A 64,019-nucleotide genomic window follows, 5' to 3' on the forward strand; every position below is an offset into this window, starting at 1 on the left:
TTTGTTGAAGTGGGTACTCTAGTTAGAGTAGCTTACTTGGACTTCATACTTAAAAAGCATTACCAGAATGGCAGCTTGGTTTGGTATATTTAAAAGAAAAAAAATCAAAAACCTCACAAATACAACTGATCCTGCTTTATTCCCAGGGGGAATTCAGGACTCTGTAGAACATTAGATACCTAGAAGTTTTTAATTCTTTTCCCTGCCTACTCAGTCTGTAGGTACGTAAAAGTCTGCTTTGCAGACTTTGCAGTATGTTCAGTAGCACAGTGCTGAAGCATTCTTTCCCATCTTTTTGAGCCTATCTGGCAATATGTTTGGTATGCAAGTTGAAGAACATCATGTAATAAAAATCAGTACAGTGTATCGCTCTAACCTTTCTTTCTAAGCTGTTGAATGTCTAATGTTTTTCAGCTGTCATGTATTTCAAACAAATTAAATTAGTTTGTGTTTAGAATAAAGAAAATATTTATTTTGAATGCTACAATCTACAGTTAGCCTGCAAGTTATTCAAGATTTTGGCTGGTCTGGCAAGGCATCAGAAGGCAAATATAGAGCACTAAATGATGACTTACCTGAAGGTAGATGTGAACTCTTAGGTTGCCAGGAACCAGTTACCTGGACATCCCCAACACAGCAAAATAAATATATATACTTGGAATAATTCATAGCAAAATACTAAATGGTTTCATTAGTGATGAAGCTTGGACAATGCCCTGCATGATGCATTTCAGGTTAATTACAGTTGCTGTCATAACTCACATGTGGTAAGTGGCAATTGAAGTGGGAGTTTGTCTTCATGTCTGCCTGCAAGACGCTCATGTAGAACCAGTAATGTACTGAGACTTCATAGCACAATACAGAGATCTGCAGGTAGTCGTCCTTTGCCAGATGTATTTTATCAGCTTATAGTAGCTTGTCCTCTCCCATTGGTCAAAATTCTGCTTGCAAAAAAAATGGGTTCGTTTGTTCCCTAATGCATTTTCAACTCAATTGGCTGATTATTCTTGCATATCTTACCTAAACTAAAAGGTTGAGTTCCTCAGACAATTCATCACCCCACACTATGTTGATAGAGGACACCTTTAACACCCCCCATCTTCACTTGACGGTGGTTGGGTTTTTTTGCAAGGTTGAGTTGCTGTGTGACCTGTTCATAGTCTGTAGGGAAACTCTTCAGCATTTTCTTCACAATTGCTGCTTTATGGATTGTAGCCTTTAACCAAAAGACATTCTCTCTTGGGTTTAATATTCAAAGCCTACTACTCTGTGAGAAGAGTTTGCTCAAATGGATCTGTTTAAAAAAAAAAAACGGTAAAATTTGAATGTTGAAAGACATCCAGGTTAATGATCTAAACCAGATTTGCACAGCCCCCACCCCCAGTATTTACTTCCAAATAAATTAGCAGCTTGGGGGGTGAAACTTCTGATAGTAATGATTATTTCTAAGGAGTCCAAACGTGCACAGACATTTTTACTACTTCAGGATATTGTAGAGGGAGAAGAGGAACATATTTGTTCATTTCGGGGCTGGAATTTCTGATGCAATGATAAAATCTATGAAGAAATCTGACATCTGTGTCAAGTGCTATTTTAACAAGCAATAAACACCCCACCTTTTTCTTTTGTAGGCGTACGTGCCAGAAGTTTCCTTGAATGGTAGAAAAAATGTCAGATATGGCAACGTACACAGGACCAGCTACAGAAGTTTACCTTTTTTATTAATATATTGTCATTGCAAACACTTCAAATGTTTGTGCTATCCTATAAACATTTTAAAGAATGTTCACATTAGCCTGCATAAACAAATAAACTGCAATCAATTATCTTTAGATAAGAGCAGCAGTGCAGACAAACCACAGAGAAAATAAAGTGCTTCAGTCTCTCTCTGATCTGAGTAGATGAATTGACGGGCAGATTTTGACGTAACTGTGCTAAATCTTTGTTCTGTCTCCAGTTACACCACTGTCCTTCCTCATGAATCCCTCAAATATGTTTTATCTTTCCTTTTTTAAAATATTAAACTGCCTGGGAACAGAGAAAGTAAATTATTTAAAATTATTCTGTGTCTCTGCACTTGTCTGAATCAGCAGAATACATCTAGGTCATATGTTCCCGAACAGCTCTGGTGCAGAGTATCTTCCTTCTGTGGGGACTGAGTCATTAAGGTACAGTTATCTTTTTTCCTTATTCTTTGTGCCTTCATAAGGCATAAAGAAAAATGTCAGAAAATTACTATAATTCTTTTTATTAAATCTAGATAATCTTCATCTGAGCTGACCTGTTCTTTCGTTACCATTGAACAATCAACTGAGAGATAGAGGGAATGCATTACCTCATACCTACAAGTAGCAGTCAACTGAATGATTCTCTCATGCATGCAATTATGAATTCAGCAAATGCCAGTTTTGTTTGTTTACCCTTCCTTTCCTTTCCAGGATGGCTGCTGCTCCCCCAAGTTACTGTTTTGTAGCCTTTCCCCCATGTTCTAAAGATGGGCTGGTGGTGTTTGGAAAGAACTCTGCACGGCCTAGGGATGAAGTACAAGAGGTGGTCTACTTTGCTGCCGCAGCTCACGATCCAGGAAGCAAAGTTGAGGTAAGGGTGAATTGTTACATTCAAACTGTGAGAAATTACTACTATTGGAAGAAATTAATGTTGTTTTGTTTTCTTGTCAGATTGCTCAGTCCTTGTTCCCTTCACTCAAGCCTCTCTTGAGTAGAAAAAAGATCTTTGAAAGTCCTGAAAGTGTAACTCAGAACGTTACTTTTCTGTTTAATTAAGGAGAAATCCATGATCTGTATTTTCTCCAGCAGACAGGCTGAACTGTTCACATCTCAGATTCCTGTGCTGTGTAGCCTGTCACTTGCCTTTTTCCTTTTAAAGGAAAAGTATCCTGGCTAACTGGAACTAAAACCAGATTTTCAAGGTTTGTCACTTGCCATATGCATTTTTCTCATTTGTGATTGTTGGACAGTTGCGATGGGGCCTGTCTACACTAGGCATGTTGTGAAGCAGGTAGCCAGAAAGCTCTGCCTCAATGAATGGGGGCTTTAATAAGGGAATGTGAGAGGAGAAAAGCAGGAGTATAAGCTTTGTAAGCCAAATGTTCATACAGTTGGCTTTGACGTGTCCTGCAGCTGACACAAACACATCATGGTTGGTTTTCAAACTGTGACTTCTCTCTGAATCCAGGCTAGATGTGGAGGCCTGAAGCTGGATGCTGATGCCATGGATACAGGTTGAAAGGTACCCTGCTGGAAATAATTTTAGTCTCTTACCACAGCCTCACTTAATGAGAGAAATGAAAGAATAAGCAGATGTAGAAGGATGAAGCAAGGGGTCAGATGAAACAAGACGAGAAGAGGGACAAGTGTGCATTGAAGGTGGAATGAAGAGGCTGTGACAGCAGAAGGACGGACAGGGATTGGTGGGGGTAGCGCTTTTAGCAGAGGCCACAGAGCCTGATCTGTGCTTTCATGAAATTTTAGAGTCCATAGGTTCATACTCTGGCTGGTGACTGGGAAACCAGGCTCTGTGAGGTTCCCTGCATTCAGGATCCTCCTGTCCCTGTGGTTGTGCAGAAGGCTGAGGACACCAGATATTCTGCACCAGGCTGGTGCATCTCATCCCTACCCGTCCTTTATGGATATAATTGTCACTTCTCCAGAAGAGATCCTAAGGGCAGTGCCAGTTTTAATTCTGTCTTTCAAGTGGAATTACTTCCGAATTTTGGAGGATGTGGATCTGTTCTTTCCAATTTCATGTTCTCTTGTTTCCTGTTGCTACCACATCTAGTACAGCTCATGAATTATTAAATGGTTTCATCTTGGATATAAAGAAATCCCTTCCCCCTGACCGAAAGCACTAAGTGCTGTTAATTGCATTGCTGAATTAGCAGCACTGTTGTAGACCTGTGCTAATATACAGAACACAAGCATGAAAATAAAAGGAGAAGAAAACTTAAGAGCAGTTTTTATAAAGCTTCTCTTCTTAGAACTGGAAATGGAAAAGAAAAAAAGCTCTGTTATTGTGGAAGGAGCTTCCAAAAGCTGCTCTGCAGTGTTTGTATCCTTGGAGGAGAATATTTTTAAGAACTCTGTGTTACAGCACTTGATTCTTTTGGTCTCTGTCCCATATCTTTGAGATTGTCGTAATCTGCTGAAGGGTATACTTAAGCCGTACATAATCTATTATGATCCCTCTCCCACTCCACAATTAACCAGTCTGATTCCTTTGTATAAGTCAATCATGAACTAGACCCTTCTGCCAGTCCTTTTGGAAGCAGGAAACATAAGCACTTTGTCTAAAACACTGCAGTTTGTAGCCAGTTTCTGCAAGCCTTGCCCTTTAAATGTTGAATTTTTGGGGTTTTTTGTTTTGTTTTGTTTGTTTGGTTTTTTTTTAATAAAGGTAAAGTTTGTTGCAATATGGTGAAGATACACTTTTAGACAAGGGACTGGAGTGGGCTAATACTTTTTTTTAAAGTAGGGGTTTAAGGCCTAATTAGATGGCTACTTTCCCTCTGCTAGTCAGTGCTACTGCATAATTATTCATTAGCAAGCCTGAGGATTTGCAAGTACAGCAGTATACAGAAGCATACAGGTTCTAGATGTTTACTGAAATTCTTCCTGTTTCCTCCCAGCACAGAATGAAAACATCTTCAGTTGCTCTGGGAGTAGTGCAAACAATCGCTCATCACTGCATCTTCATCACACTCAGCACTGAGTATTGTTAATGTCTTTTTACTCATGGGTATTTTGAGTAAGCTGGTTGAAACAAGATACTGATTTTAATTGTTTTATTGGGTCTAAAGGCTGTCTGGTAGCTTTGCTCTGCTCTGCTTTACACAGACCTAAGCACAGATTTAGTTGTTAGTTTTTCTTTACATTTCAAGATATTTTTTTTTCCACCTGCAGAGAGTCAGTTAGTTGAACAAGTCTAGCAAATATAAATGTTGTAGGGTAATTGTCTTTAGAAATATCCCTTTCTCTTTTATTATTTTCTTTTAAAACTGTTAATTTCAAAGGTCTTTTTAAATGTTTCATAATCCCCTTTGCTGTAGGAATTGTGAAAGATTGACTGAATCAATAAAAGCTTTGCAATAACAGTTTTAGGTTGCTAGATTTGCTTCTAGATTTTGCTCTTTTATGAACTTAAGGATGCTAGTGAATAAGATTATTGCAATTTTAAGCATGCTAACTCTGTGATATCAGAGCAGAAGGTCTAATTTTTTTGCTAATTAGCTACCATTGTGTGGATGTCTCTGAGACTACTTTTGTCTTATAACAAATGTACCCATAAGCAGAGCTTGTGCAAAACCTTTTAATTCCTTGTATACTGTTAGTGGTACCTCTCAAAGTTAAGAAAAGCTTTAAGGAATTGCTTGAATTCAGCTGTTTCATGTTACCAAGGAGCAGGCATGCAACACTATATCCACTTTTTAAGCAAACTTAATGGAGTTGTCACAGGTAATTAGCTAATGGGGTAGTGGAGGGGAAGTCAAAGCATCTAGATACAGCATTTGACATATGCAGAATTATGACTTTGTTCTTTAAAACCTGTGAAATCTAACAACAATTCAGTTATTGTTGGGGTGTTTTTTTCTACAGCTTTCCTTCCCTTGCATTTTATGAAACTAACTAAAAAGGTCTGAGAGAATGAAATGTATATTTTGCAAATGGAAACGTGGTTGCCCAATGTGATGCTACTGTTTTTCTAAGTCAGTAATCCTTTGTGCCTCTCACTAAACTTTCCCTCTCGTCCATCCTGGCATTTTTTTCCCCAAGTGAACAGCTTTTCTCTCCATTCCATATTGTACATTTGCATTGGTTTCTTAACATGATACATGTCAGGACGTCTGTGTCCTGTGTGTGTTCTGTGCTGCTCACCTTTGCAAATGACATAATGCACAACGTCACCAAAAATGGCACAGCAGTTCAGCTAGATTACTGCATAAAGGAATCGGGCAGGATGTGTTATACATCAGCTGGCTTGTGGCAGGGCCTTGAACAAGGGAATTCAGTGAATGCTGCAAGTCATTTTAAGCTTGATCTCTGTAGCTCAATCTATTGGACAAGTAACCCTGCAGCTAACTCATCAACATAATTCTTTCCCTCCGTGTCAGCAGGTTCCCAAGACCCTGCACAATGGGGCTTTTCATAAAGGTCTGTTCTGTGTGTGACAACTTTCTCAAAAGTTTGGCCTTGTCTTGCATTGTAATTTTGCAGTGGCAGATGCTGATCAGCAGCCTTGCTTGTTGTGGTGGTCAGCCTAGCGAACTTGTGCATGCAGGTGAAGTACTGATCCTTTGAGCATAAATAGTGTCCTTTTTTGAATTCCTCTATTGAAAATAAGGGTGTTCTTTTTTCCCCAGATATGGATTTTAAGAATTTTTCATACGTTAGTGAGAATTTATGCTGTATGAATTTTAAGATGCAAACCTCTCTCTCCTATTTTGAAAATAGATTTTACTGACTAGATTTCTATTGTTCTCCAATCACCTGCTGTTTGCTGTGGTTTTCTTTCTCCTGAAGAAGTCTTGGGTGGATGACTCTCTCTCAGATGAATTTTCCAGGTGGATTTTTTTTTCCCTTTACATTAACCTCCATTTCTCCTAATGGTTTGAAAAGAGTCACGGTTGCCTGCTTCAGTATAGAGCTGTCAGAGCTCTTTTATCACCATAGCCTGCAACTTCTTATGGAGGAGTGGAAAGGGGGAAATAGAACGGATGGTCTACAACAAAGTCTATCAAATTGTGGAATATGAAAATTGTATCTACTGTATTGATATTAAACATTCTTCTGGGCTTAGAGCCAGCTCTCTGCGGGGTAGGAGGAATTTTGCATTCTTTAAAACTTCATGGCCTTAGTTGGCTTTTTTGTTTTCTCCTTTTAATACATTTTTTTAAAGGATACCATCCTACCTTACCTTGCTCCCAGTTTTCAGAGGAGCATCAAGATTTTTTACTGTGCATTGGTCTGAGCACTGCAGACATAAAAATTCACCTGAAGCTAACTGAGGGTTCTCTGGTTTGTTGCCAGATAGATAAAAAACTTGGAAAGTAGACTCTGACTGTATTAAAGTTGGCTTTGTATTACCCAGAGGTTATCTTAATTCTCGTATTTGTAATGAAATCACCAGGCATCATGCTGGTACTGCAGTTTAGTTCTGATATGCTTTGATTCCCACTTATGCCAGCTGTTTGGGTTATCTGCATTATATCTGGGACTCAGATGTTCAGAATCTAGTAACAGAAACCAAGCAGCATCTGAGTCTACTGTGAATTTGCTTTTTGGGAATCCTCTAGGTTAGACTGACAGCACCATGCCTACATCATGTTACTAAACCTGAACTTGGACCTGGGTGCTCTGACTAGGATACCTCCATGGATATGTGAGCAAGCATTTTAAAGTGGCCAAGCAAAGAAATCAGTCTGAGGAAATCTCTGTGATGGGCTTTTTGTGGCTTCTTTGAAAGCTGTTTCATACCATTAAAAAAAAATAAAATCAATACACTTCATCCCTATTTCAGATTTATTTGCCCAGCACCTAGCAGACTGCTAGACTTGTAACTTAGAAAACAAGAGGTAAATTCTCTACTGCTAAATTACCTCTTACACGTAGTGACTCCAGAGAGCGTTCTCAGCTTTGAGTGCCATGCTGCATTTCGTGGTATTTCATTAGTTTTAAAGGATTTTGTATTTCATTTTGTTGGCCATGTTTTCATACTGTGGCTCACATGCCTGAGGCCCCTTGGTGGCTTGATAGAGTAAGTTGGAGTCGGCTGGAGAGTTTATAGTTCTGCTTTTTAACAGGGGAACTGTTTGGCTTTTTCTAGCATCTCTAAATCTTTTCCAGAATACAATCTGCCATCCGTAGCCTTCAAGATAAAGGGCACTGCTAGAGACCAGAGGCATATGGATTCAAATTTTACAGTTATGAGTTGCAATGAATATAAGCAGCTAGGGACAATATGGAGATAGAGAAGCTTATGTAAGGTGTACTGGGGCCTTCATAAAAAAGGAAAAGCTGTTCTTAATATGAAGAAGTAAGAGATGCTCTGCTGTGGTAGAAATTAGTTTTGTTCTGTATCTGTACATGTAGCAAGTGCTGCTAGTGTTTATATCTGGCTACATGAGGATATGAGTACTAGCATAGCCTGTGGTTTTGAAAGCTAATTGCCTGAGGATTCATCCTGCCACTGAAGAGATGTTTGTTCACCATACTGGTTTGTCTATGTGACCACTAAACTAGGCCCGGCTACTTGAGATGTACCCAGGCTAGATTTATCCTGGTGTGTAGCTGTCCCCTCCACTGTGGCACAGCAGTTTTGCTGCTAGCAGATGTCAGTGTCATGCATAATATGTAGTGTCCAGGTGTCTTCCACTACATACTTAGTGGTGCTTAGTGCATAAGCAAGCAGTGATAACAGCATCAGCCAGTCATATCTCCTGTGCTGCCTGCTGCTGCTTGTGTATTTCTCTTTTCAGAAAATGGTTATTCCCATGCCTTTCAGCTCTGTTGTATTTGTTGCTAGAAACAAACAGATGAAAAGTAAAACATGTACATCCACAGGAGATGGTCTCAGGGGCTTTCTTGAATAGCCACATTTGAGCTTTCCAGTCTTACATTTTGGCATGATGGGAGGGTGCAGGTAGCTCGTGCCACCTCTGTCATGAGGCTGTCGGTCTCTGTCTTGATTGCTGTGGAGGCAGCAGGCTGCAAGACTCCCTCACCACATTTTTGCCATTCCTTTTTGGAAGGGGTTATTAGCAGCCATGGTAAAACTTCTCAAACAGTACAGGTATTTTGCCTGTTTTCAGTTATGTGCAATGATATGGCAGTGTTTGAAGTGGCTAAGCAAAGAGTTTATGCCAGATTAGTGCCTGGATGTGATGAGGCAGTACTGTAGAGGAATCCCTTCCGTAAACTGAATTTTATGGTCCTTCTTCAAAGATAATTTCTTTCTAAAGCATTCCCTCACTATTGCCTTTGTTATCTAGGGCTGAAGCCTATGTGATTTCATTGATATTTCATAATGACCTGACTGACAGTGCTAGGAATCAGGCTTCTGTAGTCCGAGTACAGTAGAAGCTGCACAATAGTTTCTTTTCATTAATGAAAGAAGAAATCTCTTGTGCTTATGACTGTCGTGTCTGGTTTCCTGGAATGCCTCCAACATAACTGAATGCCCTAACTAGGGTGGGAGGCACATTTGTGCCTTGTACTATACTTAGAGTTGCCTTGATAAGATTATTTTCTTGATACCGTAAGTGAAATAAAAGAAACGTCAATAGTTTCCAGCCTGCTCAATTCTCTTTAAAGTCGTTGGCTGCATCTCTTGAATGTGAAGTCTCTGTTCTTTACTTTGATATATCCTGATGGGAATTTGCTGTCACAGGGCATGATGCCAGTTATGCTGCTTTCAGGGCTGGAGTTTCTAGCAAATCAATGGAGCCTGACACCACTCACTCACAGCCTTTGCCACCAAATGTATCAGTATTCCTCCGTTTTTAGCATTCATACTCAAATAAAAAATACTAGTGTTGGGAAATGCTGAGGTAGGATGCTTCAGGAATTCTAAAGATAAGGCTGGTAGCAAGCAGAATCACAGCGGTACCTTATGTCTATTTTACTTGTCATTGCCTAGTTTGGCACAGCTCTTGGTAGAACAGGCTGCTATGCTGTTGTGCTGGAGTGATTTGCCAAATTGGTGGGGTGCAGGAGAGGGGACAGGGAGGTGGTGGTTTGTGCTTGAAATCCTGTCATCACCTGAACTCCTGTTTCTAGAGATCTGGTGGCCAGTGAAGTTTTTTGGTGGGTAGAGTTGTTTTTCCCTCTAGTATTTCCTTCTGCACATGAGTGTTTATAAGCATATGTTCTGTTTTCTGTGGAATAGGTAGCAGTAGTTTGCTTCACTGCAAATCCAGGGACTGGCTTTAGCTGACCTACCTTTCTGACTGATGTGTCTTGGCTAGGGGTCGATAGCCCATTTTCTCTGTTTCCTGCACCAAGATAATTCTCTTATCTGGAAAAGATGTTATTTTAAGGGCAGGGCAGTGGATTTAGGAAAAGTGAGAGGTTTATGTTTAAAATTTAATTATCTGTTTTCACATCTGTACCATAGTTTTTGAGAAGCTGATACCTATTATTAACGAATATGAACCAAGCACCTGCCTTAATACATCAGTCTTACTGAGTGCCTACTTTTCTGCTTATTGGAGTAAATAATTCTAACAGGAAGATAAAAGCTCGTCAAGGCTTTTTCATCGTCATTTACAATGGCAGAGGATTGTTGCACAGCAGTCAAGTCAATGGTAGCTTTACAAGACCTGTGAGCTATTATCAGTTTCAATTTTTTTTTTTTTTTAGATCTTCTAAGGTCATTCTGATGTCATTAATTTAGGTCATTAATGTCTGTGTACATGTATGGAAGCTGAAAATAAAATAGTGAAAATATGAATCATAATTCACTTGTTGTTGGGTTGGGGAATGTAAAGAAGCAATATATAAGGTGACAGCTGCATCTGAGGTGTATAGAGCAGCCTCTGGATGATTTTTGGCCTCTGATTACATAGTTTGAAAGCAAAAGCACTTTTTTTAGAATGCTCTGGATACTTCTAGCAGGAGCAAATAATTTCCTCTTTCCCTTTTGTTGACTGCTACCACTGACAATAAAATCATTCTAGTGAATAGCAGCTTTGGAAATGTGTGGCTTTGGAATGAGGCTCCAAGTAATAAGCATTTGGTAACAAGGATAGCCAGAATATGTTCTGCAGAGAAAAGGCATTCAGCATTTTTTTTTTAGCCTAACTATCACTTTTTCAGAATGTTTTCATCATTTTTCCTCTAAAAAAATCGAAGCCTCAGCATAAGCAAGTTTGTATAATAAGGCTATTCAGCGGGAGGATGCTTGCAAGTGGCAGCTATGGAGTATTGAAGTCTCCCCTACGCTGTGTCTAGGTTTTTGCTTTCTGCTGCAGGGTGCAGAAGGTTCATGTCCTCCACAGCTCTGCAGGATGACTCCAGCTAGCTGACCACCTGTGAGATGTAGGGAGCCAAGGCTTGAGCTGGACGGTAGTTGCTGTCTGGCTGGCTGCAGACCCTTCTCCTTGTAGCTGTTCTGGTCATGTCTTTACATGCAATGTGGGGAGGTGCTTGGCATAACCCCTTTTCCTGCTGCCACAGCTCCTCCTTTGCACATCCAGGAGATGCAGTTACTGTCTGTTGACTCACATACATACATTAAGTGCTTATCCAAACAGCACTGACCTGCATGCTAGACTAGCTATTACTGTAAATATCACTGCTCAAGACTTGAGGCTGAAAGTGATTGTGCTATGTAATTCTGCTGTGTAATTCTTAGGGGGGAAAAGACAGGTTAGGAAAAAAAAATCTCTCTGCAAACAGTCTTGGACTGATTCCTTTGGCTTTAGGTTTTAATGTGGACACTGCATTTATTTTCATGGCAGACAACTTTCAATCCACAAGTCTGTTCATTCGTCTTGCTTTGTTTTGATATGTCTCACCAATTATTCCTTCAGAAAAATGTTGCAGAATATTTTCTGCAAGGAACATGTTAAGACAGGAATGATGGACACTAAGAGCTATCTCATAAATACCACAGACAGCTTCAGTTTCCTCACAAGAAAATTCTGTGGACTTTGGTCCTTCAAGAACTTAATCACAGTAGTAAAATGTAAAGGCCATTCCTTTGGTTTGTAGAAGCCGATGATCTAATGATGGATCAAGCTCTCTTCCATGCTGTCTGGGAAAACAGTGCTTGTTTTTAAGTCCTAAACCAAGGGAAAAGCAAATACATTTGCAAGGTAACATGTATTTTATTTCTTCCTTGCAGTTTCAGTGACTTCTCTGAAGTCTTCCTCTGTATTTTTGACCTGTCAGAATATATCCACAGCCCACTGATTGCAGCAGACCATTTAAAGTAACAGAAATGTCAGTTTTAAGCAAAAACAATGCCTGTGTTTTATTTCCTGGGACTGATTCTCAAAGCATTTTACTGAATCTTTTCCAGTCTTGGTGTGGGGTTTTATTGTTGTTTTTTATTTTTTTTCCTACCAGCAGTCTCAGTCCTGGGGGCAGCTGCAGGGGAGGCAGCAAGAGGAAGGGGAAAGCCTTCTGATGTACTTTGTCCAGTTACCATTGTTACAATATGTACTTAATAGGTGCTTAGGTGGGGTGGTAGAACGGCTTGATGTTGTTACTATGTACAAACATGATCTGTGATTCTTTACTGTAACAGTACCTCTGCCTACTGCTGCTTTCCATTGACTCCAGCACTCGGGTTCTGCTTGGTTGACTCTTTGAAGCCTGCAACTATCACAAGAAATGTATTTTCACAGACTTTTGCAATACAAGGATGCAAAGGTTGAATGTTTAAAAAAAAAAAAAATAAAAATCCCACCCCTCCTCATACAAGACATGGACTTTTTAAAAATAACTTGTGTCCTGTCTGTACCGTGAAGTCTTGTGTCACTTCGGTCACGGCATTAGATAAAGTTCTTGCAACTGTTTTGCTTTTTCTCTCCCTGCTGTCTCTGCAGTGCACGTACATTGAGATTGAGCAGGTGCCGAAGACCCACGCTGTTGTGCTGAGCAAGCCCTCCTGGCTCTGGGGGGCAGAAATGGGAGCTAATGAGCATGGAGTCTGTGTAGCTAATGAAGCCGTCGTGACCAGAGAACCAGCTTCTGAATCTGAAGCCTTGCTTGGAATGGATCTTGTCAGGTGGGTGGCTTACTGAGATGTGACCAGCCTTTCAAGCACCAGAGGTTTAGATGATCATAACTTACAACAGCTTTGTGGTGCTGGCATTAGGAGATTTTAAAACAATATGAGCAGGAGACCTGTCTAGGCAGAGCTCCAGGCACAGCTGAGTTAGCACTGGAAGTGCTTGGAATCTGAGTTTGGCTACCAGGTAGGTACCAGTCTAATGGAGGTCCACTAAACCTTGCCTACCTACCCCACAGTCTAGCAGGGGCTATTCTGACAGGGTAAGTAAAGTGGTTACCTTGTTAGTAAGGAACTGCTAACTGATTCCTAACATGAGATTGCTGGTGTGCCCTTCATTCTCCCCCACTTTACAACTGCCTACTCTGACCTAAAAAGCTTATCCTGGGCTTATAGCCAACTGTAGGCATAAACAGACTACTATGCCTCACTTCAGCCCCTGCATTCCAATGCAAACCGTTGCCCTTATTTAAATGCTGGCAAACAACTCGTGTTAAGTTTGTTCATTGAAGGCTGTCTGCCTAAAAGGCTTGTGCTGTACTGTAAATCTCCACCTGCATGTTGATCTTGTAGTGAAGAGAATTTAAAGGGGAGTTGGGTGGGGGAAGAAAGCTGAAAATAAAAGAGGAGAAAATGGTGCAAACTTATTACAAAGAGAAAGAGAGCAAATGGATTCGATTTAGTTAAAGATGGAACATGACAACAACTGTTTAAGTGAATCAGTGTTAGACCCAGTGGTCCTGCTGAAATTTGCCCTGGGATACTTAATGAGCAGGCTGAACCAATTTCAGGTGAATTCTCATTTTTCTTGTAAACTAGTGAAAGATGAGGGATGTTCTGGATGACTGGAAAAGGCTAAATGTTGTGGCTATACTTAATAGAGTTTAAAAGACTTGTGGTTATAGACCAGCTTAACCTCAGTTCCTGAAGGGAAAAAAAACCCCACTTAAATATCAAAGAGTTGATATATGTCCAATAATAACTGTTAGTCAAGAAAAGTCCTGTCAAATCATTCTACTTTACCCCTGTAATGAGTTAACAGGTTTTATGGATAGAGTATAGGAAATAGATACCTTGGCTTTTAACAGGGCAATTAAAGACTTAGAAGGTGTTTTCATAAGCAAGATGCAGAGTTATGCTTACCATGGTTGTAGTTTCAAAATACTGTTTAACATTCAAATATATATATATATATCTCACCCAGCAGGTCTAGATTTACCCACACTAGCAAATCAGGAGATATCAAAATAAGGGGCAGCTGGTTATAAACTATGAGTGATCATCACTTGTAGATATTACCTTCCCTCTCTTCCCTCTTATCTGCAGAAGAAATTCTCTGTAGCTCGAAAGTAGGGAGCACTTCAGGCAAGGAGAACTAGCAGTGTGTTGCAGACTACCATCTTGTTCCAGCCAAAGTGGTTCTTTCTCTTACCATGAAGACTTGGACAGTTGCATTAAGTTTATCTGTTCTGGGTTACCTCATAGAAGAGAGAGAGCCACCAAGTACAAAACAGACCATATAGGCTGCGATGAAGCAGCAGGCACAAGCTCTGCCATGTTTTACCCATCTGCAGAACAGACTGATTCTGTCACTCAGGGTTTATTGAAACAAAAATAAATGGAGGCATTTTAAGCCTAAATAAGAAATGCACATCTCTGGCCAAATTTTTCTCACACCTATGTGTATGTTGGTCTTCTGCATCTGTGTCAGATCTTAGCTGAAGGATGAAGACTGACACACTGTGTGTGGATGAAAAAGACTAGCTGCTTGAAAAAAAAACGAAAGGCTTTATACTGTGAAACATGTTCTTCAAAGCAGGTACAAGAGTAGTCTACCAGGAATGTCAGCCAGTAGCAGAATCAAAGTTTGCTTGAACACTCAGGCCCCATTAAGAGTTTGCTTCTACATTCTCTTGAAGTGATCATTCTTTTTCCATATGTTGTTGGAATAGGAAAATTCATCCTGCAACCTCATAGACAATTTTTTTTCTACTGAAGATCATAATGGGCATCAGCAAAGATGTATTTCACAAATGTTTTAGCTTGTTTAGTAACTTGCTGATGGCTTAATGACTGAAAACAGTTTGTTACCTAGGATTCTGCTGTATTTGAGGATTAAGACAGGTATCTACAGATTTGTAGCTTGATAGTGTACCACAGCACATCAGAACATATGAAAGATTCTTAAGAAATGAATGCAGTTTGTGTGATCGACTTGGGGGTAGAAGTTGATCCTGCTCCATGCAGGCTTGTTCCCATTCCAGGTTATCTTAGTAGAGAACATGAACCTAGTCACAACTGACAGAAAAATTGAGAGAAAATGGGTTTCAGCACAAACTTGTAAGAAGTTCTTTTCTGTTCTAGGGTTTTATTCAAAAGCTTGTCTTTGAAAGATGCACCAATATTGTGTTGGTTAATTTACTGAGATTTTTGGATTTTCTTGAGATCTTCCTCCTAGTGTGACTGCAGTTTGGTTTGTTTTTTGTTTGTTTGCTGGGTTGGTTTGGGGTTTTTTTTTGTGGCGCAATTGCCTCTAATGCACCTATTTAGGGAAGTACATTTATATGCAGAGACAGTGTACTGTGTTTCTCATGCTGATACTGCTGGAACAGCACAACATTATCATGCAAAAGTTTTATATGAAGAAACCTATAAAATACACCCTTATTTTGCATTGTTGTCTTAATTTGTAATCCCTGTGTCTTTGTATTACTACTTCATTCTTTTCGTTGCTGGTGCAATCACTTTTTCAGAGCCCCGCAGAGATGCTGATCTTGGCTGGCAGTCAAGAATGCTCTTTAAAGGCTGTTAATTTGTTTACCAATTTCCTTCCTTAGAGACATCAAAATTGAATAAGTAGAATGTCATCATCAGGTGTGTTAGTTACTTCATTGGGAAAGTCTGCATCTTTAGCTAATGTGTGAAGCTGAAAAGCTAAGATAGTTTTGACAAGGTTTACAATATGCTGTGAGAGCATGTTGGAGGTACTGAGGCAGTGGATTCGCTGTCACTGAAATTTTCTTAATGAATAATAAAGTTCTCTTCTGGGGGTGAAATTACTGAACTCACCTTGAAGGGTACCCTGACTTGTGTTCATGGGAGGGTTTTGCTGCAGTTACCAGGCACACTGATGCCAAGATAACCGGCAAGACCTACAGTTTTGTGTGGAGAAGAGCTGTGTGGTTGCTGTGTAGGGGAGGATTTTTTGTTTTCGTGGGTGTTTTTGCTGTCCCTTGTGACTGACAGATAGGAGCTCCCAAACAAAAGTAGAGCCTAGGCCTTTGTTAAATGGAAGTACATGTAACAATGGAGCCATTTGCAGAACAAAAAAAAAAGTAGTCTGAAAGATATTCAGCCAGAATCTCTGCTGTAGTTGTAACAAAGAAAGCTAGACTATAGCCATCTGAGAAGAAAAATTTCAAGAAGGCACTATTAATTTTAGTATGATGTTATGTTTTTTGGCAGACTATCACTGCATCCAGTGACTCTGTGGTCACCAAGGCAGTTGTCAGCTCGTTCATTTATCCATGTCAGGGACATCTCTTGAAGTTGTTCTTAGGAATAAATAAGATGTGGTTTTGGCCTGGCTTTTAAATGATGTCTGTAGTATATGCTGGGACTGACATCTCTGTATTGCTCTGAAAAATGATTGCTCCAGTGATGAAAAGAATGAAGGAATAACAAATGCCCAGGGACTGAAAATGGAGACAATACAAAGCAAGTTTCAGCTAATAACAAGGTGAGAGGGAAAGACTCTGTAAATGCAAAGTAAGACGGTGATGGGGGAAAATTGTCACTGTAAGTTATAATCTAAAGTTCTAGTTGTCTCTCCTTTGTCACTAAGTGATAAAGAGGTGCAGCTGAGAGAGATGTAAACACAGCTTTCAATAGCTCAGCCTAAAACAAGGCAAATAATGGCCAACTATTTTAACAAAGCAGACCCAGTGCAGAGATCAGACTGAAAAGTGTTTAGATCAACAATTTTGTATTCAAGTTATCAGAACCTGATTTAGGTGCTGTAGTTCTTAGGAAAGAAGCAGAGTTGTGCTTTGTCATCCTGTGATTTCCATGGAAATGGTAAGGGCTAGCATAATACTTAAATTTACAAAAGTCAATTTCTTGCACCTATCCCTCAGTCAAAATGACTTTTTCCATAGAGTTATTAGAGAAAGATAAACACAGAGGAAAATATTAAGGTGACATAACCAACTGTGCTGGTTTTGGCTGGGACAGAGTTCACTTTCTCCATAGCTGATGTGGTGCTGTGTTTTGGATTTGGGATGAGAGCAGTGTTGGTAACACAGAGATGTTTTCGTACTGCTGAGCAGGGCTCTCACAGAGTCACAGGCTTCTCTGCTTCTCACACCTCCCCACCAGCAAGTGGGCTGGGGGTGCACAAGATGTTGGGAGGGGACACAGCCAGGACAGCTGACCCCAACTGACCAAAGGGCTATTCTGTATCATATGAAGTCATGCTCAGCATAAAGAGCTGGGGAAAGAAGCAGTGAGGAGAGGACAAATGTTTGAGGTTGTGGCTTTTGCTTTCCCTGGTGCCATTGAGTATGGTGGAGCCCTGCTTTTCCTCAGGGTGGCTGGGCACCTGCCTGCTGATGGGACGTGGCCGATGGGTTCCTTGTTTTGCTTTGCTGGCTTGTGCAGCCTGTTGGACTGTCTTTGCCTTGGCCCTTGGGTTTTCTCACTTCACTTCTGCTTCTTTCCCCTGCCCCACTGTGTTGGGGTGGGTGGCTGTGTGATGCTTGGTTGCCAACTGGGGTTAAACCATAGCACCAACAGAGAGAAACTTTGGACTGACCCAAGTAACTGTCCCTAAGCATGGAGGAATGGATATGCTGCTGTTTGAAATACTGCATTTCCTGATTGCCAGTAACTGCATTTTGGAACCAGTGGAATCATTTGCAGGTCTGACACGGACTCTTCTGATTACTGCTTTTGTTGTTGACTTGGTTAGGGGGCTGTAAATTATTTTAAGGGATTATTTCATCCCATTTATTCAAGGCAGGATACAGTCATTCCCTGTAGCTTTGCCAAACCTGATGTTGTGCCTCAGTTTGCTTTTCCCCAAAATAACCTTGCTTTACTCAAACCTCCTTTTAAAATCATGTTCTTTTAGATGCATGGTTACTCTTAGTTTAGACAAAAGCTGCATCTGGTGTTTAATTGTTAAACGTTCTTTTGGGGGGAAGCCTCTGCAGGAACACTGAAGCCTGACTGCTCAAATGCTTCTGTCTACAGTGGGCACTATGCATCAAAGGATAACATATGCCTGGCTCCCATGGCCAATTAAATATTGGTGCATTGGGAAAGAGATGTTATAGAGAAACTGTAATACTGAATATCCCTTCCCTTTTCCAACCTCTGGTAAGATTCATTTCCAATTTCCCTCTTCTGTACAGAAAAGTGAACTTGTATACAGCTGTTACTTTAAAAAGATCTTTGCAAATTGTCCTTCAGAGTTCTTCTGCCTGGGGGATACATAGAGCACTGTGTATTTACAGAACAGTTGGGGCCACTGGTTGGTAACTGGACTCTTTTTAAAAATTAAAAAACCAGCTATGATAGGCTTGAGAATAAAGAACCACTTGAAACAAATTAAGGAATATCTCATCCTGTAATTCTAGTAACTCAGTAATGCAAGAATTCTTATATTAGGCATACCTGACAGTTGGGTATTTAAAAGCCAGTCCAGTGCTGATGTTTAAAACAAATAACTTATGGACACCTCACTCTTACATGTCCATCTGAATCTGTTTTACCCTTTTCTTATAGACTTGGCCTAGAAAGAGGTGCCACAGCTAAAGAAGCGTTGGATGTAATAGTTGCTCTGTTGGAAGAGCATGGACAAGGTGGAAATTATTTTGAAGATGGGAGTTCATGCCACACTTTCCAAAGTGCATTTTTGATTGTGGACAGAAATGAAGCCTGGATACTGGAAACTTCTGGAAAGTACTGGGCAGCAGAAAAAATCACAGGTCAGTTTATCACTCACAGCAAATCTGTCTTATTATAAGTAGCTGTAAAGAATACCCTTGTAAGAATTGGTGTAAAGTCACTGCATTTAAAGAAGTGACTAATATAGGCAAATGTTTGATTAAATCATTGATTTTAACCTACTATATTTGTCCTGCTTTCTAAATGTTGATTTGTATTGGCTGATGTAATTGAGTTTTCTGTGAAGCTGGAGATTGTTGCCGGTATATATAAGCTATGTAATAACCATTGTGCTTAAATTTTTATCTTTGGTAAGTGGTGTGTTTTCCCAGATTTATTTGCTGTTTGGAATATGTCAAGTGTATTTAATGGAGTTAATGCCTGAGTTGTTACACACAAATATAAAATGTTAGATGGGAAGGATAAGCGTTGACAGCTTTGAGAAAAGGGCTTGTGTTAGGTGGTAAGTGGAATAATAGGCTGCTGCTGGTTGCTTTACTGCAATAGAGTCCCCTCACATCCCCATTTCTTATCTGGTGCTTCAGTAGAATGCTTTCTGCTCTTTAAACTTGTAGGTGGTTTCTATTTCTGTACGTGTGAAGCCAGAGTTGCCAAATTAACTTAGATTTCACTTGCTTGGTGGCTGAACTTATTTAAAACTTTGCTGGCACATATGTGCTGCCCTAATATAATACAATTGTCTAAGGCATATAATTAATTCATTCTTAGTTGGTTTTTGTTTTTTTAATTAAGTTTTGAAAATATTTTTATTTTCCTAAGAGTAGAGCTTTTTAAAATTTACTCACATTGGAATGAATTAAAAATTCAGATAACTTAAGAGGAATCCTAGAATCTGTGCTTGAACCTATGACACATCCATTCAATTATCTCTTCACTTCCCCTTCACTGAAAGGTGGGAGATAGTGGATATCAAGAGGAGGAACGTTTGACTTTGAAAATGTCAAAGCAAAGAAACAACCCCCAGCTGTGCAGTGCAGGATGGCCTGTTGTCAGTTCATGCCATCAGGTATGAATCAGCTTGCCTTAGCAGGGATGGTGTTTTCCCAAGAAAAGTTTGCAATTTAAGGATACCTGCAAGACTTCTTCTGTCTTGGATATCAAGCATAGAGGAGAGAAGACTGATAATGATGTCCTGATAAAATCCAAATTCTGGAAAGCAGCTGGCTGCTGAGGTTCCTGGGATTATACAGTGACAACTTGCCACCTTCTGTTGTCCTATCTGGCTGATACTTGAAGAAGAGTAGTTTTTAACTTTGCCTTTTGCGCTGCATCAGCAATACATAACCTTCACATCCTTCTTCCCAGCAAACAAAGTGTTGCCTTCATCTGTGCCTTGCAGCTTTTTGAAACGATACTGCAGCTCTGCTCTGATTTTTACCAGTGCACTGCTCTTCAGGAGCTCCCTGTGAGCCACAGATAAGTACTTTCCATCTCCTGCAGCCTGCTGAAGCTGCCAGGAGGAAAGGCTGCTGGCTGTGTAAGAACTCTCTGCTTCATACTTTGTTCAGGGGGCTCTTTATTGCTAACATAAGTGTGCCTCTTAAGCTTTCAAATGAATGCACAAATGTTGCTAAAACAGGGAAGATGTGTCATTTCCCAGTATGAAGGCTTTTTTTTTCCTGACTCTGTTCTCAAGTTCTGTTTTTAATATTACTGCTGCAGTTCTTTAAAGCTTATAGTGAATATTTATCAAGCAACTTCTTGATTGATAATTTAAGGATAATTGTTAATTTAAGGATAAACACTCTAAAATCCTTCCTGTTACTGTTCTTCAGTCAATGGGAAAATTTGCTTGATAATTTTTCATTTTTTGAAGGGGATCAAAACAGCAAAATATGATTTTACATGAGTTACTAAATGGAGTATTTAAAGAGCTCTTAAGGAGTGGTTTGCCTAGCTTGATATGAACACAAATATTCCTATCACTCTAGTCAAGAAAATTCCCTGGGAGGTATGCTGTTTGAAAGTGTGAATCAGAACAAGCTGTCAGTGACCCTAGTATAAGGGTCAGACCTGAATGACAGTGACTCTTGCAGACTGAGGCATGGAACTTCCTACTCTAAGTTGTTACTCATTATTTAAATTGCATGCATGAGGTGTTACAAAAGCAAGCTTACTTTTGTGGAAGGCAGTATTAATAACTTCCACAAATACTGCTTTGGTTTCTGTTTTAAGAAAAATTTGGTGCCAAATTCCAGAATCTGGTTTTATTTGAGTGTGCAGATTTACTCTACCAGCTCTTTCTCTGGCTTCCAACGTGCTTGCTTTATTCTCTCTGAGGAGTATCTGCAGCAGCCACTGTTAGTCATGCTGTAGATATATGGATATAAGCACTGCGGTATTTTTGAGAAAAGCAAACGAAAAAAGCCTTTGATATTCTTTGAAGGCTACTTACACTGTCTTTTTACTTCATGCCTTCTTAAAATTTAAGATTAAAAATTAAGTTTAAGCCTGTCTTGCTTCTTACAATAAAGTTGTTTTTCAATTGGGAAGGTTAAAGCATTTTATAAGTCTTTAAAAACATTTTAAAAAATAAAGTTGGGGGCTTTTTTTGAGGGGAAGCAAATAAAGTTCATTAAACTAAATGCAGCTTTTCTGAAATACATTTTAAATCAAGTCAGACTTCAAGAGTTGTGGCTGTGGAATGCACCATTGAAGAAAAGATTAGACAGGTGCCTTCATCATTTGGAGCCCACTTTTGCTTCATGGTCAGAATCTGTGAGGTTATGGCTTGTGAAACTGGTATTCTGACTAAATACCACTGTCAGTCACAAGACAGTGCAAATATGTAAGTAGGGCACAGAGAACTGAGCTCTGCAGCCTGCAGTGACTGGTAACTCTCTACATGTGTCATTATGCAGCCGTGCCCATGGTACATCCTAAGCAACGGTTTGGTTTGTTTCCTAACTCAAATCACATTGTCCTTCCAGCTTCTCCCAGAAAAACTGTATCAGTTCTCTCTTTTAATACGGGGCTCTTTCTACAGAGGGGGTGAAATGCATCTGCAATCAGCTTTCATTAACTACAAAACTCGATGCTGAGCATCCTGAGCTAAGGAATTACGTGAGAAGCCAAGGCTGGTGGAATGGAGACTCAGACTTCAATTTTTCTGAAGTGTTCTCTATTGCTGATGACCATTTAGCTTGCTGTTCTGGCAGGGAGAGCCTAGAAAAGCAAGGTGGTAAGTGCTGAGCCATCTTTCTCTCTGCGCAGCGGGATCTTTACTCACTACGGCCTCCTTTCAGCATCCTGTCCCAGAACTACATGTAACTGAGGAGAGCACCTCTGCATGTAAACTGTGTGGGAAGGAAGATCAGAACTGGAGGCTGTTCCTGAACTTGCCACAGATTAGGATGAAGCCCTTGATGTCCCCCTCAAATTTAAGGTTTTAAAGCAGGATTGAAATTTATAAAATAACTTTCTTCACTGTTGTTTTGATGTGCATGATGTGCTGCTGCATTTGTACTTCGGTGTAATTAGGGTGGCCATACCTAATGCTAAAATTATAGTATTAAAAAAGAAATGGCCTCATGTATGAAAGCTTGAGCTTAATGGATTCTGTGCTTTGGTAGGTTTGTTTAGGCTTCTGGGGAAGGAATTAAGATTTTAGTTTAAGTAGGATCAATTCTAGTCAGTTGCAAACAGAAGTCAGTTTTTCACTGTTGAGCAGAGGAAGTTAACAAACAGACAGTGTGTCAATTGCCTCCAACCAAAGGAAGGGTTTGTTTCCAGACCAAAAGTTATTAATGACTTCAGTTCACTGCAGCTGGCCAAAATAGGTCTGAAATTACCAGCCTGCAGCAGTGTGTGGCTGACATGTGTCTGCTCTTTCATGTGTGAAACATGGTACAAATGATCTTTTGATAAAAAGCCCTGTACTGCAGACATGAATTTACTGGATTGTTAGCACTTTCACATGTTGGCACATGTCAGGAGGAGTGCACAGGTGAGATGTGTATTGCAATGCAGAGTTCCTGCTAAGGCTGTAGAACTACACAGTGTGGTTTGTGTCTGAGAGGCAGATAGAGTAATTCTGAAGGAGCATGGGTGAAAGGTCTTAATAAGCCTGGATTATAGCACTGAAAAACCTTGGGGGGTCCCCTACAGACAGATGGCCATGGCTGCAAATCTTCCAAACTGCTGGGTCATTCCATGTCTTTTGGTGCATTGAGGCATCCAGGCGCAGCAGGGTGAGTCAGCGTGGGGTTTGAGGAGGTGCTGGGGAAGAAGCAGCACCTGCCAAAGCGGTAAATCCAAGAAAACGTGGAAGTGCTGTGGGGAGAAAGCTGTGTGATAAGCCACAAGCAGGAAATAGAATGAGAACAGGGGATTCTAGTAGACTGTTTTGGAGAAAAAACCGCAGTGTCTGTGTCTGCTGCTGTCACACCTCGTGAACATGAGGTGATGTTTCACAGTTTGGATCGAGCGCTAATGGAAGTAGATGAGAAGTGGGAGATCAGGGTGCTCCCATTCTGCCTGGGCTTGGGTAGAGGTGGCTTCTTAGAGGAAAATGGGTGTTTCCTATAAGTAGTCTATTTATAGTGATTGCCAAAGCAGTATTACAGACATCACGACCACCTTTCTGAAAAACATCCTTTAACCACATTTCTCCCTACCTATTGTAATGCCTAATTAATGCTTGTTACAGTTCTCTTTTACTAGTGAGGCAAGTTCATTCTGGGTTTGTGTGGCTTAAATGAAAACTGTGAGCTGGGATTTGTGACATGCCTGCGTTGAGTGTCACTGGTCATATTCGGCCAAAGCCCATTCAGGCTAAAATCTTTAGCTGGGGTCCCACACATTGAACACTCACAAATTGTTTTTCCTCCCCCTTTATATAGGTGATGTTTCTGCACAAGCTATGATTGATGTTCTGCGTGACAAGGACAGCGGTGTCTGCGTGGACTCTGAATCTTTCCTCACTACAGCTAGTATAGTGTCTGTTCTGCCTCAGGACCCTAGTTTCCCCTGTGTTCATTACTTCACTGGCACACCAGACCCTTCAAGGTAAGACACAGCATTGAGGTTCCCTGGGTGTAGATATTAAACAAACTCTGCCATCCAGATTGGAGCATCCTTCAAAAGAATGTCTAACCAGAAATGCAGCCAGTAGTTGTTGGTGTGCAGTCTGACAGTCCTGTGTTACCTTGCTGAGATTCTAAAGGGACACCACTGGGCTGAAAGGCTAGGTCTGGAACTTTGCCTAAATTCAGACCAGCTAGGGTAAATGCAATTTAGGGAGGAGCCAGGAACTACTGCTCCAGCATAGTTGCTTTTCAGTGGGTTCTTGTTGAGGTGGTGAGGTTGTGGACCATGTTAGTCACTTCTCTTGAACAGGTGCAAAACTGAAACAGCCTCATGGTAGCCTCACGTTACATCAAAATGTTAACAGAGCAAAGCATCTGCAGTTCCCAGGTATCCCAAGTGTGGTTTTTATTTTTAGTCTGGTTGGTTTAAATGTCTTCTCTAGTTGAAAGTAGTAGAGGAGATAAGGGAACTCATGAGCCAGGTCATCATAGAACTAATGAATTATCTTGTGTTTTAAACAGAATCCACCGGGGATTCACAGAAATTAACTAAACCACTTGCAGTTATTCAGGAGATCTGTCACTTAACATTGAGGTAAAGAGGTCAAAACGGTGCCCTTGAACAGCTGACAGTCATTCCTGTAAGAAGAGTGGCAGTAAGTGTTAGGCTCTTCCAAGGGTCACAGAAGCCAGCCATGCCAAAGGGACTTTCCACTCAGCTTGCATTATGCCACTCGAGCTTTCATGGTTAATTATGGAGTTTGAGCTTGCTTTCCAAAACTCTCCTCTGATTTGATGCAAATCCTTTCAAAGGAGGAACTCTTCAAATGGTTTTGGTGGGATTTCTGTGCTTTTTAAAGGCAGAGAGTTCAGCTGTAAAAAGATGTGTTTGGAGGCCTTCCTTGCTTTAATTTACACAATAATGCATTAAAAAAGCATTCTTTTAAGTGCAGCTAGTGAGTCACAGAAGCTCTTAGTCAGCACGGCCTCATGACCGTGATGGAAATGGTAAGAAGCAATGAACCTGCTGACTGTGTGCAGGCAGTGCTTATTAATCATGGTTGCAGAAGTGTCGTGCTTCTGGCTGCTTCTTTACTGCAGAATGCAGGGCACTGTTTGGTGGTGTATCTAAAGGGAAGGAAGGCAGTTTCCCATGCACTTGCCAATCTCTGCTCTCAGATTCTTGGGAATGAACATCCAGGATTGCTGGGGGGTTTTGTCTGTCTGTCTGTGTCTCTCTGGAGTTTAGACGCAAATTCAGTGTTGAAGCTGTCACAATATTGGTAGTTATGTCTTTTTCCACCCCTTGACATAAAATCCTAAAATGCTGCTGGTTATATGCCAAGTAATCATCCCTGCTCCACACAAATGTCTGATTGTGATTTTAACAAAAATTAAATCTGGGAGGAGAGGGAGATCTGGCAACATGAGCAGAGGAGAAAAACTGATGCGAGGCTGAATGCTGATACTTGTCAAAAAACCCCACCAAGTTTAAAGAGGAAAATACAATACTACTTTTCTAAAGAAGTGGCAGAACCAGCATGAAGGAGACCAAAGAGACCTACAGGTAAAAAGGGTAATAAAGTTTCACAGTGACTGGCAAACCCAGTTATTTTAAAGCACATCGATTTATTTTGCTTGTGACTAGTACTGACTCTCTAACCTGGTCCATGCCTAGTGTAGATGAATTACTTATGCTGTTGTTTAGCTGTTGTTTTAAAATAGCCTGGTGAATGTTTCAGCAACATACCTAAAATCTGTCATATTACTGCAAGCAGTAATTCTCATTTCTTTCAGGTCCATATTTAAACCCTTCATTTTTGTTGATGATGTAAAATTAGTACCAAAAGTACAGTCTCCTTCTTTTGGCAATGATGATCCTGCTAAAAAGATACCTCGATTCCAGGAGAAACCTGATCGCAGGCATGAATTATACAAGGCACATGAATGGGCCCGGTCTCTCCTTGAGAATGATCAGGTAAGAGCTGGGGGACTGGAATTAAAAGGAGTAAATGTAAATTCCTAACTCCATAATTTACTTCAAAGCCACTCACTGAAAAACAGTCTCTGAATATTCTAAGAATCCTTGCAAGTTTAGCTTGAATAATGACTCCCTCTGAAGGACAAACTGTTCATCACCAGGGTTTTGTTTGTTATCCTGAGCGTTGCTCTGCCCCGTTACTCTTTACAGAGTGCAGTCAAACTGACAAGCTGATTAACTTGATCAGTCCCCATTGTGTGTATAGTCTTTTAAAGTGATTATTGAACACTGGATGCTAGTGCAACATGGTATCAGAATTATACAATAGGATTTGCTGGGAGGAGTGGCTGACACGACGGAACACTGTTCTGCCATCTAGAGAGACCTGGACAGGCTGGAGAGCTGGGCAGGGAAAAACATGATGAAATTCAACAAAAGCAAGTGTAGAGTCTTGCACCTGGGAAGGAATAACCGTCAGTATCAGTACAGGCTGGGGGATGACCTTCTGGAAAAGAGCTCAGTGGAGAAGGACCTGGGGGTCCTGGTTGATGACAGGTTGGCCATGAGCCAGCAGTGTGCCCTGGTGGCTAAAAGAGCCAATGGGATCCTGGGGTGCATCCGGAGGAGTGTGGCCAGCAGGTCAAAGGAGGTGATCCTCCCCCTCTACTCTGCCCTGGTCAGGCCCCACCTGGAGTATTGTGTCCAGTTCTGGGCTTCTTGGTATAAAAAAGACAGGGATTCCTGGCAGGAAAGTGATGAAGATACTTTATGGGAAAAAATTCTGGAACAAAGGCAGGCAGGAAAGGGATCGTTCTGTACAGCTTTTCCAGCTCACTGAGATACAATTTTTGCTGCTGTTGTGCAAATAGTTCAGTAACTGTTCTTTGACATTTGCAGTTGCAACTACTGCAATAAACTGGCTAACTGGTTACAAGGAAGCAAAAAGAGGGAGGGATCCCCAGGGCATGCCAGTCATGCTGGTATTGGTATCATGGGCAATTTGTGGAAGACTCAGTCTTGTTGAACTTCCACAGTGGACTTGCTCTTCCACGATATTTCCTCTGTGCGTAGCTGGGTAGGTCCGAGTCTTGCTAAGATGGTAACAGCATTCAGACTGACCTATTAGTGATGAAGGAAACCACCATAACCTTTGCTAGAGCAAACTGTGTGTAATGCAATGTTGGCTGGAGTGGTTTTTAATCCCTTGGAATGGCTGAATTTCAAATCTGAGGCCTCTGTGATAACATTGGCTCAGCGTGCAGCTGGCTCCCAGAGCACTATGCAAGATGCTGATTTAGGGAATACTTAGAAGAGGCATGTTAGCATCTCCTGAACTCTCCCCTGTTCATGTCCCATGGTGTGGCACCAAAAGCTGTGGTAGAAGAGAAAACATAGTTTTTAGTGGGCAGTTTTTGTAGCATGAAGAGTGACCTGACAGCCTAAACCTTAGCTGAGGGGCTCTAGCCTTTCTGTTCAAGTGCTAGTATAAATCCTGGAAAGTTCAGAACCTTCACTCATTCTAAATGCCTTTTCTTCTGGAATTCAATTTTGAAAGCTGCAAGCAAGACAAACAGCACTTTAAAGTACGGGATTTTAAATAACATCTAGATAAAATGAAATGACACCGCCTTCAGGAGTGAATTTCCTGCCCAGAAACGTGAAGAGAAGTCAGAATGACACAGAAAGCCTCCCCTGGGATCTGGAGTCAATGCTGTTACATCTTACGTCATTTCAGATCTAATCACCTTGCAGGTGATGATCTGAGGGATACACATGTACCATGATGTGTACAATCCTTGGGGCTTCTAGTCTTCACACTGTTTGCAGGCTTACAGGCTGTTGAAGACCATGAAACCATTTTCCTCTATCCATCTTTCACTCCTCTGCTTTAAACTTAACAACCACTCAGTTATTTTTTCTTCATGCATAGTGTCCAGCACTGTTCTCTTTAGCCTTTGACCATCCAAACCCAGAAATAGTTTGTATTTAAAAAGTCTTTCTCGTTTTTAAAAATACTTGAAAGATCTCCATAACAAAAGGGAGCAGGAAAATGCTTTAACAGGCCTGTTTGCTGGTTAATTGAGTTTGGTTATGTTCGTGCCTTTAGGATAAAGGCCAGAAACTGATGAGAATCATGTTAGACCTGGAAAAACAAGGCTTAGAAGCAATGGAAGATATCCTGACTCGTACAGAGGTTCTGGATCCTGCTGAAGTAGTGGATCTTTTCTATGACTGTGTTGACACAGAACTAAAGTTCTTCAAATAAAGTAAGCAAACACTCCAGTTCTTGAGATACTGAGTTTCTGATATTAAGTATTGGTGAATGTGGAACGTTGGATCCGATTCTGATCCTCCTCCTTCTCTTTTACACTAAGCTAAGGGTGTTCAGAATCGGGCCACCTCAGTACATCTGCTTGGATTGTCTCCAGAGTCCCTTTTCCCTGTGCCACGTTGCAGGCAATTTGATTTTTAGTTCAATTTCGCTCTTGCTTGGAATGGCTTTTAAACCGATTTTATCTCATTTCAGCTACGGGGGCTGTTGTCAGCCTTTACACTGGAAGACTGCAAAGTTCTTCAAGCCTTGAAAGAAAGTCTTCACACTTGTGAATTTGCAGGAAAACATTTCTAGAGGAAAAAAAAATGTTACTTGCTAGCTGTATCCGGTTAACAAACTGCTTCCCTTTGTCCAATCTCGTGGTGTTCCTGTTTGTGTATGTATATAGTGAAAGGAGAAAGTCACTGACTGGTCCAATTACTGTGTGCATGCTGGCTAATTTAGTACAGAATGTTTAAATATATATGTTGGGCAACCAATTAAAGCAAAGATTAACTTCATGAGGCTAATTGCCATACTGTCATTGAAAGCAATCTGGTTTTTCCTGTACTGGCTTGCAGCAAAGCTGACTTATGTTTTCCTCTCCTTGTTAATCCATACAAAGAATGGCAAACTGAAAATCCCAGTTTTGAAGGGGTGGGAAGGTAAGGCCTCGTTCCTGGCCGTGCTGCACTGTCGTCATCTGTGCATATCTGGTTGGAGTGCCTCAGCATCTGAGGTCACACTGATACAAATCATCAGAATCTGATCCCCCAGCTCAGGTTTTGCCTTCACCTGCACCTGACCTAGGGATGCCTGTGTTGGCCATGCACCTGGCTGCCACTCTAGTATCAAGTACTAGAGTACCATAGGGCCAGCCCGGGTGCCCAAGCCATCTATCTGTAACATAGTGGCTCCTAGGAGGCAATTAATAAGGTGTCATATTTAGATACAAGCCACAAATTTGCAATTTTTTGAGGGAATAGATGATAGACATTGATCAGTACCTGAGTATTCCCCATCTTTCTGCCTTTGTACTGCTGAACAGCTCTTAATAATCTCTGTGGTCACCATACATGGCTGATGAATCCGTTAGGTACCAGTGACTTACTGGTGAGTATGGCAGTCCAACTGGTTAGGCTTAGAAATAAATGGCTGTCTTATGCTTCCTTATACTAAGTACAGTTCTGCAGCATGCTTCCCTTCCCAGTCCTACAGACAGACCTGCTTTTGGTGTGTCTTCTTGAAGTGAGACAGGGGAAACACTTTGAGAATTAAACAGTAAACGCTGCATCCAGTGTCATGCAAAGACAGTTGGGTTTCTTCAGCAGGAGGCTTGGACAAGAGGTCCATGTCTTTAACAAGTGGAAGGTAGCATTATGGAGTTAAAACCCTTCCCTATGCAGGGATGGGGAAGAACCAAAGCTCCTTAGAAGGCAGCAAGACCTCAGCTTGAAACTGAGAGAGGTGTGCATCAGGGAGAGGGTCGTTGCCATGTTGGCACGCTGCATTCTCAGGATATTTTAAATGAAGTGGTTCCATTGAGGGTGGTTAATCTGGAATTGTGTTAGATGGCAGCTGAGAAAACATGGGGCGTTTGCAGAAAACAAACATCAAGATATTTTCTCTTAGGGGCTTCATACTGACCTTCCCAATCAGAATTCTCTACCTGGGGAACAGCTCCTGTGCCTCCGTATTCCGCAAGTGGAGACAAGGGAAGGAGAAAATAGGCAACTAAACCCCTAAGACCTGGATAGACCCTTCTGTCTGCCTAGCCAGAGTAGGGACTGTAAGGTGCACGCTTCATTTCAGAGGTGAAAGAACAGTGTTCAACTTCAAAGCTGCTGCTGTAGACTGTTGCTTGCTGAGCACTTTGCATCCTGATAGGAGCAGCTGGATATTCAGGAACAAGGGGAGAACAGGGATAAAATGATTGCCCCATCTGGAGGGCTGAAATTAGGAGATACCACTTCACACAGCTCTTCTGCACGCCTTGATCTCTAACCTTTTGAGATGTGTGAGGGGGAGGCAAGATGAAAGATGAGGGTGTTCCTGCTAAAAACATAATATATCTTATTTGCCTGTTTCTTAAGAAAGAAACCAGCACTTACAATTATCTCGTGGGAATTCATGTCCTTATTTGGAACTGCTTATAATGACAAACTAATAAACTGTTTTGAGCCCAGTGGTGCAGGTAGTAATTTTCTACTAGTATGTTGTTTTTCCTTCAGCTGTGTAGGGTATTAAAAAAAACAAACCCAAACCCAAACCCAACAAACTGCTCCAGCACAATCACTAGTCCTGGGGGTCTGAGAAACCAGAGCACCCCCATGGCCTTAAAGCTTCCAGTAGCTTGGACCAGAGCTGTGGCTCAGAGGAAGGATGCAGTGGGACCAACTGCTGCTCAGTGATATCCCCTGGGATTCTTTCTTTCTCCAGGTAATAGCAACTTCAGAAACTTGAATGTATTTTGAACAACAATCAAGTAAATACAGAAATAACATCTCACTGACACATGCAACTATGCACAGACTTTCTAATTTAATCCCTGAAAGATGCTGTTTGCCTCTACAATCTCCCTAAGCATAATAAAACCAGGAGTATTTTTTTTTGCTGTTAGATAAACTTCTGGCAGGTACTCTGGCTTTAAGCAGCTTTAAAGTAAGTCCTTATGAAGGTATCTGTTACAAAGCAGTACACAAATTCCAGAACACAAGAACCAGCACTAGAGTCACCTTTAATAGCACTTATAACAAAATACTCTTCAAAGCAGTGTTGAACTTTTCCAGGTGTTGAAGCAGGAATGTGCTTGTTACAACCTTCACACATATTTATCAAGTAGCTATAGTAATGACACTGATGGTAAATACTGGTCAAAGCATTGCTATTTTTTTCTTTTCACAAGACATACAGAAAGGTGGCATAAGAGGCTAGAAAACAGACTAATGAGTCCTACAGCAGAAAAACTTCTTACCCTTACACCATCTCCACACCATGAACACACCTGTGTGCACATGAGTAGGAGTTACAGTGTTACTGAGCTGTTGCAGGCACTAAGATAAAAGCAGATGTGTGAAGATGGAGTTACCTGTGTCTTCCAAAGAGTTTTGTTCAAAGGCATGGCTATGGGGTCAGATTTTCACCTGTGGTCTGTAATGTTGTTACAGCTGCAGCTGCTGAGAATTGATGGCAGTTATATAGATTAATGCCACGACTGGAAAGAGCCTGGCTGTTAGCACCAGGCTCCCCCTGGAACAGCAGTACCCTTTCTCAAGCTGAAGCATAAAGGTCTTTTCCCACCTAAATAATTTTAAGATCATCGAACCAAAACATAAACACAGCACTGCCAAGTCTACCACTAACCATGTCCCTAAGGGCCACATCTACACCACTTCCCTGGGCAGTCTGTCCCAGTGGTTGACAATCCTTTTGGTGAAGAAGTATTGCTTAATACCCAACCTAAACCTCCCCTGGCACAACGTGAGGCCATTTCCTCTTGTCCTATTGTTTGTTACTTGGGAGAAGAGACCAATCCCCACCTGGTGGCAACCTCCTTTCCGGTAGCTGTAGGGAGTGATAAGACCTCCCCTCAGCCTCCTTGTCTCCAGACTAAACAACCCCAGCCCCCTCAGATGCTCCTTGTAATATTTATTCTCCAACCACCTCACCAGCCTTGTCACCCTTCTCTGGACACACTCCAGCACCTCAATGTCTTTTCTGTAGCAAGGGGCCCAAAACTGAACGCAGTACTCATGGTGGGGCCTCACCAGCACTGTGTACAGGGGGATGATCACTTCCCTAGTCCTACTCACCACACTATTCTTAATAAGGCCAGGATGCCATTGGCCTTCTTGGCGGCCTGGGCATGCTGCTGGCTTGTGTTCAGCCGGCTGTCAGTCAACACCCCCCAGGTCCTCTGCCAGGGAGATTTCCAGCCACTCTTCCCAAGCCTGTAGCGCTACACAGGGTTATGATGACCCCTGTGCAAGACCTGGGACTTGGCTTTGTTGAATCTCATGCTAGTGGCCTCAGTACATCAATACGGCCTGTCCAGATCCCTCTGTAGGGCCTTCCTACCCTCAAGCAGATCAATACTCCCACTTAATGTAGTGTCATCTGCAAACTTGCTGAGGGTGTGCTCTATTCCCCTCGTCCAGATCATTAATAAAGATATTAATGAGAACTGGGCCCAGCAGCGAGCCCTGGGGAACACCACTGGTGACTGGCCACCAGCTGGATTTAACGCCATTCACCAGCCACTCTTTGAGCCCGGCCATCCAGCCAGTTTTTCACCCAGTGAAGAGTACACCTGTCCAAGCCAAGAGCAGCCAGTCTCTCTAGGAGAATGCTGTGGGAAAGATTGTCAAAAGCTTTGCTAAAATCCAGATGGACACCCTCCACAGCTTTACCCTCATCCACTAAGCAGGTCATCTTATCCTGGAAGATCAGGTTGGCCAAGCAGGACCTGCCTTTCGTGAACCCATGCTGGCTGGGCCTGATCCCTTGCTTTTCCTGTGTGTGCCTTGTAACGACACCCAGGATGATTTGCTCCATAACCTTCCCAGGCACCAAGGGCACACTGACAGGCCTGCAGTTCCCCAGGTCCTCCTTCTGGCCCTTCTTGTGGATGGGTATCACATTTGCTAATCTCCAGTCAACTCAGACCTGCCCAGTCAGCCAGGCCTGCTGATGGAAAGTGGCCCGGTGGGCACTTCTGCCACTTCCCTCAGGACCCGTGGGTGGATCTCATCTGGCCCCATAGACTTGCATACATCTAGGTGCTGAAGCAGGCCCCTCACCCTTTCCCCTTGGATTATGGGGGCTGCATTCTGCTTCCCCCCCCGTCTTCTGCCTGTGGGGGCTGGGTAGTCGGGGAACAGCTGCTCTTGCTGGCAGACTGAGGCAAAGGCGCCATTCAGCACCTCTGCCTTTTCCTCATCCTTTGTCACTGTTACTGGCCCCACCTACTAGAGGACAGAGGTTGTCCTTATGCCTCTTTTTATTACTAATGTGTTAATAGAACCTTTTTTTGTTGGCTTCAACATCAGAGGCCAGGTAAAGTTCTAGGCTGTACCTTTGCCCTTGTAATTTTTTCTCTGCAAAGCCTCATTACTTTTTTGTAGTCCTCACCAGTGGCCTGTCCTTCCTTCCAAAGACCACAGATCCTCTTCTTCTCTTAGAGTTGCAGCTTCAGCTCCCTGTCAAGCCAGGCTGGCCTTTCCCCCCAATGGCTTGTCTTCTGGCACATGGGCACAGCTTGCTCCTGTGCCTTTAAGACTATGTTCTAAAAGAACATCCAGGCTTCCCCGACTCCCCTGCCCTTGAGGACTGCCCCCCAAGGGACTTTGTTGACCAGGCCCCTGAAAAGACCAAAGTCCACCCACCTTAAGTCCAAGGTAGCGATTCTGCTGACTGTCCTCCTTGCTCCTCCCAGAATCAAAACCTCTTGTCATTTCATGGTCACTGTGCCCAAGGCGACCTCCAGCTGTCACATCCCCCACCAGCCCTTCTCAGTTTGCAAACCGGTCCAGCAGGCCCCCTTCCCTAGTCGGCTCCCTCACCAGCTGTGTCAGGAGGTTATCCACAACACACTCCAGGACCCTCCTAGACTGTTCCCTCTCTGCTACACTGTATTCCCAGCAGATATCTGGCAGGTTTAAGTCCCCCTAGAAGGAGAAGGGCTCAGGATTTTGAGACTTCTCCCAGCAGTTAGCAGAATGTTTTGTCTGTCTCCTCATCCGGATTGGGAGGCCTATAACAGACTCCCACCATGGTATCTGCCTTCTTGTTACCCATAAACACTCATCCCTATTGTCACACTCGTTATGTTGTAGGCATTCATAACACTCCCTGATGTACAAGGCCACCCCATCCTATCCTTCTTGAAGAGCCTATATCCACCCATGGCAGCACTCCAGTCATAAGACTTATCCCACTATGTTTCCATGATGGTGTTTACATCGTAGTTTTCCTGCTGCACAACGCCTTCCAGCTCCTCCTGTTGGTTGTCCATGCTGTGTGCATTAGAGTACAGGCACATCAGTTGACCATTGATTCCTCCACCTTCTTAGAGTGTGTTTCCCAGGTGTTTCCTTGTTGACTCTGACTACCACAGGAGCCTCACTAAGTGCCAAGTACAGAGGGACCATCACTTCCCTAGTCCTGCTGGCCAGACTATTTCTGATACAGGCCAGGATGCTGTTGGCCTTCTTGGCCACCTGGGCACACTTCTGGCTCATGTTCAGCTGACTAACAGCCAGACCCTTTTTTAACAGGCAGCTTTCCAGCCATTCCTGCCCAAGCCTGCAGCATTCTACGGGGTTGTTGTGACTCAAATGCAGGAACCCAGGAAAGCTGTAAGAAGAGGAATCAAAGAGTGGTTTAGGCTGGTAGGGATTACTGGAGGACATCTGGTCTAAAGCTCCAGCTCAAGCAGGGCCACCTACAGCCAGTTGCCCCAGACCACATCTAGGTGTCTTTTTAATATGTCTAAGGAGTGATAGTCCACAGCATACCTGGGCAACCTGTGCCACTGCTTTGTCACCCCCATGGTCAAAAAGCATCTCCTAATGTTCAGATGGAGTCTCCTGTGTTTCAGTTCGTGCCTGTTGCCTCTGGCCCTGTCACTGTGTGTCTCTGAGAAGAGCCTTTCGTGCCTGTTGCCTCTGGCCCTGTCACTGTGTGTCTCTGAGAAGAGCCTGGCTCTGTCCTCTCTCACCCTCCCTTCAGTAATTTATACAGATTGATGACATCCCCCCTAAGCTTCCTCCAAGCTCAACAGTCCCAGCTCTCAGCCTTTCCTCACAGGAGAAATGCTGCAGTCACTTCATGATCTTAGTGACACGTCATCGGACTCTGTCCAGTCTGTCCATGTGTCTCTGGTAGTGGGGAGCTCAGCACCAGACACAGGATGCCAGGTGTGGCCCCACCAGTGCTGAGCAGAGAAGGGTCACAGCCCTTGGCCTGCTGGCAACACTCCTGTTAATACAGTGAAATGCACAAGGGTCATTCTTGTTGGGAATAGACATCTTACAACCAGATCTGAACATCTGTGATCCAAAGACCTTACCCCAGCCTGTGTATTAAAAGCAGGAGCTTAAGCCTTGTCTGCTGATGGGCTGTCACCTTCTCCAACCAGCTCCATTCCAGGGAACAACCGCTTTGGGGACTGCTTGTTCCATGTGGCATATTTTGGACAGCGAAGCCTCGCTGCCGCTGCGGGTGAACAACATGTTGTAGCTCTAGTTGTCTGTTTCAGATGTAGGTGTTGGACCCCTCATCCAAAAGCCTCCTAATTGCTGGGTAAGCACCCCCTTTGCCAGAAGCAGTTCTGTCTTTAAGTCCATGACTAGACCCAGCCACGCTGCTTCAGCCATCACCCCACAGGATCTGCAATCAATAGCAGGCAGGCTCAACAGCACCCACTGCTCCCTGCCAGCTCTTTCCTCTTCGGGCTGGATAAAAAAAGGACTGGGGGCTCATCTGTTTATGAACTTAAGGATTCTGCTGCAATCTGAGGATAAGCAGAATAGAGGGGAAGCAATACACAAAGAGACTAAAGGTGGCAGGTTAGTTTCTGACAGTTCATTGAAAAAATGTCTGAATAGTAGCTGAGGGATTGCCAAAATACTTAAAAATGACACTGGAAGAGGAAATGAACTACAGGTGTGTAATGCAGAAAGTGTTCTGAGGTACCGTCGGTCAGCGTGGTAAGAATGAGAATCGTGTCAACACTACAAAGAATTGAAATTTCATCTTACTTTGCTTAAAAAATATCCACCTGTATACAATAATTTAAAAGCCTATACTGACATTGCTGTAGTATGCAGGCCAGTTCCAGGAGTATCATTTACATGGCTCTTCCAGTTTACAGCAATGTAAACATGGCAGCACTTGCAGTTCATAGATAATCTCTATCACTGTAATGGGGAACCACTCTGGTTTATACATCATCTTGATGTTCTTTTTTAGTACTAATCCGGAGACTCTTCGGATTGGAAGATTCTTCTCATCTCACATGTGTTCTTAATGGAGGATTTTTGGAGGGATCTGCAAATAGATAGGGCAGGTTTAATCAGAGGAGACAGATTCATGTTTTGGATATGTATTTTGGATGCAGTTTTTCAGCAGGGATGCTGCATTTATCTTCTATCCTTGAACTGAGATATATATATACACACATTTATGTCTACTTTGCTCATGCTCTCTAGAGCTTCAGTAAAAAGTGTTTGATCAGATCATGCAGCAGACAATTTGGACTGACTGAGGCAGCTATGAAAACTCAGGCAAAGTACCTTGGCACAGAAACAAAAAAACCAACCAACCCTCAGGAAGAGTGGAGATAAACAGCTGATACAGTAAGACAGGGAAGACTGGGGCTTACGAGAAATGGAACACAGGCATGAGATCCTTCAGCACCTTCAACTAACAGTTTTCAAAGCTGGATGGGAGAACTTCTGCTCTCCCAATGGTGACCTGATACCAACTTCCTAAGTTAAGGAAAAAAGACCCCTGAGGGGGGTCTTTTAACCCCTTTGGTTACTTTCAGGACAAGGTTCAGGCACGAAGTCCCTTTGCTATTCAGGTGTGTAAAACACTATACATACAATTTAAATTAAAACACATGATAGAAGACATGGGCCAAGTCAACTTTTGTTTTGTGATTTCACAAGTTGATGAACAGAAAAACCCAACTCAGCAACTGCCTAAGTTTGTTTATCTGGCTTCCTGGGGGTTTTTTTAACATCAAGGGCTCTGCAAATTAAACAATCTAAAGAACACAGACTGCATGGCAAGCCACATCATTTTATTTTTAGCTACTAAGACTCTGAAGTAATTAAGTGCTTTTCATTATGTCTTTGGTCCCTGTTACCACTGTAACACATCCCATTCCTCTCTGTGCCCACGCTAGCAGCCCAGTTCTTCACATTAATGATGGATTCTGTTCTTTACTTTCATTCCCTGTTTTTAATCCTCCTGGATAACTATCAGACCTTCTCATGTTTACACACTTACCTCTAGGTATCTTGCTGGGGTATATTTTCTGAAAAGGCTTGAATTCATCCGGTGGGGGGAAATCTTCCACAGAATGGAAAGTAAATTTAGATTCAAAGTCATCTGGGAAGTTTCAGGGAAACAAACATTAGTCACCGGTAGAGAGATTATTATTTTTTTTAAAGAAAAAGTAGAATTGCCACAAGTAATGTCAATTGGAAATGTGGACTCCTTTTCCTCTGGAACTGACACTGGTTTGCTCCATATTAAGGACCCTGATGTGTAATTCTATGAGCCATTCAAGTGTTCTGGCTTAGCTGCAAACCCAGCCTGCTACCAAGTGAAGTTGAGCTTCTGGCTGCAGTTCAGTTTCCTGCATGGATGATGTTGTGGTAAGGGAGGTATTCCTAGGTGGCTTCCAGGCCACGTAGCTGTAAGCAAGACTGAATAGCCAATTCATCAGGCTGCAAAAACAATTCTCAGCAGCCTTTTCTCTGTAGGGTGGAAGCTACTAAGTGCCCATGAACTGGTTTTAAGAACAGCACTGTAAGCTACACAACAGCAGCTTTTCGCAATCTTAAATAATTTTGCAGGTGGCATGTGCTTTTCTTGTCTGCTGAATGATTCAAAGCCTTTGGGAAAAAGCCCTAACTTTCTCTATGTGAGGTTGTACAAAAATGTTTGTAATGAGTCTGGTTGTACCACCCTGTTACTGCCAGGAAAAAGTCTCATGTGAGTTTTTGAGGCCAGAGACACGGGCTTTTGTGCTAGGATTATTAGCTAAAGGTAAGAGATCTCGTTTAGATGGTATTACCCATGATGTGCATATTTCCATTTTTATGTGGTGGGTAGGGGTCATGAGCTGCAGCCCAGGCTGAGACTCCAGACTTGCTCGTAAGTTCAGTTGTTGGTGACCTTGCTGGTGGCTGTGGAGGTACAACCAGCTTCCCAGCACCGGTTCCTTAAAAAGAAGCAGCACACCAGCATGTAAACATCATCAGGACATAACAAACCCACCTGTCAGCTTTGCACAGAAGCAAAGGGAGTGAAGAAGGAACACAGTATTTGGGGAAACCTTAACCCAGCTATTGTCAGGTACTTCACTCAACCCAGCTATCATAGCTGCCCTTTGTCAAGCCTAGCCATGGTTTTATAGCATCAAGTGTTAATTTTAAGTCATAACTGGGCCTGGCTTGCTATTTCTAATTCCAGGGTAAGTCTGACATTCTGAAGCCTGTTTTTGCCCCAGTCTGGAGGTGGAGAGTCTCCTTCCACTTTCACAAGAACGAGCAGGTTCTTTAAGAAAGAAACCAACACCCAACCACACCAGGCAGTATCTCTAGAGGAAAACTATTTCCCAGCACTTTGGCAGCTATGCAGGGGAATTACCATTGTTGTGCACCTCACTGGGGAGTTCACCTGTCAATGTTTACATCACCTGGGCAGACCTACCACAGGAACTGTGTAAGGGGGAAGGGAGCCCAAAGCCTCCAAATTAGCAGCCTTCTCATACGTAACCAGACTGATTTTATGAAAACCTCAAAAGCTGAACCACCACAGGAAACGGGCATCTCAATAAATTAACAGTTCATCAGGCAGTTCCTGAGCAGCATTAATCACCATCAGGAAGCACCTGATCTCTTGTACTTGTGTGGCCTTTCCCATGGCTGTCAAAGGGAACCAGTAATCTTTCTCTTGACATGTGGCTGCTAAAATACAGGGTACAGAACGTTCTCTTCAGATGTTCCTTATTAAGTAGCTGTCTCCATTTCTCAAACCCACACAGATCCAGGCTCTTTTTTATTATTATCATCTTCATTGTATCAGATAAAAATTCTTCTACCATCTGCTCAAGGAAGCACTAGCCAATATCCCCACTTCCCAAGTAGTCATAGAAACCTCTGGCCCTACCACCTTGATCACAGGAGGCACTGGCTGCTCTCTGTTGAAGAGCAGAGGGCTGCACCTGTATTTGCCTTCGCTCATCTATGGCTGCAGCTACCCCACCTTTGTTTTATTCCCTCCTGTAATGTTTCTCAGCCATTGCCAGTATTGCTCCAGACTGCATGGGTGCAGCAGCAAAGGGATGTCACAGGTAGCCTGGTACTTGAGCAGCGTTGGATCTGGCAGACCCGGTGGCGTACGCTCTGTTAGGGAACCGCTCCTGAGCTCGTCATTGCACTGCTGGAGATAGGCTGATGCCAATGCAAAAGCAAGCAGCAATCCAGCCATCCTAAACCACTGTTTCACCTATGAGCACGCTGCTTCCACAAATCACAGATTAAACCATCCTGCATGCATGCCCAGCACCAGGAGCCTGACATTTCACATGCTTGTTACCCGCCATGCAACCTCCAGGCATTGCTCCCGGATGATGGACTTCATCATCCTGCTATGTGTGCTCTCCATCCCCACCCTTCCAAGCTCTCCAGCCATCAGAACCATTCCCCTGGCTTTCCCAAGGGAGAAACCCCCTCCCTTCTTTGAATGCTGCTCTCACCTGCGCCTCGGCCAGGTCTCTTCTTCCTGGTCTCTGCCACCGCTGCTGGCTGAGGGAGGCTGGGGGTGGGAGGAAGCGGCAGCGACTGAATACTGCTTGGCTTATGGAACTGGGACAGCAAGTGGGGAGACTTGGGGGGCAGTGGAGGGGGCATGTCACCACCGCCGATGGCACTGTTAAAGGCTGGGGAGGGTGGAAAGGAGAGCCTGTTTGAGGGCAGGGGGTGCCCATGCGGCGGAGGAGGGGGTGGAGGGGGTGGTGTGGGAGGTGGATAATCCCTCCCTTCGGATGGAGAAGCAGTGGCAGCAGAGAAGTCAGGTGTCCTGCCAGGAAACCCACAGGGAGGTATGGGGGGCAAGGGAGGGGGAGGAGGAGCTGGGGGCAGCGGTGCAGGGGGATGCGCAGCGCCTGCTGTTAACTTCGTGGGTTTGTCAGCCTGAGGAGGGGGGAGTGGGGGTGGAGGAGCAGCATTGGGGGACACCCCCTTGGGAGAGCGCTCAGCTTGAGGGGGGAGAGGGGGAGGAGGAGGGAAAGTGAGGGAAGGTTTGCTGGAAGAAGGAGGTGGTGGAGGGGGGGCAGGCAGGCTGGGTCGCCCAGGACCGGCTCCAGCTCCAGCTCGGGAGGTGCTGGGAGGCTCTGGTGGGACTGCTGCCCTTGGGCCATCGGCCCCATGTGAGGGGTTATTGTTGGCCTTTGCAGTGCTGCTGCTCGGTGGGGTGGAGGTCCTGGGAGCTGCGGCTCGGGCCCCAGGAAGCTGCCCAGGCTTTCCAGCTGAAAAACAGGTATCACACGTTATTAAACATCAGCACTTCATTCACACTCATCAGATAAAACAGTGTGAAGAACAAGCTCTTCATCTTCCCCTACCCCATGGTTACTCCAAGTGATTAATTCTCCCACAACATCTCATATCCAACAGGTTGGTCCTGGTCTAACGGGGCTTGGGAGGTGATAAATTCCAGTAGGCACCAGGGACTCTGGTTAGTTACATGGTGACCTTCTGAGAGACCTTGCTGCCCTTCCTGTTCTCCAGTTTCTGCAAAATTAAACAGTTTAAGGAGAAGGTGCTTCTCTGCAGAGGTCCTTCCCTCCGCCTAGTACAGCCTGCCTATACATGGATGAACCCTCTGATTGAAGGAAATCAAGACTCCTGGTGAAAAGGCCTTGAAGAACACAAGTAGATGGACTAACATCAACTTGCACCCTTGAAGTTAACTACTTGCTTAAGATTAAAAAACACAAAACCCACACAAATCTCAATCCCATGGACAAAAGCCAAGTTCTTAAAAGCAGTGCCTCAAAGGCTTTCCAGAAGGCACAGATGCAAATGTTTCCTTTCAACATCAAATATCTTGGCTGGACAAAATCTCTTTTCCTGAGTAAATGTCAACGATTTCACAAAGCAAGATGTCAAAAAAGCATCTCATTCTATATTGACCTAGTCTGATGGGCATGGTCATAGTTTTAAAGACAACGAAGTGTCTCCTGCTGCTGAAGCTATGCAGGGAAGCCCAGTCATAAGCAGTGCTGCACATCTTGGGCTTGCCTTCCAGGAAAAAAACAAACCCACCTGCAGGTAGAGCCAAGTTCTGCCTTTCCCTGCCAATGCCCTGTGCTGCCTGAGCAGGCACCAGCTGCCCAAAAGTGCCAGAAGTCACAGCTGTGACTCTGAAAGTCACCCTCATTGGCGCTTCTTGAGGTGAAAGCAGGAGCAGGACTCCCATACGTGCTTCCTCCTCTCTTTGTGAAGCAACAATAACCACCTTTTTCAGGTCAATAAGTTGCCTTGCTGGGTCAAAGCTGCACTTTATAAAATCCAGCAGGAAAAACATCTTAAATACAGATCTTTGAAGTAACAACACACAGGGCTGTAATGCCACCTTTGCCACATAACATAATACCTGCTAACGGAGGGAACGATATACGGCTTCTTTACCACTTGTGCTAAAGTTAATGAGCTCAGGTTTCAACCCTCTATTTGAGGCACAATTAAAACTTTTCATTAAACTAATGTGAAAAGTCTGCACTGAAACCCTGTACAATCTATCCAACCTCTTCTCTACCCAGTGTCGAGACAGATTATTTACATTTTAAGGAATAAGGTGCCTGAGACCCAGAAAGATGATTTCAAGCACATTACCAATTGAGCCCTCCGTGGTCATATGATGAACTAAGGGTTCAGAAAAAGACCCAAATAAAAATCAGTCCCTAAATCTAACCTCAAAGTGCTTTCATCCCAAATGGCAGCTCCCTCCAGTTATTCTTTCATAGAAACGAAGCCCTTACCTGGCACGTCCCTCTGTCCTGCTGGTCTGAGAACAGGAAAGCCACCTGCAAATAACCCTCCCAGAGGCGGCTGGGAGCTGCTTTTATTAACGGCTGGGTTAACTCCATCTCTGTTAGCTCCTTTAGGTTCTGTTAACAAACAAAAAGACTTAGCACCAACAAACACAGCTGAGACCAGACTTTTCCCTCTGAGGTAGGCTCAGCAAGGGAAGTGACTGTTCATACAGTGAACTGCCATTACTCTCCGCACCGTATCTTGGAGCACAGCACCCTCTGGTGCTTTCTGGTTTCACTCCAATGATGACTCCAGTAAGAGGTTGTGTTAGAATACATTAAATTTATGCTTCCAAATTTTTTTGGCATTTTTTGTTCTTTTATTCTAGCAAATAATGAATCTTTTAGCAGACCTAACAACTCCCATTTAAACAAGTGTTTTACTGAGAAGCTTTCAAGGACTTAATGATTTCTTTGGACAAGGAATGCCTGTTAAGGTGATATCCAGTTATAGACTTATTTTAAAGTGTTAGCAGTTGTTGATCTTAGAGCGGGATGCAATTTTAGAGAGAATCCCCTCCCCACACCCCAAAGCTGTATGAAGATGCAGGCCTCTGCTGATCTTCAGACCTGCCTTTTGGTTTGAAAAACTGTCTGTCTGGCCTCCACAACTGAGGCTTCAGCAGAGCTCACCCAGGGACCTTAACTCAGGGGCATTCTCTTACTTTCAATCTGTGGTGCGCTGCGGTCATTGATTTGAGTGACTTTCCTGAGGCGAGTTCCCTGCTGGATGTCGGCTAGGAGCGCGTTCCGTGCCTTTTGGTCTTCCTTTCGCAGTTTTGGCACCTCTGAACTTGCCTGTTGACAACAAGACAAAAGCAAATCAGGCTTGGAAAGGACACATGAGCAAATATGGGGCAGAAGATTTGGAAAAAACCCGTCCTCGGTAGCTGTCATCTCAAAGCCTTGGAGTTGAATCAACAAGAACAGCAGTTAGTTGTACAGGAGGCAAGAGACCTGCAAGTTTAAATGTAACACAAATCTAATATTATCTGTGCTAATACTGTTTACAGAAAATTAGGGGACATGCTTAAATGAAACATGACCTCTTGCTTGGCCATTTATGGTGTCTGCCCCACAAGTCCACCTCTGGCTGCCTCTCTCGTTGGCTCTTTCCGTGCTATTTACAACACCTCACAACAAAGATCTTATATGCTGCCTTAGAAAAACCATCCCCCCTTTTTTTTTTACCCACTTTGCCTTTGGAAAAAAGGCATCCAATTGCATTCTGCATATATTTGGAATGTGATCATGAAGTAATTTAGATTGTCTGTCTCAGAGATTTACACCAGCTTAAGTAGACCATCTTTAGAACAATACAATCACATTTTAATAACTTTCACAGCTTAACCAAAGTTTGTAAGTGTTAAATCGGGTTGCAGGTTCTAGTTTTATAATAAACCACAAATTTAATCGTTATTCTTATTCCATTGAGTTTTCTGTTACAAAAAAGATAAAATCAATCAAATCTCTAGAGCTGGGACCTTTCTCTTTCCTGAAGGAGACATAAACCATTAGAGCTGTTATTTCTAAACCTGTCAGGTGGTTAACAGAGCAGTCTAACACGGGGGGAATCTTCACGTCAGAGGAGGAGCAACACATGTTCCCCCATCTACTGCAAGTTCCCCACAGGCTGAGTAACTTCCTAAAGAGAACGAATAGCAGAGGTGTTCCCAGAGCCCTTAATTTTAGCATCATGGTGATGACAGATCAGCATTATGGTCATAATAAAGCATAACAACACTGTCAAACTTCAAAACAAGAAAGAATCTCCAACTTCTGAAAGCAAAGCAGATGCTTGAAGATACTTAGCCAGCTGTTGAGTTAAGAAAATATCCAACTTGTAGATCCTAAATGAAGAATTATGGCGGTACGATATTACTTGTGGTTATTTTTGTACTTGCTACAAGCCAAATAAATAAATGAAAAGGGAAGCTAGACTTGCCGGGCCCCACTAGATGGCCCCCCAGATCGCTGCTAATGCCGCTGCATTCCTGACACCTGATGCAAAACCTCGGAATTACAGCCTTGTGACTGGCACCGAAACCAGATCTTATTTTTAAAATATTTTTAAAAAACCCAGCTTTGTTACATGGTTTCCTAACTTGAAACAGCACTGTCTGCCCTTGAGCTTTCAGGACAGCGCGTCCCACAGCCTGTTAAGACACCCCAGAAAAACTCTCTGCGTAAGCCCGGTTAGACCATGTAGCAGCCAGATACCATTTCCACTCTCATTTTCTATAAGCTGGCAATACTCACTGTGAAAAATGGAAACACCATAACTGGAACAAGGGTGATTCACCTTCTCACAAAAGCTTTTCACCAGTTATCTTGAATTTCATGCCTCTCTACTCCCACTAATGACTTTGCTGTGGCAGGACAGCCAGGATCTGGAGGGATCTGATCAAGATCCATGTTTAAAATTAGATCCAGCAGCTGTGTTTTTGTTTCTGGGCTCAAGTGTCTGTACATTACGCCAGCTGTCCACTTCATCTCCCTGAGCTCCTTCTCTGGACAGGTAGGCTACTGGAACACACAGTATATCCAAATAACTATTAGGCTGTAATACCTCACTCGTGGCAACTTAGATTTGTGAACGACCCATGACTTGGTATCACTTTGACACAGCTGTTATTTCGGTCACAATTTGTAGCATAAAAAAGCAGGAGGAGTCTTCTGCAGACCCATAATGCAAGGTAACAAGCTGTATGTCTCTTGAGATAGATCCCCTTACTTCAAGCACAACTCCATCCCACACCCCAGCTGTTTCTTCCTCCTCCTACAGTACGTAACAGATACAATCTTCCATGCCCAGGCCCATGGACTAGGGTGATTGATTAGCTGCTGAGTAGCTTGATACGGATTCTCTTTTTCCATTACAAAGTCACGATGGTCTGGGGTGTAGCGTTGCCTGGTTGCACGGCGGTCAGAGCTCCTCCGGATTTCTTATTTGCTGCCTGCACTCCCAGTGTGGGTGACAATTCTCATCATGAATCACATCACCCAGGTAATTGTCTCGCCCACTCATCTACTGGTGTCCTGGGTTTGTAAAGTCATGTTTTTATCATGCTGCTTTTTGATACACATCGGGAAAGGAGCTTTCCTTCCTCTGATTAAGAAATGAATCCGGGATTCACACTCATGCTACGCCTGCAACCCACAGCACAAGAACAGATACTAAATGTCTAAGTTGTGTATCAAGAGAGAAACAAAGAGAGGAACTCATGGGTGTCAAATCTTCAATCCTGATCACATGCAACAGAAGCATTTCAGCAGGGAGACAAATAGATTCTGAGTCACAGAGGAAAAACCAGCTGCAAGACAAAAGATGTAATTTGTAGGCTACTTTCTACCCTGCTATCTGCAGGGCAGCTTCATTTTTTACAAAAAGAGAAACATCTCAATCTTTCAATGAAAATCAGAAGGGAAGCCAGAGAAGAACGTGCAGATCATTTGTTTTATCAGACACCAGATCTGCCTCAGGTAACACAGAGTGAAATTAAATTCCATACTTCATTTACATGAATTGGTAAGGGCACAGTGGGCTCTCATTACCTTAGTAACCGTTAGGTTATTCTGCTACTGTTCCTAACATAAAGAATGGCACATTCAATACATACTCAGAAACAGAATAGAACAAACCACAAACGTAAATAGCCTGAACATGAGAGAACTACTGCCTTTGCTTCTGGCCAGCCTCCACTACCTTTGTCCTCAGTGTCCTAAATCAAATTCAGTAAGGTATAGGATCAATGTTTAGGCTGCCTGACAGTTCTCCAAGGAACCTGTAAACAGGAAAATACCATCAAATCACAATGTTTGGAGGGAAGTTCTGGACTGTAAATCATCAATGATGGAAATAAACATCTCAAAACATGCAGGTGATAACAGACTGGCAGAGAAAGAAGTGAGGACAGCAGGGATATACAGGGATCCAAATCACTGCAACTTAGGGCCATTTGAAAAGCAACAAACCAAAATATGCTCCCCCAATGCCAGGGAGCCCAGCACAGTGCCATGGCCAGGAGAAAAAAATCATGTTAACAAAACCAGAATTAGAAGTTCAGTGCTGATCTCCACATCTTTGAATGGATGTTGAAAAACTGGAGATGTGCAGGAGAGCCAACATAGTGTTCAAAAAGCTGGAGGAAGCATTTCATATTTCAGCAGCTCAGTCTGGTCCATCAGCCCTGAAGTCTGTCTGAGGGGTGGACTCCCTGCACAGCACACAAATCTTTACAAGGGAAATGATGGTTAGGAACTCAGGGTTTGTTAATCCAGCAAAGGCAAGCATTTGGTGAATTAAGGTAAGACACAGCTAGACAAGCTCCAACCAGCAAACAGCAAGTATGGAAGCAGCCAGGGTGATCTCCAAGGAAGGCAGGAGGTCACTGATTTCTTGGGTTTCAGGACAAGGCTGGATCCTCCCTGGCAGAGGTGTGTTTTGTGAAGCTTGAGTCGTCAGGCCCCAGAGAGAGAGCTACCTGCTGACGTGCAACACCTTGCAGTGGGGAGGCAGGAAGTGATTCATGACAGTTTCTTGCAGGTTTTCAGTTCTGTGAAAGTGAATCATTTTGTTTCGCAGAACAACTCTGCTTACATTGTACATATGGACCATGCAAGGGTTGGACCTTAAAAATCACAATATTGCCACTTTAAACTGGGATATATCAAGGAAATTAGGAACAGAGATACTTTTTAAAAGAAAATGGCCTCTAATCTATGGCAATGAGCTCCATTTCTAGGTATATTCTGCTGCAATACTTGGATCATCTTGGGAAAGTCACTTTGCAAGACAGATGGGAGCATCGACCTACCCTCTGGGCTCCTATGATACTTAAAATATTTAAGAGGCATACGTGCTCAGATACTGAAACGATGTAAATGCAGAAGGCACCAGGCATTTGAAAAAGTTGACAGTAGCACTAAATACAGGGAAGTACTAATTATTACCCTCCAGATTTTAAAGAGCAGCCCTGCACACAGAAATGGGGAAATCATCTGGACTGCAGGCAGGTAGTTCAAGTTGTGACTTGATGCATAAACTGTCCCATAAACAGGCAATATTTACTCTGTTATTTAAATATGCTCTTTGCTGAATATGTAGAGTAATTCAGGGTAGAGTAGCTCTTCATAAACATGACAACTGCAGCAAAAATATAGCTCCAGCCTTCTGGACAGTTCAGTAGCCAGGTAGTCATGGACCTCTGTTTCAGAATAAACCCTTCAGCTGATGGAAAAGAGCATCCAGTACTCCAGCTCTGTAACAGGCAGGAGCCTTAAGTAAGATACAATCCAAAGGCACTACCTTCTCTTTTATTTCAGAAAACTTACAGGATTGAGTATTTATTACTCCCAACACATTATGAATTCTATCATCACAGTAGATCGCTTTTCCTGCTCACTTTACCTAGGAAATACTGGACATATATAGCTGTGTAAAAAATGTATTTATTTATCTGAACGAGATGAAAAGATCACTAAACCAAAAAAGAAGTCAGAACACACTTAGTTTATCTCTATTAGGTGAGACATACACCAATAGAATTTAAAATCAATCAATCTATTTGACATGAAGTATTTTATTATGGGAAGAAAGAGAATTCTCTTTTTTGCTGACAACTTCATTTATTTCTGTGAATCTGGCATCAATCACCCTTTCCTCTCTCCCGTGCCCCATGTCTTTTTGCCTTAGACAAAAAGAAAGGATTCAACACAGAGATCAGAACAAGCACAGATACTGGCAGGAGGCATAAGCAGTGTGTATTTCAGTAAAAGAAGAATTTTAGGACACCCCTTAACAAACTTTTGCTTTCTTATTTTTTCTCTGCCATGCTCAGCCAAATCCACACAGGTATGGGCTGATCTTCACCGGTGCTGCATATGATACCTTGGGTTTGGCTTTTAAAGAAGGGTAAAAATGTTGCAGCAAGATAAAGAAAGATGAACAGAAAGCAGTAAGATAAGCAATGCTCCATCAGAGAACATGTTTCATGAAAACAAGAGTTCCTGGGCCAGTCCTGGCCTTCTCCAGCATCCATTCTGACATGATTCAGAGACCAAATTTAAAATAAGAAATGCAGAAGTCTACAAACATGGCAGTGGACAGTTAAAAACAGCACGTAGAACAGCAGACAAGTGAAAACCAGCAAGAGCTGCACAGACAGTGTAGTCAGTGACTTGACAGCTCCAAGTCTGACTGAAAACAACATGTGAATCAATTCAAGTACCTGCAAAGCATCAAGGAAGAGCCTGAACATCTAGAAGTGTAACACAACAACACCCCCCCCCAATATTATTCCTACATTAACAATAACTGTAATTCTAGTACAGACAGACTGCTCAGGAAAGAGGATCATAAAGGTGAAGCTGGCTGTGTAACACCGTGTGTGCGTCATGTCAGAGATGGCTAAGAACATCAAGAGGAAAACACAGCTTGTTTAGGGTTGGTAAATCATCTGAGGAAGCATAATGAGTGTTCTCACCACCCATATGGCACAGCAAGGCTCTTCAAGTAGGAGAGCACAGAGGGAGAAGTGATGACTGGGTCCCCATCCGGCCATAAAGCTCCTGCTCCTTTGAAGGAGAGCCAGGCACTGGGTTGGTGCTCACAGCAGTCTTGAAGAGCACAAAGTAACGGGCCATAAGGAGCAGCATCCTGCTAAAACAGACTTCTGGGAACACTGCTGATGAAAAAGAGCTGACTAAGAACAGGGGAGACCTACCTGTGATCAGCTTACTCCATAACATCCTTCCACATAACCACAAGCTGCTGACTGAAAGTGTTCCACAAGGAGGCATTTAAATAAATTAACTCTTAAAAGACTCTGTCCTTCTCAAAAACAGAGTTGACAGAAAAAATAACGTTCTCAGTAAGATGCCAGAACATTCAAACAGAATTATGCCATAATTTTTTTATTAAAAGAATGAGGTTGTTTTGGAACAAGGTAGAATACAGAAGATGACCAGAAATCTCAGCATAAGCTAGCTGGTAAGTCTTTCTTGTCAGAGCAAAGGATTACAGAAGTCATCTATGTACTTTTAACCCAACGTGAAACCTGAAACACCAATAGAACTTGTTTTCCCAAGATCAATGCACCTTTAACCAGATTAGAATTATGCCAAGAATTCATTATTTTGTATTTGCAGTGGAAGCGGTTTGTCCAGCAGGCCAGAGCGTTCCCTTTGCAAAAGATTCTCAGATGGGCAGCTAAAGCCTCCCATGGGAATAAACCAAGAAACACAACTGCAACAAATCCCAGGAGCTTAATAAAATAATAAAATAACCCCAGTTTCCAGCAAGTCACAAACACAAATACGATAGAGAAAGACATTGTCATCCTTCCTGCATTTACTTTAAACACATTTCAGGTGGGGATTCACACATGCACTGTCAAATGCCAAATAAAATAATCAAAACACACACAAACACCCCACCTCCAGCTTAAGGAAAACCCCAGAAAGTCTCAACCACAAAGCACATTACTCCTTTTAAGTATTTTTATCTGTTGGTTTATAAAGAAACTGGAGAGATCTGCTACATGCAGGTTTGGGTTCATCTATTCACAAAAGTGCCCTGACCTCTGATTTAAAGCTTTTTAATTATGGGAAACCTCTCCATGGTGTGAGGCTCCACCTGCACAGTCAATCACAAGATCAGAGCCACTTCTTGTGCTTCTGCTGTGTAGTACAGGATGAAACTAATTAATTCCTGGCGCTTGGTCTACCTGGGTAAACACCCTGGGCAAACACCGCAATCTCTCAGCCTTCTAGCAAGCTGTTTCAAAGGCTTCCCATGTGAGGGATCACTCTCCAGCCAACTTTTGTTTTGTTTGGGGTTTTTTGGGGGGGGGATTTTGAGGGAACACACATGAGGGGACGTGCCAAACAGCTTCCTGGCAACTGATGAAGTCATTGTTTCAAGAGAATGACAGGACCAGCATTTCACAATTCCATCTGCGCTCAGCTCAGTAATGATTAACCGTGATGTCAGTCTCCATCGCACCAAGTTCTGCAGTCTGAACCTGCCGGGTTGAAAAGGTCACCGAGCAATGTGTGTACTTAGATAGGCTGTGTCCATGCCAGCCACGTTCCTCAGCTTCTAGCAAGGGAAGTACTGGGAAGAGTTGCTCCCCTGCGGTTTAGCCACCGCCTAGTCCTGGCATTAGTCCCAAACAACGAGGCGTTCCAGCGTTAGCAGAGATTGTGCCCGCTCTGCACGAGCATCTCCCTGCTTGCAGCCTACCAGCAGACACAATGGCAGGGAGCAAAAGATTAAAAAGAAACCCCCACCAGCGTAGCAGGGGTTAATCTCTTCTACATCCATAATTCCCCTGCTCGTTTCAAACACCAGCAATCAACGCCACGGCACCCAATAAACCCCTCTCTATTTTATGTGAGCAACACTCCACCAGACAATGCAAAATCTTGTATACTTAAAGGTTCAATTGCTCCTGCCACAAACGGAGCAGAGGGCTTATTGACAAGGGTGCACTTAAAGTTTTCCAGCGTGGGCTGCTAAATTTCTGTACCCAAATGCAAAAATGCAACAGAGTCAATATGATGATTTATACCTGCTGAGCCATTTAGCTTTTCTGTGGGTATTTCACCTACTGACACCCACATTTTATACATAAATTCTGGCTGTTCTTTCACTAAAAGAAAATGTGCAGTAACAAAAGACACCAAGATGGAGGTAGCATGAAATCAAAACGACTCTAAGCGTTCCCCAGCAGTCCAGAAAGATCACAAGTCATGTACCATAAATACCCCCAGACTGGCTTAAAAAAAGAATTTTGAAATTCAACTTCTGATTTCTAAATTGTTGTGATTCAAATTCCCCAGGTTTCCTCTGCATTGTTAAAACAGAAGTAAAGAAATCCTACACAAACAAGAGAGCCTGAAGCCCTGGCATTGCAATGAAGATGTCAAACAGCACAAGGCTGTAAACGCTGCCATGGGAGCTGCTGCCACTACCTCTCTTTATTCTGTCTACCACAGCAGGGTCCCCAAAATAACAAGGGCTATAATGAGTGGTGATAAAAAAATATTCAACGTGTGACAACCCACATGGATCACAATTTAATCTCATTCTAAGACCTCTAAGGCCATTTGTCCTACCCAGTTACCAATGCAGAAGCTCCTGGTTACTCTAAAATGCCTTTTAGCATCCATGCAAAATTATGGCCAGCCCAAGATAGGAGAATAGTGAGGAATTAACATTTCTTGCAATGTCACCTTCCAGCCACACAGACGAGTTCAACTCACGTATCACTATAATTCCGGGTACTCTTTTAATTAAAAGGCTACAAGTATAATATTAACTGACAGATGGAATTTAATATGTAGCCACCACATAGGCTACAGATGTGGTACTGATTTATCAGGGCAATATTACCTTGTGATTAGAATGGTAAATGAATCAATTTGCTTCTCTGCAGGTAGACTGCTTCCTGTACCTGGGCTTGATCATTTCCAGCTGGTACCTCTGTGACATGCTGCGATTTCCATCCAGACAACATGTACAACATGCAACGTTATGAAGAAACCTGCCAAACAGAACTCACCACCTACATACCTTAAAAGCCTAATGTACATAGGTGGTGATCTAAGATACCTCAAATAAAACATTCAGGAAGATTAGCAGATATGAACATGCCCCTATGCCTGTCCAGATGAAACACACAGAGCAATGCACACCTAGCATTTGTTCTCTTTGCATCTCCCCCACTTTTCATAGTTCCTGCCATCCTTTCTGAATTTGCTGACTACAAGAGCCAAAAGTTAGAGCAGCAGTAGTTTGAAATGCCACAGCTATGCAATCCTGCATTTCTGAATGTCTCTAGAAAGCTGCCTGGCACAGAAGGACCTAGGGGTGTTGATTGATTGCAGACTGGATATGAGCCAGCAGTGTGCCCAGGTGGCCAAGATGACCAATGGCATCTTGGCTTGTATCAAAAATAGTGTGGCCAACAGGTCCAGGGAAGTGGCTGTGCCCCTGTACTCAGCATTGGTGAGGCTGCACCTTGAGTGCTGTGTTGAGTTTTGGGCCTCTCACTACAAGAAGGACATTGAGGTCCTGGAGTGTGTCCAGGGAAGAGCAACCACGCTGGTGAAGGGGCTGGAGAGCAAACCTTATGAGAAGCAGCTGAGGGAACTGGGGGTGTTTAGCCCAGAGCAGAGGAGGCTGATGGGAGACCTTATCATCACCTATGATTACCTGAAAGGAGGTTGCAGAGGGATGGATGTTGGTCTCTTTGCCCAAGTGGCAGGTGATAGGACGAGGGGGAATGGCCTTAAGCTGCACCAGGGCAGGTTCAGATTAGACATTAGGAAAAGATTCTTTACCAAAAGGTTTATTGAGCATTGGAACAGGCTGCCCAGGGAGGCGGTTGAGTCACCAACCCTGTAAAAGACGAGTATATGAGGTGCTCAGGGATATGGTTTAATAGAGGACAAGGTATGGTTGGACTCAATGATCTCAAAGGTCTTTTCCAACCTAGTGACTCTGTGAAAATTAAGTCATATAAACCACAAAAAGAAACAGCATTTTTTCTCCATAATTGTCCCTCATTTCTCTATGACAGCAGACTGGTGTGAGATGTGATACATTATTGAAACACCAGAAATCAGTTTCCTTTATTTTCACTGGAAAAAAAGCAGTCTCAAAAACTTGAGCTGCACTTTGCCCAGCCCTTAGCACAGTCTGTATGCTGGCCTATCATCAACGAGATTACCAAGCCTCTCTCACTCTCTGAGTTTTACCCAGCAGCAATAAACATCATGATTTAGTATCTCCTGACCTAGGGACTTCATGAAAAAGTATTAAATATCATCTTACTCACAGCTCACATCAAATGTTAATAAACACATTCCTACATATTTTGTAACAGGCACTAGGGACGATCCTGTTCTTTCAGTGTTGCACTTGATGGCCTAGGGGGCTGCACGAAAACTTAGGAAATTACCTTAATTTTCACAATAAATAATCAGCACACGCATTTATGCATACACAAACTTATGTGCTCCCATTGTCATACTGCATTTGGTAAGTCCAACTCAAAAAAACCCCATCATTATCTTCAGCCAAGCTGCTTTACGTACGTTGTTTCTTCTCGTTCCAGAGAACAGTAGCGCTAAATGTCACAGGAGCAAACCCAACTCCCACACAACTTCAGATAAGCACTGTAGCGCTCTGAAATTCTTGGGAAGGTTCAAGGAAACAGCTCAACAAGGTTTGCACTCAGACAACTGCATGAAGGAAGGGGAAAAAAAAAATCATCTCCCCAAGGAAAACTATCAGCTGATGTTTTTCTTAACCTTGGAAATCCTACCTCTGTGTAAATTATATTTCATCACAGAATTATGCCATGAGGAATTGCTTTTCTGATTTTTTTATTACAGGAGTAGAAAATAAGGTCAGGATTAAAACCTTGGTAAACACTGGCATATATTTGTCTACAACAGAAATTCTATTTTTTTGACTTTTTAAACTAAGTAAGAGTGAGGTAATCATTAAGATTAATCTACAGGCCAGCAATATTTCAAGTTTCACATTTCTCTCACCAAAACAAACATCTTCCTTTCTTCTCCTGCTCCCCTAATTTTCAATATGCCAATAAGGCAAATAAACTCCTGGTGCTACTTGACTTTAATCATCAGATCTATTGTGATTTTAGGGATTAATTTCTATGCTAAGACTTTAATAATAACAATCCTGAAGGGAATAGGAGTATTTTCTTAAACTCCACAAACATATGAATCATTAAAAAAACATCTTCTCTGAATAAGGCACAACCCAGCAGGGCTGCTACACACACACACTTCCTTCAATATTAAGCATTTTAATAGGTGATGACTGATCATAACATTAGGAATTCAAATGCACAGACACAGGCAGCACAGCAGTGAGCAGTCTCCACTGCATGTAAAAAGCGAACATGGTTTATCAGAGCAAAATTCTCTCTTGATCCTCTCTTGGGAGACTGAGCAGAGAAAAAAACTTTAATCAGTCTTAGAGATGGTATCTACTTCTAGAAACTCAACAGCCAAAACCAGCCGAATGACACATATGCCAAAATTAAAGGCAAAAGGGATAAAAGAAATGGGGGGGGGGGGGGAAGGGGTGAGATAAGAAGAAATTTTTCAGGAGTAGAAAACTTAAAAACACCCAACGAAACATGACAAAAACCCCCAACCCCTCAAAAAAAGCCCCTATGAAAACACCACACTATGTGATGCACATATGCCTGTAAAAGAGCTTTAGGACAGATGCCCTAACACCTCCTTTTTAAGTTCCCTTTATTATGTTGGAGGGGAAAAGGGAAAGAGAAAAGATTTGAATTCTGTAGGCCAGTGCCAGGGGCACAGTTTTATTCTGCCTACTCATCCCTCTCATCTTTATCTATGACCCCAGAAGGCAAGCATTTGAAGACATGCTCAATTAATCCAATTAGCTATATTTACATTTTGACTCAGCCACCTACATCTGCTATTGCAGATACCCTACCATTCCCTCCTGAAAAATCCAACTTAGTTTTCTTTTAAGTATGCTCTAACAGCCAGTGGCTTGTCAGCTCCTGGGCACAGGTGGCTCCTAGGATGCCTTAAATGCCATCTCCAAATCACTTTGGTACTGCCTCCCAACAACTTTTGTGAGCAGAATTCACTATGAGTACTTACAGAATGTATGAAAGTCTGAAATCTTTGAAAACAGGAGGAAGGAACTTTGCTTCTGCCAAAAGAGGGAGTTAACAGTACACACATACCACACACACAAAAAAAGTCAAGTGCCAACAGTGCTTAAGATTTCAATGAAGTAAGGACAGAAAAATCATTTGGGACTGTGGCTCATAACATTCACTAAGAAAATGTGCAGGAGAAAAAAAGATAACGTGGTGACTACTTCTGCCAAAAATCTCTTAATAACCAAAGTGAGAGGAACGTATGGCCATTATCCATATAATTAAAAAAAGCAGGACAAGTCTATGGTACCCATGCAATGGCATCATGCAGAGTGGCAGGGTTCTAGAACCTTAACCTATGCACAGATATTTCTCTTTTAACACAAATCAAGTACATTAAGCTAGTGTCTCACCTTCCTGTCAATAGCAAAATTAAAATCTAACTTTTAATTGCTAACATGTAAATATTACCCAGGTTTAATTAGATCAGTATAATAAAAAATCACAGTGCTGTTTACTTTGGAACATTTCCAGGTGTTGGCCAAATAAAACTTAATCTGTTTTGAAGGTTTTCCTTAAAGCTACATGCCCATTAGAATTTTTTTCTTCTTCCATCATCCAACTGTAGATTTAGCAGCTCTAACAACAGCTGGGCAGTTTAGCAGCTGTAAAAGACAGATGCCAAGTTCTAGAAAATAGCTTCCTAGAAAAAGAAAATAGGGTCTGCAGCAAGTTTTCATGGATTTCCCCATCAGAAGATTTTACTCTGCAACTTGGCACCAACTGGAGAGCTGATTCTCTCTCATACTGCACTTTTGCTGCACTCACCAGGCAGACTACAGACCCTCTCAAAGTTAGCCCTCTGTCATTCAGTTCTGACAGAGAAAAATCCTTTTGGTTTTTACAGAAAAAAAATATGTTCTGTTAGATTATTTCACTAACTCTTTATGTTGGCTCATGTACTCTTTTTAGCATCGACACTTATTAAAAGGAAGGCTTTGATATCAGGTATTACATAGAAATACATTCACTTTCCATCATGTTACCTAGAGAAAACTGACCCTGAGTTCCATATGTCTGATCTGCAGAAGCTCACATTAGTAATAGAATGATCTAACTACAATATGGAAATACATTAAGCCTTCTTGTATCAATACCCTATCATAGCAGTGGGTTTAATCATCAGAAAAGGAGGGGGAACAAAAACCACTCCATCTTGTTCATACTGGTCCTTGGGGGGTTCTCTTAGCTTTCTCAAGGCTTTTACAATTGACACATGTTAGAGGAGGCTAAAAATGCCTCTAGATATTTACCAAGATAAATTTATTAGGATAAGAACACTTGCAGCTTCTGTTGATTTTAATTGCAGTTGTGTGCATTAAGCTACTCACAAAATCCATCCCACTTATTTCAGTGTCTAACTATAGGTTGTGTTCCAACCCAGAAGAGCTGCCGACTGAAAACACAGCTCACAGTGCCTGAAGTTAAAATAGAATGATAAAAGGAACCAAGCACTGCTGATTTCATGTACTGCCTTTGTCTTCCTCTTCTTCATCCCCACAATTCACAGGAAGCTTTACAAAAACCTTTCCCTACAAAGTAGCAGAGAGAAACATGCAAGGAAACCTCCTCCTGGAAGGAGATAACTTAAGAGCATTATAAAACAGAATCCACAGACCTTCACAGGACAAAACTGGCAGAAATGCCAGAGAATGCAAGAGAGAAATAAAGTTCTTTAAAAGCTAAATAAATATCTATTTCATTTGAACTACAGTTGAAGTAGCATGTACTGTTTTTCTACAGAGACTAACATACACTGCAAATACAGGAACAGAAAAATACATTAAAAAAAGTCAGGAGTGATTCTGTGTCTTGAACACAACCATGTCAGGATTACTCTATTTCAAAATCAGTTTAAGGATTCCAATGCAGAATCAGGCTGATGGCAGAATACAAGGAATGACCCACACATATTTTACCACAGGTACAGTAACTGATGGTGTGAGGGCATGAAAATGTAAAACCCCAAAACTCCACTCAGAGCATCCTCCTCTTCCTGCAGACACGCTGGCAGGGCACACGTTCTACTTCATGACACACAGAGTCATCATCTGCTACAAGTGGTAATTGTTCCTGTACACGTATAAAAGCATATTGTGCTGTACCCCAGGAAGACAGCATGTGCTAGAACGAGCAACACCTACAGCTGAACACTCTGAGTCTCAACAGAAGCTGAAAGAAAGAGGATGAAGAAATTAACACTTACCACCTGCATGCTACCAGTACAAAAGTGAGTTCCCTGTGGCTGGAGAAGCATTCACAAATGTTAAATTCTTAGCATATGCACCCTCATGCAATCATCTCCTAACTTTTTGATCCCATAACCCTAGCAGTAAAAAGAAATTTGAGCATGCACCCCAATATGAACTTATTTATTTATAAATCATACACATGTACGCCTGAGGTTCTACTATTTTCTTCCTGCACCCCAACAGATCATCTCATGCACCCTGTTTTGGAGGCCACAGTTCTAATGAGCAGAAGAACCCAAAACCAGCAAAACAAGCATCTGTCCCAGGTATTTGCTATGAATATCCACACTAAAATTCTGGGGGCTCCCAAACAGCTACTATAACAAAGCTTTTGTTATTTGAGATGAAAAGTCAACCTTACCAGAGGTGGTGGTGGAGGGGGTCCTCCAGAAGGTGGTGGAGGCGGTGGAGGCGGAGGAGGTGGCGGCGGCACAGGCATCCGTTAGGATTTCTAACTTCTCGCAGTTATGAAAAATATAGCCAAAGTATCTGTCCTTGGGGGGAAAAGAAGGGAGGAGAAAGAAGAGTGGGGAAAATAAAAATAAAAAAAAAAAAAAAGATGAGGAATGTGTTTATACACTGTAAGCTGAAGATCAGCCAAATTTCTAGCTCTCAGCAGACTGAAGACTTTTTATACTGCACTGCTTCCAAAACTACAGGACGAACAGCCTCATTATATTTCTCAGATGACAACATTCATCTAAAGAGCAAGCTCACAGATCTGGACAAGTGCCATGAATACCAAATGCATAGATGCCAGCCTGTCCAGCTTTAACTATTACGCCGTGCCTTAATCTAGCCCATAGCCCTGAAGTGCAATGCTGAGGAGAACAAATCACAGTTAACCACATGTAGACACTCCTGCTGGGACAAAAACTCCACTGACTTTAAGCCAGAGCTTTGCTGCTCCGAGGATAGAGTATGGAACTTTGTAAGGTTCACTGGACTTGCTCCAATGTTACCCACACAAAAAAAAAAAAAAAAAAAAAGAAAAAGAAGAAGAAAGAAAGGGAAAAAAAAAAAAAAAGGTCAGCATTGACTTCATCCTTCCCTTCTTTTTTAAAGGCAGGCACTCTGTTTATGCTTTCCAGCTGTCTGAAACCTTTTGGTCAAGTAATTCAAGAATGACCTGCTTAAGCAGGAGAAACGAGGGAGTTCAATCTGGGGAGCTTCAGGAGAGAGGACAACAGAGCTGAGGTAAGTTACAATCTTTTGGGGAATATTTGGCTGTTTTGTTAGGGGACGATAGATTAGAAGTGGCAATGAAGTTCAGAGGTACGTGCAGCCTCATCCACTTCCTAGCAAGTGAATTTGAACAATATGCAGAAAATATCTCTGCTGTATCTTGCAAAGTACTTTATGAGAGACTGATCAGAAATTAACTATGCACAATCTCTGCAACATTTGCTTTCTCCCTTGAGAGACTGCTGTGCAAAGGATGAGTATATCAAAGTATATCTGGATCTGTAACAGACTTGGTTACAACCACTTCAACAATGGCTTAATGAAGCTTTCTAAGAAAGACAGCACCGCGCATCTCCACCATTCCACCCTCACTGTTGCCCTGTGCAGAAAGCTATTATCAGAAGATATCTCTTTTCCTCAATTAAGTCATTCAAAAACACGGACATAAGGAGAATGAGTCTTCCCTGCTAATAATATGTTTTGGGTTAGTATCTTCCTACCCTGCAATACAGGCCTTTTGTCTTCATTAAGGATTTAGACTGGGAAATATGCTCTTAGTCAAATTAGAAAAAAAATGACAACCCACGCTTCTGTGGCAGACCATGTGCATGGCAGCAGGAGGTAAAGCACACTGGAGGCGAGCAGCAGTGGGTGAAAGGAAACGGGAGTCAGCTCTTGGTATTTAGAAGTCAATCTTGCATCTGAAATGCAACCAGTTGACTTTTCTTATCTGCCTCCCTCTCCAGTCCCAGCCCCAGCACCCATTCCTCCAATCAATGCAGCCTAAGTTCCAGGACCAGAAACTGAGTGGCTATCTACAACCTAAAATCTGGGGAGTAGGAAGCGTTTCACCATGTATCCCACTCTCCGAACCTGAACTGAACTGCATCCAGTGACACACCTGAAGGATGCATTTCAAAGGGCTTTAACCCACAACCCTTGAATGAAACATTGGAGATGCCCTTCATCTTTCCTCCCACGCTGTTCTGAACAATCTACAAACGAACTCTCTCTCAGAAAATTCTGTGTGTACCTTCCTCTACCCCTTACTACAAATTCAGAGGCAAAACATCAGGACTCTGGCATGCTTTTGTGCACACAGACAAATTAATCTGGTTTTTATACAGGTACTGTTACAGCGTGAAGGTGATCACATCTAGTGCCCACACAATGAGGAAACGTTTTCCACATAAGGGTTCTTCTGTGTTCAAATGAACTGTGGAAGATGGAGTGCTGTCATTTGCACGAGCAGACACTGACAGCAGAGAAAGACTATATGTAGATCCAGGTAGGCATCTTCAAACTAACTTACAATAAAACAAATTGGCTTTTGAACTTTAGTCATAATTGCATGATCTACACATCTGAACACACAGGACTGGGTATGAGAACCTCTTTTGTATCACTGCCCCATCTTACTTAGATGGTTTGTACCTCAATAAAACCATAGGGAAGACTCTCAATATATTAACACACTCTATTTGAAGGCCTTTATTCGTTGGTTAAAGGCTCTATTGCGTTTGCCTCTTTCCCCCTCATCAAGTTGCTGGTTGAAATAGGGTTGGTGATTCTGGTAATAGCTTCAGAACATACCAGAATTGTGGATTTGGACATAAATTCTGAATTCAAACAAAAAAGGGAGTATCACGCTGATCAGTTCTAGTGTCTGTTAAGAGCCAGGCAAGAGGGAAATGCCAGGAAGGGTCCTTAAGGCATACACACCCTTTCTCCTCTCCTCTAAGTATACGTTTTTATAACTGGAAGAGAGGAGCATGAAGTGTCCCTGAGGGACAGAAATAAAAACATACAAGCTTAAAAGTTGGCAATAGGTGGGGGGGGAGAAGTCTGTGTGTTTAACCTCAGTTTTCTCAGGCAAAAAGCAATGCAAAGCTTCCCTTGACTCCCACATCTCAAAACAGAACAGGTCCAACAATTGCAGAATTTACTGCAAAACCAGGAAAATCTCAAGCCCTGCCTTTTCTAGTCCACCTCCCCTCCCTCCCAAAGCAAGGTTGTGCATGTTTTTTTTAGTGCTTTCTGAAGTCTAATTTTAGGTGTCCCAAATAACGTGGCTTGTATTATTTCCCTTGGGAAGATCTTTCCCAGTCACATAACTCTCATAGTTCAGATTGCCTGACACTCAGCCTAATTTCTCCTTTTCTGAATTTGATCCCATTTGCACTCCACTGCAGGTGACTCTACCTGGTACCAAGCAAAACACTTTCTCCCACCCCTCAGCATCAGCTTTGTGAAATGTAAGAATTAGAATTCACAAGTACATTTGCAAGGGGTAATTATACTTTTTGAGTGGTTTTACTTCTTACAAGTCGTCCCGTCAGTCACTGAATGTTATTACTGTTCTCCAGTCTCAAAATAATTGGGTGGTTTTTTTTGTAAAGGTAGTAATGGCAGTAGACTGGTAATTTCAGGTGTCACAGATTGTTCCTTGCTTCTTCTCACAGCGCTTCTTTGAATAGCAGCTGGGTTTAGGTAAGGACAGCAAGTGCAGTCCTCAATATAGAACTCAAGCTCCAAATTTCTGAAGGTCCACATAAAAACTTTGTTTCAAATTGTCAGACAAGAGAGAGTAGATGCAGATGTTTCTTCTTCATGAACTGCTATCAGCCCTGTGCTGGATTCACCTGTGGCAAACTCAAGCCTAAGCTTTTATGTAGGTTTGGTCTCACCTCACCCAGCCACCAGATATAGACAAGCTCTGACCTGAAAGCTTCCCAAAGGTCTCCTTCCAAAATATCCTTGCTTACATTAAGACCAAGTCCTGCTGGGAGCATAGAACCACACAAAGAAATGATGCAGGTTTTGGATGGCAGCTGACATAACTCCTGCCACACTGATGCCCAGCAGAATCACCACAGGTCTGTCTGCAAAGGCTGTGCTAAATACCTTCACCCACCATGGGAAGGTAAGGCATGGAACAGCTCTGCCTTCTGTTTGGGACAACAGCTAGAAAGGGAAAGGACAGAGGAAAAACAAACACAACTACTTAACTGCACAAAACATGCATTTATACACAATATTAATTCTTAATTAGTTGAATTTATTTTTATGGCTGGTAGGTTTTTTCCTTTTATATGGCTACAGTCCTTAGGTCTTCAGGTGGTATACTCATTAATATATTAATCACAGAGTTGGGACTGAAAATACAACCCTTTTAATCAAGTTGGGGAAAGGACTGCAAAACAGTGGATCCATTATTACTAGATTTGCAGTCATTGTGACTCTGCACTCTGAGGTAGGTAATTCAGCTCTGGGGAAATGCACACATATTTTGGCTTCAAAGTGAAGGCTGGGGTAGATATTTCACAGGTGTGCAGGAAAGTTTATCTAAAATATTAGTCTTATTTTCTTGGTTAAAACCTGAAGAAAAAGTAGACCACGGGCTCTGTTTTTAAATTCTTAATCAGCTTTTATATAATTTCCCCATTAACTATACTGTTCTGGGTTAGAGCTTTAATATCCTTATATTTCAACAGAAAGCAGTAAGAATTTCAAAACTACACAGGAGAAACAGCATCAGTAAGTATCTGCTCAACTTTCATGATCTGAAAAGTAGACGTTGAGCCTAATTGTACCCCCATTTGCTCCTGTCAAACATCACTGAAGAACAGCTGAAATCACTGGTACAAGCACACCACAGATCTGTTAAAGACAGCACAACACATGTAGAGGTAAAGAAAAAACCCAGACAGTAGTAAATGTGTGTTACACAGACCAATTTGTCTTCTGTCACTATCACACCACTGGGAATGACTTGGGAAAAGGTTCTGTATGGATTGAGCCAGTTTAGAGTTTAAGTATAACCAAATCAAACTATGTAATTTTTAAGCACCAGCTGTTTTGTTTCTTTCTGCAATTCTCAGTGTGAATGGCTTTTTGTGTTTAGGAAACAGAACAAGGAAGAATCAAGGTACAGCCTCTGTGTATCCTCATAGTACCCTCTGCAAAATCAACCCGTCCACAAAATACCAGACAGACTCTGCTGTATTTCAGAGATTTAAGAGCAGCACAGAAGCATGAAACTGTCACCTTCTTTATAGGTCATGAGAAATGCAAACTCTCATATACATAATTATCTTAGCAGGTAAATTTTAAAACATTCAAAGGTATATTCCTACAGTTGAATAAGCAACATCTAGCCTTCCACCATTTCCTAGCACACAGCACCTGTAAATTGCATACAGTTTACACAAGTTCTGCACTCAGTCACAATTTACACCACGGCAACTAAAGGCTGAATTTGGCTCTTTCATTGCCACTGAAAGGTTCAAACTGCAGGGCTCCTACTCCATCTAACACTAGATGAAACACTCTTAGGCAGCATTTGCCTACACAAGGTCTGTGGGTTTGTTCCACAGTCCCCTCTGAATAACGGTACAGCAGTATCCTGCACCCTAAGCCAAGGAACATAAGTTCTCTCCAGCTTGGACTATTTCCACCAGGCTTGATCCAGCTAAGGGCCACATCCTCTTTCTGCCTGAAACAACAGCTTGACTCTCGTTCCATCAGGAGCCTTATAACACTACAGCAAAATGTCCAGGGCTGATCTAGAGCTGATTACAGGAATTTGAAGACGCCCTGCTTCCATGTGTTGCCATGGGCAGACCTCTCTGCTGGGTTCCCCACGGTGCTGAGGCTAGAAATTAAAGTGCTATGTCCTGACAAACCTCCCTTCAGAGCCAAAGCTGCACAGATGACTTCATGCCTCTCTATACATGACTATTTTAGGGTGTAGCTTCCTCTGCTCCGCAGGGATCTGCTGTAGAAGATTAATTGCTGTAGGGGAGCAGAATTTGTCATCCTCTTGAACAAGGAGTAAGAGAAAAGAATGACAGTTAAGAGGAAATATATTATGCCTATTGTAGTGTCAACCTGAAGTGGAGCAGTCCCAAGCCAAATGAGGAAAATTAGAAGCAATTAGGACTTGCACAAAGACATAACTTTGCAAGGGATACATTTTATACAAAGGGTTTCCTTTAAATACACTGTATCATCCAGGCAAAGTCTGACACAGCACATTTGACTGCAAGATACACAAACAATTGTGAATTCGATACACAGTCATTAGGCCAATGATTAACTTTGCTAAGCTAAATAAAGAAAGTGCAGCTCAGTGAAGTTCAAGGTCAGTGCCACATTCTGAAGATGACTGTTTACTTTTATGCTCCTCAAGAGTTTCACTCAAGAACAGCACTTGAGCTTTCTTAGGAGGGGCAATCTGGTGTTTCCAGTTAACACTTGCAAGTTTTGTGGTCTCAGAGGAGAAGTAAATTGTATGTTTTCATATAACTATTAATAATATATTTCTTTATTGTTATCCAGCTATTTGTTTACCATCAGTCACAAAATATAGAGGTTTTAAAAATATACCTGTACACAGAATAGTTTCTGACAAGGGAATTCCTAGAATTTGTTTAATCAGTTTCCCTAACAGAAGAAAGTTCTTTGCAACTAAGTAACTAGCATCAAGTTAGAGAACCCAAGCAAGATGCATTCAACATCTTGCTTTTTTATGTTTGCTATACACAGCTTAACAAATGTCTGGTTCCAAATGCCAGTTAAGTGAAAAGGATTTGCAAATGTGGGTATCAGAAGAATACAGAACTTTCAAAATTAATGTCTCAAGTCTAAAATTTTCAGTTTCAACCACATGAAGTTTCATTAGAAATCCTATTTTTCGCAGCTGTCCATCTTAGAAATATAAATTTACAGAAATCAGTACACGTGCCCTGTCAGGCTGACAGCTATCAGCTTAAGAAGCACAATCTAGTAACTGCAGTGCAAAGGAAATAACCCTGGCAATTCAACATGAGCCTTTATTCCCAACAGCACGGTATCGGTATGACGTCCCAGCACAGGTTGTGGTCACTGCACACTGCAAGAATTGTTTTTCATAAGGGATGTCAAAGGTGATGCTCTGGTCAACCACAGAATAAGCTGCCAGG

The 64,019-nt window shown here is 42.4% G+C and overlaps 2 protein-coding genes across 3 annotated transcripts; one reads left to right on the forward strand and one right to left on the reverse strand.

Annotated features, from left to right (window-relative positions):
* Nucleotides 1-2,439: 2,439 nt before the first annotated feature.
* SCRN1 (secernin 1) lies at nucleotides 2,440-27,994 on the forward strand (the record flags this gene model as incomplete). Its single annotated transcript, XM_084260073.1, has 7 exons — nucleotides 2,440-2,598; nucleotides 12,566-12,747; nucleotides 18,538-18,740; nucleotides 21,707-21,901; nucleotides 23,562-23,727; nucleotides 25,545-25,725; nucleotides 27,836-27,994. The coding sequence occupies 7 exons, from the start codon at nucleotides 2,440-2,442 to the stop codon at nucleotides 27,992-27,994; spliced, it is 1,245 nt and encodes a 414-aa protein (XP_084116199.1).
* Nucleotides 27,995-35,705: 7,711 nt separating this feature from the next.
* On the reverse strand, nucleotides 35,706-57,310 carry WIPF3 (WAS/WASL interacting protein family member 3; the record flags this gene model as incomplete). 2 transcript variants are annotated; one of them, XM_084260323.1, is made up of 7 exons in its annotated part: nucleotides 35,706-36,091; nucleotides 37,058-37,159; nucleotides 37,851-37,997; nucleotides 39,537-40,307; nucleotides 41,823-41,951; nucleotides 42,542-42,674; nucleotides 57,233-57,310. In XM_084260323.1, the coding sequence occupies 7 exons, from the start codon at nucleotides 57,308-57,310 to the stop codon at nucleotides 36,051-36,053; spliced, it is 1,401 nt and encodes a 466-aa protein (XP_084116449.1). In that variant the 3' UTR covers nucleotides 35,706-36,050. The 2 variants fall into 2 exon arrangements, with proteins under 2 accessions (XP_084116449.1, XP_084116450.1); XM_084260324.1 differs by lacking the exon at nucleotides 57,233-57,310 and adding an exon at nucleotides 44,136-44,252.
* Nucleotides 57,311-64,019: the final 6,709 nt, after the last annotated feature.

The sequence above is a fragment of the Gallinula chloropus genome (genome assembly GCF_964237585.1).
Source record: "Gallinula chloropus genome assembly, chromosome: 2".
Lineage (NCBI taxonomy): Eukaryota > Metazoa > Chordata > Aves > Gruiformes > Rallidae > Gallinula > Gallinula chloropus.